The following is a 72,089-nucleotide window of genomic DNA, read 5'->3' as shown; positions in this document are numbered from 1 at the left end:
TCATCTCTCCCCCCCACCCTATCCCTCTATCCCCTATATCTTTCTCCATCTCCATCTATATTTTTTCTATCTCTACTTCTCTCTATTTGTTTATCTCTTTGTCTCCCTCTCCTCCTCCCCCTCTTCTTTCTCTCATTTACCCATCTCTCTCCCTCTCTATCTCTCCCCATCTCTCCCTCCCTCACTCCCTTTGTATCTCCTATCTATCTATCCATCTCTACATCTCCATCTATTTATCTTCCTTTTCCTCTCCCACTCTATCTTCGTATCTACCTCTATCTTCTTGTCTCTTCCTCCACCCTATTGGTAGAAACTTCATGCATTACATCTCTTGTTCATTACGGTTTAAAAATATTTTGTTAGATTTGAAAGGTGACTATTTACTTATATTATAGGTACTTTTAAAGTATTATGTCTTTCTTTTCTCAGCTATAAAAAAAGTCAACAATTAAGTAAAATCATTGTTCACTTTTGAAACAACAACAAAATATTGTAATTTGGATAAATATACTCTATTTCAAGAATAATAATAATATCATCAACTCCAAATTAGAGTATTTCAATTTCTCATGTAAGGAAGCCATCCTAAGAAACAAAATCAGGATTGCATGTCAAATAAGTAACACACAAAGTACATGGTGAAAATGGTATTTTTTGCTCAACTAATAGATGTAACCTATAACTTGTTGACACCTTATGACTTATCCCATGGTGGCATGGAACACATAAAAATAAATGAATGAATAACATAATTCAACAATCTAAGGCATGTTGTACATCCAATTTGGCACTTTGATGCGTTGAATTGTGTTATTCATTCATTTATTTTTATATGTATTATGTATTCTTCATCTATAATTCTTTGGATATTTCATATATTTCTTTGAATATCAATCTAGTATATTGCATGTGCAAATAAAAGAATTTAGGTTCCAATAAGAATTGTAAGTATTCAGAGATACGTCTGCAATATTGTAAATAAGGCATAGACATAGGCCTATAGGTGCTAATTTTGATTGTGTTCTATGTCATCTATGTAGTACATTCCTACATTAGAGAATGCTTTAGAATATTAAAAAACATGTTGTATTAGAAAAGTTGAGCTTCTTAATCATAGTTAGTTTTTTATAACTCTTGGAATGTTTGAAATCACAATATCATGTATTTGGAAGACATTCTTTTAAACAATAAATTGTGGCCACTTCAACAAAGAGCATGCCTATCACAGTCTTGTCAAATTGTAAGCTTGCAATGGTTAAATTCCATTTTGATAGATAGGGATATACTATTTATGTTTTAAAAAAATATAAACTTAAAATCATTACTTTCTCACCACTTTAGCACACCCTTTTACATGATTATACATGAATTACCTTCCTTTTTCTTTTAGAGAATACATTGTTTGTCCACATAAAAGCATCATCATATATTTAGATATGCAAGCCAATAGTTTTCCTCAAAATATTCTCCAATTGATCATGAACTAAAAGTTGATCTTATGATTTCAATATACCTAAAATCAAAAAATTGGCATTGGGAAACTTCTCTTGATCAAACCTCAAAAACACATTTATTTTTATTATCTTACATATTGTTCAAAACTTTTCTCATTGTGGAACTCAATAGTAAACTCAACATTGACAAAGAAAAACAAGATGTTAAGGCATGAAGCAAAGAAGGAAATTCATGAGGATGTGCAGTTGCAAACATAAACACTCTTGCCTCCACATGCAATTATCTCACCATGTTTACATTTTAGGCTTTACTATCAGTCCTTCGCATGTCAAATGGACCTTCTTATAAAAATTTCCAGTTCTCCATTGACCCAATTCTACTTTAAAATTTATAGAACATTCTATATAAATTACAATCAATGTAGTCATTGCACCTTGAGTACAACGTTGGTGTGAAATTGTCAAGTTGTTAACCAAAATTGATAGACCACTAAAATCATGAAGCAAAATTCATATAGAAAAAAGATAGCTTGAAGACAAATATGAACCTCAAGTCAAGATTGTATTTCAACTTTGTATACATGGAAAATATTATTCTATACATAAGATATTGTAAATTAAATTGAAGTATCTTCTATATGCACATATTGAGTTGTACTCTCTAACATATTAATTTATGGATATTTTTTATTGGTTTAACTTGCATCTCCTTGAGATATAAGTGCAATTGACTTTACTTAAAAAAGATAAAATAATGATAAATAAGACCCTTAAATAAACACTTTATACTCAAAAAATATATTAAAAAAACCAAATGACTAGAATCCTCCTCTTCAAGCATCTGCTACTTTAATCACCTAAACCTATTTTCAGTTCACCTCTAAGGCAAGGGTCCCAAGGAGGGGCTTAAGTTTCTATTTTTAAGGAAGATGAGGTCCCATTAAGATTTTGTTTTGCTACTACGGGATTATTTGGAATCGTTTTCTAAAAATAGAAGCTCATACTTTTTAAGCTTTTATATTTGAGGAGGTGAAAAGAGAGCGGGGCTAGAAATTGCCCCACCATCACTTGTCAAATATGTAAGTTTAGATTTTTATTAAATTAAAAAATATTTTTAGAGGGAAAATCAATTTATTTTACTTATTTTTATCACTACACATATTCATGAGACCACCAACTTCCTTAAATTTGGGATTTTGTATGTTGTTCAGCATTGTTGTGCTCTTGGCTAGCATAGGATTGTTTGTGACTCTGATTCTCAGGTGGTGGTGTCCCTGTTAACTTGATGATAGCTGGAGGGTGTTAGTTGGCACTTGGCCCTGGTTATTTGACAGATTCTCCATTTGTGTAGCTCCTTGGAATCTGTTAATTTTACTCACATTTCTTGGGAGTGGAATGGTGTTGTTAATGGTTTAGCCAAATGAGCATCACATCATTTTCCGGATTGGCATATTGTTGATAAGAGACAATTACCTCCTGATATGTCTCAGGTGTTAGATCAACTAGTGGATAAGGACAAGGTTTTGTACTGCTCTCTTTGTTTGGGCATTATGCTCTTTTTTATCTTTCTTATGTTTAAATAAAATTTTACCCCTCTTTTATTCAAAAAAATAAAAAATTGGAAACTTCAAACTTTTAAACTGAACTCCGTTATAAAATTCATGAAACCAACCGCTTTAATTTTTTTTCTAAAATATCTCAATAGACTCCAACTCTATTTTTAGCCGATAGGCTTTTGTTTATTGTGAACTTGCCACACTTCTTTTTCCTGGAAAAGTTGTCTCACACCTTGAAACTGTCTCACATTGGAATTTTGACCGTCGAAAACTTGTTTCACATAGGAATTCTAATTTTTGTTGAATGAAAACTTTGCATTTAATACTAATTGATAGGGAATGTCTCACACAGTCATAATTTTTTGGTGTGGCTGCCTGGAAAATTTGATGCCGTTCGGAGAAAGTTTAATACTTGATCTTGCAAATTTGGTCTCGTCGTTTGTTGTCTGTTAAATCATCCTCGTTTTTCCTCGTCACTTCATCCTATTTTTGTGGTTGAAAACACATAGTAATTAAAAAGGAAATCAAAAGCACCATTAAACGTTATTATTATTTCTATTAACTCTTTTTTTTCCTACTTCATCACATTTAACAAAAATGAACTCTCATTTTTTTCAATGGATATTTATGGCCAGAAAAGCTTATATTAATTGAGCTCATAGAAAAAATATGAAAGATTTTGGCGCATGGCACTTTTGAGGGAATAATAAAGAACAATATTTGATGTATTTTTTTTTAAATAGAAAATATTTGAAGTAAATTTTAAAGTTGATTTTTAATATAAATATTTAATATAATTTAAATTGATCTATAGTGTTTTCGGATCAGATTGTGTAAGAATTTTTAGCATCAACGTTTCATATCACACTCCGTGATCCATCATCAGGATGAAGTAGAGAGCTGCAGAAGAGAAAAAATGAACAAGAAGCAGACCAAGGCACCTAAAAAGAGGAGAGAGGTGGCTCGAGGATCAAGGAGGATAAACAAGACCAACTACCAAAAAGGAAAGGGCAAGGAGAAAGAAATAAAAATAAAATTAAACAACAACAAATAAATGACAACTGTGAGGCGAAATCTCTGATTGAACTGGACCGTATCAGATGAAAACGTGTCTTTGCTAATAAAAAAATTAAATATGAACAAATATTGTTGTAGTTAGTTTTAGTGTTGTTGTGAACCAACGGTGTGTCTTTGATATACGTATTTTTTCTTTACAATTTTATTTTTTAATGGGTATTTTAATTTTTTCAAGTAATTTTTAATGTTGATATTTAGAAAGATTTTTTTATTATAAAAACAATTATTTACTTAAGCAATAAATTATTTTCTTCAAAATATTATTTAATTATATAATTAATTAATATTCTAAAAACTAAATTCTAAATCCTATTCATTTTATTTAAAAAAATATATATTAAAGACCTTTAAATTTCAATCATATTATTTAATAATAAATATAATATAATAAAAATATTTTTTAAATTATTGAAATAGTTTGTATCACAACACCGTAGATATATAATAATACTAATAATATTTATATATTTCAAATATATTCCATCATTAAAAATAATTTTTAATTTTAATTATCTAATGTTGATATTTAGAAAGAATTTTTTTATTATAAAAAAATTATTTACTTACACAATAAATTATTTTCATGGAAATAGTTTTTTTTTTTGCTCGGTAAAAATGCCTAAGCCATATTTTAATAATAAAGAATGTTACAATCTCCGCTTAGTGCGAGCGCCAGTAGGAAAGAGCGGAGAGGAGAAAACCTCTGGTCTTGCCCGAAACCATCGATCCAGTCAAACTAATGATAAATATGAACAAATATTTTTGTAGTTAGTTTTTTATATTTTTACTCTAATGATAAATATGAACAAATATTGTTGTAGTTAGTTTTAGTGTTGTTGTGAACCAATGGTATGTCTTTGATATAAGTATTTTTTCTTTACAATTTTATTTTTTAATGGGTATTTTAATTTTTTCAAGTAATTTTTAATGTTGATATTGAGAAAGATTTTTTTTATTATAAAAACAATTATTTACTTAAGCAATAAATTATTTTCTTCAAAATATTATTTAATATTATATTTATTAATATTCTAAAAACTAAATTCTAAATCCTATTCATTTTATTTAAAAAAATATATTAAAGACCTTTAAATTTCAATCATATTATTTAATAATAAATATAATATAATAAAAATATTTTTTAAATTATTGAAATAGTTTGTATCACAACACCATAGATATATAATAATACTAATAATATTTATATATTTCAAATATATTCCATCATTAAAAATAATTTTTAATTTTAATTATCTAATGTCGATATTTAGAAAGAATTTTTTTATTATAAAAAAATTATTTACTTAAACAATAAATTATTTTCATGGAAATAGTTTTTTTTTTTGCTCGGTAGAAAGGCCTAAGCCATATTTTATTAATAAAGAATGTTACAATCTCCGCTTAGTGCGAGCGCCAATAGGAAAGAGCAGAGAGGAGAAAACCTTTGGCCTTGCCCGAGACCATCGGTCCAATCAAACTAATGACATCTAATTTACATATGACCTTTTATAGGTTCTACATTCTGGCTTATCAAAAATCCCTTCATAGGGATAATCTTTGATTTCGATGGGATAGTGTATTTTTGTCCAACTTTCCAAGTTCCCTGTTGCCATATTTGTCACCTTTTGCTTATCCTGTAAAATAGATTTTCAAAACCTTCTCTTGCAAAAACATATTTTCAAAACTTTCTCCTGCAAAACCACTATGTTAACTGTTAGTGCCAAGAGAAGAATAAAAGCCAATACGATTTCTGTATACTCACCCCTATTGTTATTCTAGACTAGGTTTCTTTCAAAATAAGTCAACATCAGAAATTGTTGGCTCTACTATGAAAGATTACCTAGTCTACAATAATTATCAGAAGTGAAAGCATTGGTCAGCAAAGGATTGATGCTACCACAACCTCTCTAGCCTGCACTTTAGATTCTTACTGTGATATTCAAGACTTATGTCTATTTAAGTACTGGTTTAACTATATATTTGATATTGTCATACAGTGAGTATCTTGCCCTTCGTTGTGTATGTTATATCAAAGAAAATAAACAGTTCACTATGTACCATGAGCTAACTGCAGATCCTATATCTCCATGTAAAAGATTCATTATAATAGTAATAGAAAAAAACTATGTAACTGAAGCTTAATCTTCTTCCTTGACATTTGTAGCTTACATACCAGAGGCATGTGATTTGGTGGGGTTATCAACCTAGAATGGGGTCCATCCTTCTTCTACCATATAACTCACCCACCATTCCCCTTTTGGTTCTTTAACCACTCCAAGCCATTGCTTAAGGAATGCAATGCTTCTTACAATCTTTGTTTGTCTTTGGTGGCAGAGTCTCTAGTCTTTATTACTAAGAATAGGCCTTTTGAATTCTACATTAAGCACCTCATCCTTATCAATGGCTTCCGCAACTTTGGAGTAATCTTATGGGTAAGGTGTTTGTAGATTGTCATCCACACATTTTATCACCATTTCCAGGTTACCCAAGTATTCTTCTTTGAAAATCAACCTGGATAATGTGACTGTGACTGCTTTTCCTTCTCCCATTGTAAGTAATGTTGATACAAACCCTGATGGGATGCTACTGTTAACTCTTTTCCTATGTTCTGAAAGGATAATCTCATCTCCCAGAATCCTTTTGGTCGCATGTATGACCAAATCATCCTCCGTTCTCAGGATAATCGACCATCTCTTGTTAGAAATTTCTCCTATGAAGGACATTTCACGCTTCTCGGGGCAGAGACAAATACCGGAATCTATTTTTAGGCAGAGCTAAGTGGTGTATGCCTATGCGAAGATATACTAGTTATGGCAACTGATAGAGTCGGTACTACAAATTGTGACCTCGATTGTGCCAGGCTAGTCACATGAAGTTTACCTATATGTCTTTCAATATGTTATATGATTGCTTGTTGATAACTCTGACATACTCCCTTCCCCCAAAATTCCTGTTGTATGACTGTGGGAGTGATGATTATCTTTTTCATGATTATTGATTCACCTTACTCCCTTTCTTTGTCAGTGCATGATTACTCAAACAATCAAGCAGTATCTTCATGATGATTTTGGCTGATGTTGTTTCATTACTTTTATATACTACATATATATGTGTGTGTGTGTGTGTGTGTGTGTGTGTGTGTGTGTGTGTGTGTATCCATACTTATATATCTATATATGTGCATATATATACATGTAAGTATATATTTTATCATGTTGTATGTATGCAGATGAGCATGTGTGTATCTGTCAAATCTGCGAAGGTGCCATCTCAATTTTGTCACGTCGTATTGATTTTGAGATTGTTGATCGCTCTGTCATTTATTCTCTATTTGTTTTATATCTCAGTGTCTCGAGTTTGCTAAGGATTCAGGCCGTGTTTTGCATCTTTTGCCTCTGAGTATATATATGTCTATATATATAGGTATTTATGTATATCGCTATGTGAGTGTGAATGTGTTTCTGTCTGTGTATGGGTTGTATGCCATTTTTACATATTCTTGTTTGTATTAAACCCTAAGTGCTTGCCACCATACCTTGTTTATATTCGTTTGTGTCTATAGAAGGGAGTAGTCTCTGCTCAAAGGATACTATTGATAGGTATATATGTGATTGCATGCACTTATAACTATATATATGTCTGTATATACCTGTATATATAGCTATATATGCATATGTGCATCCATATATGTCTCAGCTCATATATATGCATGTGTACACACATAATTATACAAATACACTTGTATACATACATACATATCTTTATCTATGCATGTACCTATATATACCCTCTATTCTACATGTAAATGTGTTGTGAATATACTGTTTCTAGGATTCTGTCTCAATTTCTATCTGCGTATGAGTATCTAGATCTGACTGCCTATGTGTCAATGATGTAGTTCTATTTGTTCCATCTACCCCTAAATTGGCCAACTTATCGGCCAATGTGTTTTCTTCCCTGTAGATGTGATTGATCGTGTAGTCTGAGCAGCTTCCCATTAGTGATAGGGCTCTATCCAATAAGCTTCTGAGCTCCCAATTCGGCATTGTCCTGGTCCTTATTGCATTAACAATAATAGTTGAGGCCCCTTCTATCTCTAATTTGGATATTTTTAATTGTTTGCATAAGTTTAAACCTTCTATTAGGCTCAATAGTTTTGCCTTATTGTTAGTGCAATGTCCTAGATATCGGGAGCTCAATCCAAAACATATCCTTTCATGTGAGTGAATTATACATCCCGCCCCTTCCTCCCCTGAATTGCCTCTGGATGCTTCATCAAAATTGAGTTTTCACCATCCAATCTCCGAGGGCACCCATTTGCATGCTTTTCTATCCTTGGTCTTATCTTTGTTCCCTTTCCCAAAGAAAGGGGGGATTTTGATCCCCTTCCACTGCTTTCTGATATAGTTATCCCACTCTATAAATGTCTTATCATGTTGTGGAATGGTCATATTCCTATTATTGGAGGTTTCTGTGATGGAGGCTTCTATTTTTGCTATCAAGATTTCTACCTTCATTTCTGTTTCCTGAAAGATTCTCTTGTTCCTCTCCTTCCAAACCTCCCAGATTACTATTGTTGGACTGCATATCCATAGATTGTGGAAGATGCTATTCCTTTTGATTAATGACCAATTTCTGAGCCAATCCTTTAGGTAAGGGATGATGGCACCTGACCAGCCTAATTGTGCCATCAGCCAATACCAACATCTTTGTGTGTAGCTATAGGTTGTGAATATGTGGTCATTTGTTTCCTCATCTTTCTTGCATAAGACACAAATTGAGGGTCCTTCAAAACCTTTAAGTTTAAATTGTTTTGCAGTTAGTACTTTCCCCTAAAATGTCGCCTAAGCAAAGAAGCCAGCTTTTGGGAGGTCAAATTTGTCCCAACAAATTGTGTTAGGGGTGTAGTCTTTGATAATGTTTGCCTCATCATATATGGTTCTAAAGCCATATTTGTAGTTGTATTGTCCATTCTTTGATTTTGACCATATAAGCTCATCTGGCCCAGGTCTGAGTGTTATTATTCTGCCCTCTAGAATTTGCAGCAATTCTTGGTCTCTATTGTCCACTAAGAATGGGGTCATGTTTTTCCATGTCCATCCCATTGTCGATTCGGGTGCCAATGTCATATAATCCTTTACATGGTTCCCCCATAAAGATTTCATTTGGTTTTTAATGTTAGTTGTGTTCATTACACTGTCTATTGAGGGGTAGCCACCCCATGAATCCTCCCAAAACAAGGTTGTTCTACCATCATGAATATCCCAGGATAGGTGGTTCACTATGAGTGATCAAATTTCTCTTATAAAGTTCCAGATTCTAGATCCCTTGGGTGGATTTGTTTCCCTAAATATTGCCTCTCCTTGATTTTGTGACATGTATTTGCTCCTAAGGATTCTGGCCCATTTTTCTTCTGAGTATGTATATATTCTCCATGCCAATTTTGCCCCTAAAGCCATATTTTGCCATAGTAATTTTCTTATTCTTGTGCCTCCATCACTCTTTTCTTGACATATATTTTCCCACGATATTAGTTTCATTTTGTTTTTATCTTCTGCACCATTCCAATAGAAATCTCTCATTATTTGAGTTAGTTTTTTGTATGTCCCTTTTGGAAGTGGTATGCAGGATAGAAGATAGATAGGCATTGTTGCTAATACTATTTTTATGAGGGTTAGTCTTCCTACCCCTATCAGCCATAAGGCTTTCTAGGATGATAGCTTCTTCCTCACTTTTTCAATCAGGGGGTCCCAAAGTTTATTCATTTTAATACCTTTGTCTAGAGTCATCCCTAAATATGTTAGTGGTAGATGCCCTATTTTGTATCCTAGATACGAAGCTATCCTATATTCCTCATGTGCTTCCATTTTAAAGAAGAATATTTTTTATTTCTCTTTGTTTACCATCTCTCCTGAGGCCAGCCCATAAGAATGTAATATGTTCTTAATTTCCTTAGCTTCCTTTAGCTATCCTTTTCCCAAAATTATTGTGTCATCATCAAATTGTTGATGGGTGCATGGTTCTACTCCACCCGTGATCTGAATTCTCGACAGTCTATTGGACCTCTGTGATGCATCCAGACTCCTAACTAGGGCTTCATAAATAATTATAAATAAGAATGGGGATAAAGGATCCCCTTGTCCGAGTCCTCTGGAGGCTTCAAATAAGCCTTCCGATTTCTCGTTTAGTAAGATAGAGAACCTAGGGTTTGATATACAGAAGTAAATCCAATTTATCCATTGTTTGTTAAAGCCAAAGGCCTTCATATAGCTGCAGAGGAAGTACCAATCCACTTTGTCATAAGCCTTTTTAATGTCTAATTTTAGCAGCATATTAGGCTGCCCTTGGTTCTGGCAGGAGTGGATGGCTTCCTGGACAATAATAATCCCATCTAAAATTGATTTATTGGGTACAAAGCCTGTTTGTTCTTCTGATATTATGGTAGGCAGTAATTTTTTTAATCTATTAGCCATGAATTTAGCTCATAGCTTATAGATCATGTTGCATAGAGAAATGGGTCTGAACTCATCCCATTTTGAGGGGTTCTCCTTCTTTGGAATTAAGGCCAAAAGGTGTTATTAATTTCTTTTAGGAATCTCCTTGCATTGCGGGTGGATTCCAAGGCATTAGTTACCTCGTCCCCTAAGATGTGCCAACATTTCTAGAAGAAACTAGCAGGGAAGCCATCCAAACCAGGGGTTTTGTCTTCGTGAAATTGTGCCAGAGCTGTTTTAACTTCTTCGTGAGTGATTTTAGAGTCTAACATTTTATTGTCATCCTCTGTTATCAGTTTGGGTATGTTATTTGTTAGGATTCTATTGTTAGGGAGGTCTGAGTGTTCCCAGTTGTTAAGGTTGTTTTTAAAATACATAATTGCATCTTTTGCAATCAGATCTTGATCCATTATGATCTGATCACTATCATTGGTGATTTGGATATTTTTGTTTACCGCTCTTTTAACTTTGACATTGTTGTGAAAAAATTTGGTGTTTCGATCCCCATCTTCTAACCATGTTTCTCGAGATTTCCGTTTCCAGTTGTGTTGACTTGAATTTCATCACCAGAATACTACCTGCAACAAGTTAGTTTCACAAAATACAAAGGAAATGCTATAGGAAATCCAAATTCAACCAATGAAACTACATGAAATACATATGAAATAAAAATACTATTATTACCTTCATGATTTATGTCTCATTGTGTCCTAAGTCCATTGTTCCTGGTTGCAGATGGTGTGCTCTCAGACAAGCACTGATAGCTTCCAATTTGGCATATGAAGAATGGACCGATAACCAATAGTTAACTGATGCTATGATATGCAATGCTAAATGACTATGCTAAATGATTATGTTATTTGCTTCAAGATTAAAAACTCACGGATGCATAAGTTTTCACAAATGATTAGCTTTGAAAACTCACTCAAAGACTAACTCTTTCTCAACTCAAACTCCTGATTTTATAGACTTTGAGAGGATAAGATGATGTGGCCTAGATCAACAGTCATGATCAGATCTACAGATTTGGATGGCTGTGAGAAAAGGTGAAGGTTGAGAGAAAGGGGGAAGGAGAAGACAAGTGTCACTCATCTCACCTTGATTGGGTTGCTGACTGAGGGAATCTAGGGATGGTTGGAGAAAATTTAGGCATGAGAGGACAAGTGGACTCAAGTCCTTCCTAAGATGTAGGTATGTTGGAGAGAATATAGAAGAATGTTATGAAATATGTGTACGTACACAATATTTCATTAAATTTGGAGGTTGAAGATAAGTGGCCAATAAATGTTTTATTTATTTTAATTTGTTGAATTAATTAAGCCACACGATGGATGAGTTGGCAAAGGAAAGATGAAGTGGAGATGGAAGGATGAGTTGGAAAAGGGATTAAATAATTTAGGAAATCATTTAATATTTGAGACTATAGGATAGGAGAATAATCATTAAATATTAGATATTCAAATGATTGGAGGAAATAATTAAATATTAGATATTTAATTAATCGATTAGAAGAATAACTAAATATTTATATATTTAATTAATTAGAGGAATAGGATATATGAATTAATTAATAATTTTTTTTATTAAATTAATTAATAGAAAGACATGAAATGAACAAAATAAATTAATCTTTTCAAATTAACTATTTAATAGAAGAATAAACATTAAATAAATATAAAATATTTATTTAATCACTCATAGCCAATTTTATGTGTATACACTAGTATATCTCCTCTCTAGCCAAAATGTCTTCATATTCACATAGAAGCATTTTCTCAGCTTCATATGTCTCAGAGGTCATCCCAGTTTGCATCACATCAGGGTTTATTGTCTCCTGTTCATTCTCAATTCTTGACTTTTCCTCAAAGATGTTTTTAAATTTCTCTTTGTTCCAATCTAATATCTTGTGCTTAATCTCTTTCAGCTTAGAGACTAGACAATACATTTTTGATCCTACAAAGATACTATCCTTCCACCATTTTTGTGTGTTGGGGAGGAAGTCTTCATGTGTAAACCACATTCTTTCGAACTTGAAGAGATACCCTGTTTGCTTTGTTTCCCCCACAAGTTCTAAGTGTATCAGGTAGTGATCAGAGCCTGACCAAGGTAATACTGTAGTTTTTAGTTCTATATGGAAATCAGTTAGATCTCCTTTAAAGAAGAATCTATTGAGTGTTTCTACAATGTTAGAAAAATCTTTTCTCTTGTTATTCCATGTGTGGAAACCAGTCTCTATTTTGATTTCGAATAAGTTTTTGTTATTTATCCAGTTTATGATGTCTCTTTGTGATTGTTTAATGGTTGTTATACCACCACTTTTATCAGATGACTATAAGAGTGTTGAAGTCACCACCTATGATGATGCGTTTTTCATCCTGCATATTTAAGTAGTGTTTTATTTCCTGCCACACTAATTTCTTCTTCTTTATTGGAATTGGGCCATAAACATTAATAATTATAAACTCAAGATTTAGACTAAGGGCTCTAACTCTACCAACCATCCAATTTTGCATTTTGGTTTGGCATGTGAATGCAACTATACTTCTTCTCCACATTATACCTAGTCCCCCCGATGCCCCTATAGACTCCACAACTTCCATTTGCCATTGGGTGAATTTTTTGCTAACATTATTTATATTAGTCTTGCTTAGTTTTGTTTCTTGTATCATAACTATATCCATAGAAGATTTCAGTATACTTCTCCTAATCAATCTCTGTTTATTAGGGGCTCCCAAACCCCTAACATTCCATGTAAGTATGTTTATACCTCTTTGAGGGGATGGGGATATTTTCCTTGCCCCAACAATGTTGTTATTTTGGCTTGCCCCTCCACATCCTCATCCATCTTCCTTTTGTCTAAAAAAGATTTCCTACCTCTTTTGTTGCTCATAGATTTTCCACAATCAGTAGTTGGTTTCTCACCTCCCGTTTGGAGGATACCTCTGTTTTGTGGATTGGTTAAGCTGTTGTCTACTATTTTGTTATTGTCTGTTACCTGCATATTGATTAGTTCCTTGATAATAAAATATCTTTCCTCATTTGCATTCAACCCTTCCACAACAGGGGAATCCTCCAGAGTGGTATAGGTTGTGGTTATATCTTCTTGGACCACCTCATTTGGGTTGGCGATTAGTAGGGGTGTTTTGGGGGGGATTGAACCTGTTTTATAATGGGGATGTTAGCATTTTCTGCCCAATTTGTTGGGGTATCAATGAGTATTTCATCTACATACTCTTCAGCTATTTTCCCCATTAGGTTTTCTATAACATTGTTCAGTTCTGCTTGGATTTTCTCTTCATTATTATATGCCTGAGTTTCTAAGGTTCTATCAAGACTGTTACCCAAGACCGGGATAGGAGGCGGAATTGGGGTAGTATCAATCCCTTGCTGACCAGTGTTTATAATGAAGCCACCCATGTCATCATTAAATTGTATGTCTATTTTCTCATTTGAAGCTACAATTTTATCCACAACTGTCGCTTGCGGCTTCTGTAAATTAGGGTTTGACCTCTTGCGGAAAGCTAAATCTTCTGCTATTGGTCGATTATACCATATCGGTTTTAGAGTATATATGCCATCTATTATTTCTAAGATTATATTTTTTAGGTCTCCCTTGACTTTGTTTAATTCTATTAGCATTTTTATGTCTGAGCTATCCAACCAATTGTTTTCGACAGCTATGAATTTGCCCAAACTATCCCCAATTTCTATAAGGATTTTAGCATGCATTAATTCTACATGAACATTGTGGATTTCTATCCATTTTTATTCCATTTCAAATTCAAAACCATTAGCATCAAATTTCGGTTGCCAATCAATGAAGTTAAAATTTGTGCCTTTGTAAAAAACGTAATCTTCATGCAAAAGTTTGGCCTTCATAGATTTATCATGGCATTCAATGTATATAAAGTTGTTTGCTAGGGTTGTTATACTTCCTTGGGCGTGGAATTTTGTTTTCCACCATTCCACAATTTTGTCGAATGGCTGGTTGTTCCCTCCCCATTTTGCAAAGAGTTTGTGCCCTCTGCAATACTTGCTTAATTCCTTTGCTTCTCTAGGGTTCGTGATTTTGATGGGCTTTGGGTCAAGATTTGTTGCTGCTAGGGCATCCTCATTTCTTACGACCTTATATGGCGAGTTTCCCAGTTTCGAGACTAGAACTGGTTTGGTGAATTTAGGGCGATGAAATGACAATGCCCTTCCTCCATCCTTAACGGGTCTAACATAACCCTCCATTCTATTGGTAAGTGGGCGTGAATTCTATTGTGGCTTTCGGATGGGCTATCCAAGGCCTGAATTATTTGTTCGAGAGCCCAACGGTATCTTATTTGCCTTGGTGGCGCAGTTGGGGATTTGAGAGGTGATGGGAATCACCCGCATTTTTGGTTGTTCCGTCGCCCTAGCTTCCCTGTTCTCTACCCTAGCTGCTCTCTTTCCCACTACCACATGCCACAGATGGTTATGTGCAGAGACTTCCCTGTCATATGGATGTTTGCCAGCCATTTCCCAGTTCTTGCCCTGGTATGGACGATGTTCGCCGGGATATCGATATGCAGAGTCTATGACTGCCCTAGCAGCCCATCGCCTTTCTGCCCTAATGGTTTGCTTGCTCTTGATAGTCTCCCAAGGTTGTTCCTGCAGAGGGGAAACCCTACCAGATGTTGAGGCAACCCCAACGCATCTTCTCCCCCATCGCTTGCTTGGTCATTCGCATGTTTGCAAGATTGCAGAGCCATTTTCAAAATTATATTTTAGTATTATTTAATATAAATTTAAGATTATATATTTTCATGGAAATATTAATTAATATTATATTTATTAATATTCTAGAAACTAAATTCTAAATCCTATTCATTTTATTTAAAAATATTACATTAAATACCTTTTAATTTCAATCATATTATTTAATAATAAATATAAATATGTTTCTCATGTAGAGAGAAGTCTCTTGTAAGAAACAAACTCTCCACTAATGTACCTATTTAAGGATCTTTGGATCCAACTATTTGATAGACAAAAAAAATATAGAATAAACATTTTTTGAAGCTCTCCAAATTTTATCAAAATGACTGTGTATTTTAATTTGGTTATAGTATATGATCTCTTCATTAAAAAGAGATTATTTTTCTACTCAATTTAGAAATATGATATGTGGATGGAATGAAGTAAAAAGTATATGTTAAAATAGTGATATATTAAATGTTTATACTAATCTTTGTAGTATAAACTAAGCATATTTAATTTTCTATACTAAACATTACCATTTAACTTGAATTTTAGCAGGTGGATGAAGTTGTTGCCTTCCACATTTGTTTTCATATTTAAAAGAATCATCATAATCTATTATGGACTTAAACCTAATTTTAATAAAATATGCATACATTCAATTGAAAACTTTTTATAATAATATAAATTACGATAGACTTATCCATTGCACCTCATTTAGGTGTAGTTAGGAGCCCCATGAGACCCCAACAGGTTTCTCCATATTTTTTAAATCATTAAAAATTAAAATATAATAAATTTTTCTTTTTAACTAATTATTAAACATGATCAATGGTAAATTTGGTGCTGGGTAGACATTGCCGCTGCTTCACGCCTACACGAATCCATTGGCTTCTGTCAGGACGTCGTATTTAAAACCATGTCTTCTAAATCATTCTTATCTAACTATAACCGATCACATAACAATCCACGTGTACAGATTGCGGCGGCAAGGGAACGGAATAAATCTTTGTTTTACTTGACACGGAGGACGCTTTGCCTTAGTGAAGAAGACACGTCAGGCTTTAAAGACCAAAAACTCAGCAGCGGCAACGGAAACAGCGAAAATGGCGAGGGTCAAATTCATAACAACAATGGCGATGGCGATGGTAGTTTTGTTTATGTTTGCCAGCGATGCTTCGTATGGCGGGATCCGCGACGTTCCTAATTTTCAAAACAATGCCGACATTGAGCGGCTTGCACACTTTGCCGTGGACGAATTCAATAAACAGGAGGTCCATCACAACCTTTAAATTCTTTTTTTTCCCTTTCTTTCCAGTCTTAAATTCACTGTAATTTCAGGGGAAGGTAAGTTCTGAAATACGTTGTTCTTGTTGTTGTTCAGAATGGCAATCTTTCTTTTTCGAAAGTGGTGAGAGCTCAAGAGCAGGTTGTGGCAGGGATGATGTATTACTTGATAATAGAGGCTATGAATGGTGTCCAAGCAGGTTTGTATGATGCGAAAATATTGGTGGTGTTGTGGCGGAATGTAACTCAGCTGAAGGAATTCAAGCCTTCTCAGAGCCTTCTTAAAGGTTTGAATCCTCCCCTGCTCATGGTTTTTTTTTTCCCCTTAGAATCTACCACCGATGTAATCTAGATCTCTGGCTACATTCTTAGGGTTAGGGTTTTCAATCTTTGGTCAGACTTGGATGTACCAGGCAAGTGTGACTGCTTCTTGCCCAGGTGATAGCTCAAAAGTTTTTATACAACAATTTGGTGTTTGGGTGAAAACAAGTACTCTGGTGTTTAGGATCTCTGCTTTATAATCTTGATGTAATTTAAAAGAGTGAATTAGTCGTGAACAATGATTTTACTTTTAATATAAAAGCACTACTTCTGTTCGAATCTCAAAACTTAAGCAGGAATAACTGAAGTCTACTGGAGCCATAAAATACTCTACTTATTCAGAATGTTTTGAAGTCAATTATTGTTGTTTACAATGAAGAGAGACATAAAGACATAAAGACATAAAGAAGTTGTAATGCTTCGTAAGGTTGTCAAAGTTGTCAGTTCGAGACAAATTATACTTGAAGCATGGAAAATCTAAAGAACAAGCCCGAAGAATCTCTGGACATGCATTATATTTGAAGAATCTCTTGTTTTCTATCAAGTTGTAGGAAGGAGAATGCATTTCTAAATACATGTAGACATTGAAGGGTTTTAGCGGCCACTTGTCCACTATTCAAAACTAGTAGATGATGAAGTATGGTCGCTTTGGTTCTCGAAACTTGCCACCAGCCTATGGGTCATTTGTTGTATCTCTTCAACTCAACAAATAGACTAAGACACTTAACTTTGAAAAGTTGAAAACACAGTGGAGATGGGACCAAATAGAAGAAACAACCTCAGGCAATATAGAGAGGTTCACATGGTTCTACTGCAAGGATTCTAAATTCCAGGAAAAGAGCATCTATATTGCAGATTGACCAAGGTCTTGTATGTACTTAACCAGACTCCTCAAGTTTGTTATATCAAGATTGATTGTCACATCAGAGATTCAAAGTTTTGAATAAAAATTTCTGATTAAAATATCTATGTTAAAAAAGCAGTGATAACATGATGATCCTAATTGAATGTGTTGATGACATTGCTATTGCTAATGGTGGGGCTGGGTTGATATTGGTCAAAAGGTGAAACATAATATTTGTTTAATTTCTAACACGACAATCTATTGCTCCTACACTATTGATTAGGTTTAGATTTTTATTTTTTTAGGGTTTTATGTCAAAACATGATTATTTTTGCTACCTAATATGGGAGCATGAGCATAAGATGATACCTCTTTGGCCAAGAGCCAAAGATTGAGGGGTATCCATTTTGCCAAAGTCACCTAGTGCACAATCGTGGCTATATAGTGAAATTGGATGTTTGTCTCAATATAGTAGGTTGTTTTGTTTGAAATTCATCTTCTGCTAATATTGGGGTGTCCCAAACCAGTAGGCACACACCTTTGTGTATATTGTGAATTTATGATTTTAAAAGTAATCTTTGACAAAGTGTGCCTTTTTGTACACATGTGCACCTTTCAATGGCATGCACTTGAGTCTTCTTTTCCATATGGTGAAATGATTCTCATCCTTTGTTAGCTGCATGCAACAACTCTAGATGCACACATGACAATGGATATTTGAGCTTTGGGCTTTCTCACTTTTTTGTGCATGCTTCTACTCTAGGTGTGCACTTGATCACCATACTTGGCCATGTTTAACTTGGATGCTTTCTTTCCAAAGGTATTTCCTTGGTGAAATTTTGACCTCGAACTCGTTTCTATCAAGTGCATGCAATTTCAAGACCTCTTTTCCTTTGCTATGATGTATAATATCAAGAGCATTGTTTCATGATCCTATGAACAATTCAAATTGAAGAGAAAACAAACTTGACAAGACATAATCACGACTTAGATTCGGAAAAACAATAGATATTAGCTTTAAACTTGACACATTATGAAAATTGTGTGTGTGTACAACAGTTGGCTTTGTTTGGGGACCATGGTGTATACTTGTAACGTAGGAGAATTACATCTTTGGTTTTTTTGTAGATTGGTGCTTTATCAATTGGGAAATAGAGTTAGAGTATTCCAAAATCACCTAAAGTAAAACATGCTTGAATTACCTAATAAAACACAACATTTACATTGTTGAAAATAGAAGTGCAATACAACATAACAAAATTAAAGTTATGAAAAAAAGAGAAAGGTAAATACAATGGGATGCACGAAATCATTAATAGGTTGAGAAAGTTAGCAACCTCTCTCCGTGAGTTGAGAATCCAATTTTAAAAGTAAATATCCTATAAAACCTTTGCAAAACATTCTGAATATTCCATGGTTTAAGTGGGTAAGAATAATCCTGTAGCAAAAAATTCAGCACGAACCTATTGATATGCATTGGTTTTTGTTGATCTTTTCCCACAAGGAAAAATCTCTAGTAGGTAGAGATATTGTGCTGTCTATTGAAGGTATTTGTGGCTAGAGCGCATATGTAGGAATGGTAATTACCACATATCTAATTTGATTCTCTACACTTGTCCCTTAAATATATGCAACTCTAGACTTAGTTCATGTCTAATCCTTCAAAGGCTGAAGCTATTGAAAGAAAATCTCCATCACTTGTTCTTGAGTATCTAGATTTATGAGGGATATTAGCGAGCATCTTATGATGTGAACATTTATTTTTCATTATTTTCATCACTGGAATCTTCATTAGGCAGCCCATCAAGGCTTGAATCTTCAAGCATTAGATCATTATCGAAATATGCATTGAAGAATATCATCTTTGGGTAGTTAACTTTGCCATCCATCATCTCATAGTGGCCATCCTTGGGTAAATTGGGCCTTATCTTTATCAAATCAATTGACTTTAGTGAAGATGCTCCTATGAGGGAAGAAACAATTAGACTCGTTATCAATCATGCAACCTTTGTCTCCTATCATCATGCAAGTGTGTGAATATGATTCTTTGATAGCACTTTTTTTTTTATATTGACCATCCTTAATTGATATCTTGAAGAAAAAGATCTATTTCTTCTTCACTAACATGTTTGGGATCTATTGAAGTTGAGTCAATCCTTAGGAGGAAATTCACTATGTATTCCACTGAAGTTTCGCTTTCAAGGTGTTATACAATCAAGATTTGGTAAAATATCCTCCATATATGTCTCTAATTCAACAAGTGCCTCTAAAGCTGAATTATCTTCAAGAAGAAGAAAATCTTGTTCTTGATCCAACTACGATGCTTTGTTGATGTTCCAAACAAAAATATCAGTATTTGGTAACAAAGTGTTTGTCTCTTGAATGAGTAATAATTTGAGATTTTTCATCATTAGTGCCTTTGGTGATTGCTGAACTTGAAATCAAAAACTCCTGAAAGAGAAAAATATCTTGCTCTTATTTGATTACATTTGTGGTAATCACTTCAAATAATCCTTCGAATGAAGAAAAGAAACTACTAGGTTCATTTCCCTCTCTTTTGCAATTGACTTCTTGTTTGCAGCATTTTCCTTGGTGAATATTTGGCATACTTGTGTCACATCATGCTCTTCTCCCAACAATAGCCTTTCTTGAGCCTCAAAGAACTTAAGTAGGCAAGATTTGTGCTTCTTGTGGATATACTTGTTTTATTTGCAACCCTATTTATGTGAACACATATCACACAATATATAATTATGAAAAACATTCTTTACCTTGTAATATTCATATTGGACATATTTCATCATTTAGTCACCATCAGATTCATCGAAAATACATTTATATCGCCTGAAGATCCTTGTTTTTTATTTGAAGCTACCCATATTTGTTTGAACCTTTGCATTTTGTAGCTTCTTCCATCATGTTGATAAGTTTCATGAAAGCCGTAGTATGTGTGTGTAGGGAAAGGAACTTCTACTCCTTGTTTTGTTGGAGAAGTGGGTAGATGAGATCTATCACTAATATAATTGATGGATGAAGCATTTTTACTTGGAAGTGATGGATATTGCTGAATTGGTGGGATGTTTAATGGAATAATTATGATTGGCTCAATCGGAAGTTTGTATATCTTTCCTGAAATGATCATATAATCCTTCAACTCAATAGCATGTTTTTGAGCATCCTTCAATTTGGTAATAATAATTGCCTTGAGAAAGAAAGCCACTTTTGAAGCAACTTAGAAGAATTTCAAAAGGATAATTTATAATTGCACCTATCTTGTTAACCAAACAACTTGTAATGTCTCCTCTTTGAAATAGAATTTAATGGTAAATAATAATAATAAAATTAAAATGAAAAAGAATAATAATTAAATAAAAATAAAAATATAAAAGAATATAATTAAAATTTAAGTTAATGAATGGTCAAAAGACATGGAATGAAAAGTTGCGACTCCCTCAAACATTAGATATAAAAGGGAGAAGACAACCTCATCTGAGGGGGATAATTTGGGAATCAGAAGTGCAGATCAGATTTAAATAAGAAGCACAGATCTGATCGTGAAAGGTTGTGTCCCTTTTAAAAGGCAGAAATAATGAAGAGTTGCACTCTTTCAAAGGGTGCTGATGGTGAAATGGTGTGTCTCTTGCCAAAGGGCATACATGATGAAGAGGTGTGACCTCTCCCTCACATTGAGAGATATAAAGGAAAGGAATCAAAAGCCTCCAGTGGCATCACGATCGATCAAATCAGATCAGAACTGTTATTAAGTTACAAGCAGTAACATCCTTGTTCTTGGTGGTATGCATGGGGATGTGCTTAATATGTATGCTTAATATATGACGCCTGATAATGTTCTTATGCAGAATTTAATAGTAATATTAATATAGACTGCAATATGTATGACAGTCATACTTAATTTCATATATATTCATAATACATGAAAAGTTAGTATACAGATAGCCTAATCCATGCTTTTCTACTAATGCCCATGCTAGGATAGGATGTGGAATTGTTAGGGAAAGGCGGTATTAATACCTCGCAAGGTAGATAAGACCTGCGGTGGAATGGACATGTGCTATATCATACAAAGGCAATGGATAAAGCCTGCGGTGGAATGGACATGTGCTATATCATACAAAGGCAATGGATAAGTCTTGTGGTGGAATGGGCATGTGCCACATCATACAAAGGCAATGGATAAGGCCTGTGGTGGAATGGGTATATGTTACATCATACAAAGGCACAACTTGTGGAGGATGGTTTTCTGGCGCCCTAACAAAGATACTTCCCAATATCCACTAAGATTGATCATTAGGATTGATTAGGGATTAGACCTAGCTATGTTGATTATCCCTTGTATGATGTACGCTAATTGTTCCCTAGAGCTAACAAATGCATAATAAAATATTATAAGTATGATGAGATGTGTTTAATTATTGGCAAAAAGGCCATCTCCTAATAGGGGACATTACACAACTGAATCTTGCAATGAACTCCTTCATTTGTTCATTATTTTTTCATTTAAAATTGTACAAACAAAATATGACTTTTTTTTTAGCTAGTTTGAAGTGTGCAAGATAATAAAAATAGCACGGGCTTCTTGCCCTAAAAATAGAGACTATGAAAAGTAACAAATTTCAGTTAATGTTTTTTTCTTTAAGGAAGTTTAGGGCTAAAAACCGGCTTAGTGCGCACTAAAAATAGACTTTTGGATAGATGGGTTCAGATGACTTTGATGTTTTTGATCATGGCTGACCCTTTGAAGAGATGTAAAGCCTTGAAAAATCACTTTGATGTTTTGAATTCCTTTGTTAGGCACACACTCCTACATTACACATTCACCAATACACAAAAAAAGTTTAAAAAAACTTTGAACTTGTGTTTTTTATTTCCTTTTTATAGGTGTGCACTTTACTGTCAGGTGCATCATTGTAAATAGACTTTTGGAAATTTCAAATATTGCTCTTGTGAGATATGTACCTGCACCTCAGATGCACACCTAGTAAAGATTTTTTTAAACATTTATTTTTTTCTTTACAATGGGGTTCCCAAACTTTGATGTGAGCTGAAAATGTGCATCTGATAACTAGATTTGAAAGTTCTCTTGGTGAGGTGCATACTGTGACCCCTCATGCACACCTATACACTAGTTTTGAATCTTTGTATTTAAAATTTGATTTTTTGTTTACCTCCCTCTGCCCTCAAGCATGCACTTGACAATGTGTTTGAACTTTTTTTGAAAACTAATCATTTTTTCTTTTTATAAGGTAGGCACCTATATATCGGCATATTTTTTTCTTTTTATTCTGAAAAATAGATCTGGCATTGTGAAGCACGCGCCTGCCCCTATCTCATGCACCATCTACCTTTATGAATTACACAACTACCTCTAGTTCAGACACCTCTGAATGGATATTCAGTTTTTCTATTGGTGCATCTCAATCCCTCAAGCATGCCCCTGTACATGCACTTTTGTGATTGAATTGGATCCTTCATTCTTAGGTGTGTCTCTATACCCTAGGCATGCACCTTTGTATATGCTTTTATTTTTTGCTCTCTTTGCAGGCTTGACTTTTTGTTAGACGAGTACCTAGAATTTTCATGAGCACTTCTGAATGATACTCCTTGTACCCAAGTGCATCTCATGACATTGGACATGCATCTCAATAAATCAGACTAGTTTGTTTGAAATACAACTTCATCTTTTACAAGTGCACCCTCAACCACCAAGTGCACACCTTATGCAAACAGTGAACTTTTGATTTTTTAATGTAAGTTATCTTTGACAAAGTGCAGCTTTCTATGCAAATGTTCACCTTTGAATGGCATTCACTTGAGCCTCCCTTTCCATACGAAGAAATTATTTCAGTCCTTTGCTAAGTGCACACCTAATAATTGATATTTGAACTTTGGGCTTTCCCCTATTTTGGTGCACTCATCTATTCTATTCTGTCTGATCACCATACTTGGCTATCTTTTGGCTTGGATGCTTCCTTCCTAAAGGTGTTCCCTTGGTGAAATTTTGACTTTGAACTTGATTCTATCAATTGAATATGATCTCATGACCTCTTTCCCCTTGCCATGATGGATAACTTCAAGAGCATAATTCATGATCTTGTGAACCATTAAGACAAAACAAACTTGAGAAGACCTGATCATGACTTATACTTGGGAAAACAATATATGCTAGCTAAAGTTGATAAAATACAAAAAATTCATGTGGGTGCAACAAAGTTGTTATTGAAATAAACTTGACACAATACAAAAATTCTTATGACTAACAACAAAGTTGTTATTCCAGTTCTTTTCTATGTTACATAGAGTTTAACTGATGGGGATGGCAAGGGATGTTAGAGCACATTCATAGTACTACAAAACTTTTCCCCAAGATTTAGGAAACGGGACAAGTAATATGTGTGTGTGTGTGCTTGCATGTGCTTCTGCATTGAAATTCTATAGTTACTTTATAACCAAAAGCCTATTTACTATTGAGCCTAGAGCCTAAGAGTATGAACGTTCATTGTTGAAACATTTGATAATCAAAATTTATAAAGTGATATGTGAAATAAATGAATATTGAACATTAAAAAGAAGTTTGCAAACAGAAGCTACACTAAATGCTGGGGTGTGTGTAGCAAAAATCTAGGGTTTCTAAAACACTCCCTTGAGCATTATTTGTATTGGTTATGACACACTTCAAAAAATATGATCAGGGACAGCAAGGAAACATTTCCTGCGAGTCCCCAAGTGTCAAAAACAGAGAAAGGGAGGATAAGGGTGTAATGTCCCCTTTTGGTATATACTTAAATCTTGCCCTAAAAATCACAAGTTCAATTAAAATAAGAAATATAGCTCATTAAAATAGAAATTACCAACTAACAGTTTCCTTTCCAACATACTCTTTGGTTTAAACCCTGCACTAATGTTAGTTAACATTTGAAATATAATTCATAAGGCCAATTATTTTCATAAGAGTTGGGAATCCAGTAACATAGAAATGATTATAACATAGAAATGCATATAATCAATGGCATTAATAAATCAAATAAGTTTTTAAATTGAATAACATCACTCATTGGGATCTAATCTATAGTTGTATTTCCAAGAATCAACCATTGTAGGGGTTGAAGAGGAGAGCAAAATAGGGCGCCCGGAACATTCACTGCAATTAAGCCAAAGGGCGTGATACAACACCCCTTGGCCCACAAGTGGCAGGAACCTTGTCCATCCAACATGGAGTAGCCTACTTAGAAGGGGAACTCGTCTCTTTACTCATGTCTCCTTATTAAGCCATAAATGATTGCTTCCATTATTTAGTTTACTTCTAACAACCAACCATCATGGAGATTGGAAAGGAAAGCACAATAGGGTGCCCAAAAACTCGTCGCAACTCAGCCCACAAGTGGCAAGAACCTCGTCCATCCAACATGGGGTGACCTACTTAGAAGGGGAACCCATCTCTGCCCTTTCTACTTGTATTTCCTTGCTAACCTCTACATGATTGTTTGTAGAAAAATAAGTAACCTAGTAAATAAATAAAGATTCTAGATTATTTATCATTTCTCATCATTAACTATACCAAAGTACCTAAGAGGTTATATGTTAAACAACATCATCACAATGCACAATGCATACCACTATACTTGCTAGAACACCAAATTGCCGTATTCTGAAATGCAGATTTGCTTATATCCAAACTGATTTGTTCTCCTTTTTGGATGCCCTTTGAGTGGCCAATATGTTGTGTATATATCCTTCAATCGGTGATGGAGGGTTATGTTTTTTCCATGTCACCACTGTTGATGTGTTTTTTATGACACCATGCAACACAAAATAAAATACTAAGTATTATACCCTTTTTTGAACAAAGACCTCTTGGATGCTAAAGTATGTGATCAAACAAGGGGACTCCGAGGTTCCTATTGTAGACACCTAAAACTGTCTTCTTTAATTAAATAAATATTATTATTTATTTAATAAATTGATCCTAATTCTTCTATTAATTAAATAATTTTTATTTATTTAATTAATTCACTTTAGCCCTTTCTAGCCTTTTCTCATTTAAATGAATATTATTATTTATTTATATTATCCCTTCTTAATTAAATAAATATTTTTATATATTTAATTATTTCCTCTCTTCTATTAATTAAATGAATATTTATTTATTTAATTAATTCATTAGCCTTTTCTAATCCATGACACTTGTCATTTATCTCTTAATTCCTACACCACCTACCCTTTCATTATTTTCCAATTTCTTTTACTTACCCTTTAATCCTAGCCGACCATTTACTTTTACACCTTTTAATCTTATCCTTCCATTTCCTAAAGTGTCTTCTATATAAGAGGATGTTTCGTTCTTTATCAACCCTAATGACCTAATCAATCTTATGCAATCAAGTCTTCTTGCGATCAAGCTATCAACCACAATTCGTTCTTTATTGAGCTCTTGTGCACACATAAAATCTGAGAGCAATAGTATCAAACAAAATTAATGGAGATTGGAGACAATGGAGATTGAAACCCTACTTGACATGTGAATGGTATATCTTGTTTTGTTATTGCTTATTTGCATGATCTTAGATATCTCCATTTGTGTATGGTGGATGCTTTTCATTGTTAGGCTAGGGTTTTTGTGGTTCGATCTTTGTTAGTCTTTCAATATTATTATTTTCATCATCCATTTTCACCATATACACCTATAGTCAAGTCTTAACTTTATACGTGGATAGGCTCAGTGTGTGATATGATTTGCTGGAATCACAAGGGGACTTACGTTTTGCTTGAACTCTACTAGTGTTGGACATTGTTGCTGCTTGGATATGTTGTTGTCATTGATGTCAACATATTCCTGTGATTTATTGCTCCGGTGCTTGCAGATTGGTTTATTGGGATTATGGTTTGGTGTATGGAGTATTAATAGTATCATTATATTATTCTATATTGGTTTTGGTGATCCGGGAAGCTTAATTGATCATATCATATGATCCGGTTTGCAGTTTGTTTTTCTGATCAGTGTGTTGCAGAGTTTAGTATTTCCTTCGGTATATTTGGTGTGATCAGATCTTGAGTTGAGTCTTTGGGAGATTGTTTGGGATGGTCTTGTGTATCTTCATTATAGATAGTTTGTGATTTGGTGCTTCGCAAGTTATCTTTCTTCATGATAGTTGCTGTTGTTTGAGTGTTCTTGAGTTTCAGACGTTGACAGATGAAGATTTGATAAGTGGTGTTGGTGCAGCTGTTACTAATGTTTCTAACGTGCTTGCTGGTGTTTCCTAATTATGTCCTATTTGTTTTGACGATCTGCATTGATTGTTGTGCGAGCTCTTGGTGATTTTGCTGAACCGGTGATGTTCTTCGTGTTATGCAGTTTTCTTGGTGGTGTAACGTGTTGCAGTTGGTATTGGTGTGATTTTCAATGGTGTCGCATGTTTGGAGATTTGAATTAGGTCCATGTTATGTCATGTATATCATTATATTGGTCCTGTGGTCGATCTTTGTATCGTGTGATGTAATTTTGTAATTATGGGTTGAGGGTTTAGCCGACCTTGTTGTCAAGGTTGATGAATTGTATAAATAGTTGATATTGTCATGCAATTTAGGTATCAAGGTTGTGTTTGCATTATTAGAGAGTGGTGTATGTGCGAACAAGGATTCATCTTCCGATGTGGTGTATTGGGTAGAGATTGGTGTTGCAGAGCAGACAATTGTGCTTAACTGAAACTATCATCAAGTATTTGCAGATGCTATTATTGCAGTTCATTCCTTCTGGATTGTAGTCTAAATCTTGTTGTAAGTCAGTGAGACTTTCTTGAGGGTTGTAGCCTTCCGGGTCATTATCTTTTGAGCAGAGAGCTCTAGGCAGTGTGCTTGAATGCATGTGCATTCCCCATTGTAATATTTACACATACTACTGCAGAGTATCATCTTACTGTGGGTAGGTTCCCACCGTGGGTTTTCCACGTCAAAATCTTGGTGTTGTGTTTTGTGATATCAATTCGCCTGTCTTTGTTATTGATGCAATTTATCAGATCTGTATTTGTGATTAAGTTTGTAGATTTGGTGAAAACTTATTCACCCCCCCTCTCAATTTTCCTTCATTGTTGTTGCCAATAGCTAGAATGTGGAAATTAACTTGATTTTGAAAATAAAGATAAAAAGGATAAGGGTTTAGAAAGACTATGCTACTCCTAAGACCAATGACGACGATGAATGTTACTCAGATAGACAAATTCCCTCAAATAGTTTCCTTCGCTATGATGACAACAACTACACAAACTTGTTGCAATTTTCTAAGGAAATGGAGGATTTTCATACTATTAATACTTCACTCAAATACCCAATGTTGGCGCAACTTGAACAAGTATCTACAATCAAACTTAGCATAATGATCAGGCTCAGGCTAACTTTTCATTGTAGCTTATAATTAGCAAACTACAAAAAGTATGAACTAAGGAATTCATCACAAAATCTTCAAAAACATCCACCATAATCAATGAACTTTAATTAACCTTGAGAAGTAACAAGAAACCATGCAAATGTAGAAACACAACACAGATCCACTATAACTTAAATGAAATAAAGTATTTATTTCCACATGTCTTGGCAACAATTCTTTCTTTCCTCCTCCTACTCTACTTCTACTTGCTAACTATTTGGCTACTGACTATTAATTTTTACAAATGAGAGGATTGAGCCTTATAGAGAGCTCTTTTTACAATTCAAAGGCACCAATTGATTCTCAAATCAATGGTCAAGATTTTACAATAAAACCCTAATTAGGGTTTGTTACAACAAACTTCTTCTTGACCAATGAGATAATTACATTATAATGGAACATGTCCATCTCTGAATGTGCACAAATGAGTGATGAGGTTAGGTACCGTTATCACAAAAGCTCGCACCCTTGTTGAGCTATCAACTCAACAACCTTGTGAAACATGGAGACAACCTTGAAGTGTGGGACCTTGCGCAAGGGGGTTGAATCTCCGGAGAAGGCCAGCTTCCTTCTCAATCCAGGTGCATGTGTTGAACCAACTCAACACTTCAAAACTAACTCCTAAGCCTACCTAAACAACTTGCAGAGGTAAAGGGAAGAGAGAATGCTTGAAATAAAGGGAGGTGATACACCAAGAAGAGATTGTTCCTCTCCCCACCGAGATGACACAAAGAATTAACTTAAATACCTAGGAGATTCACAAAATTCAGTTGCATGAGTGACTCCAATGCATGTATGGAGGTTATAATTCGCTAAGTGTTAAGAGGGGAGAAGGATTCCCACAAGTCACACTCAGAAAACAAGTTAACACAACATATATGGAGAGAAAAGCCACAAGACATACACCTATAATGAAGGTAAGAAAACATACTCATCATACATAGGTTGAAAGAAGGCAAGAATGGTGTTTTCCAATTAATTATAAGGCCAATGGCCAAACTTACAGTTGCATAAATGCAAGATAAATACAAGAGAAGTAGGAGAGCATAAAATAGCTCAAACTAGCATGGAGGGAACCCTTTACAATGAGGCATAACAGCCTTATATAGAAAACTGGTCGCATAGGAGAGACCATCGGTTACAAGGAAGAGAAGCTTTGACCCTTGTGTGTGAGGGAAATGTCAGTCAGGGAATGCAGGGAAGTGCATGCACCTGACATTGTGTACATGCGAGCAACCTGGCCATACCCTGACAACGCAATCCCAAGAAGAAAGGGACTTCCAAAAGGTGGATTGGCTGACATTCCAAAGTCAGAGCATGCAAGCATGACATAAGTAACCACAAATAAGCATGGCTTTGTACTTCTCTTGATGGAAATCCTCCAAAAATCATTAAATGCGCCCCTGTAACTCCACAAAAGGTGTACAAGTTGCAAGAGTTGTTGGAGCATTAAGGGCTTTGAGTGTTGATCATGCCATCTGGAAGTGTCGCCAGCCAGAAGGAGTTTGGAAGACTTCGGAGACCTAGGTCACCGAAGTTGGGGAAACTTTGGAGACCTGGGTCACCAAAGTTGGGAAGACTTAGGAACCTGGGAACTTGGGGGTTTCGGAGTTCTGGGGTAGAAGACTAGGAACTTGGAAACTTGGGGGTTCCGAAGTTCCGAGGTTGAAGACTTAGGAACTTGGGAACCTGGGGGTTCTGGGTTCGAAGACTTAGGAACTTGGGAACCTGGGGGTTCCGGAGTTCTAGGTTTGAGGAATAAGGAACTTGGGAACCTGGGGGTTCCAGGTTTGAGGAATAAGGAACTTGGGAACTTGGGGGTTCCAGAGTTCCGAGGTTGAAGACTAAGGAACTTGGGAACCTGGGGGTTCCGGAGTTCTGAGGTTGATGAACTTAGGAACTTGGGAACTTGGGGGTTCCGGAGTTCCGGGGTTGAAGACTTAGGAACTTGGGAACCTGACGGTTCTGGAGTTCCGAGTTTGAGGAATAAGGAACTTGGAAACCTGGGGTTCCGGAGTTCCGGGGTTGAAGACTAAGGAACTTGGGAACCTGGGGGTTTCGGAGTTCCAAGGTAGAAGAACAAGGAACTTGGGAACCTGGGGGTTCCGGAGTTCTGGGGTAGAAGAACAAGGAACTTGGGAACCTGGGGGTTTTGAAGTTCCGAGGTTGAAAACAAGGAACTTGGGAACCTGGGGGTTCTAGAGTTCCGAGGTTGAGGAAGAGAAGACATAGGAACTTGAGAACCTGGGGGTTTCGGAGTTCTGGCAAGACAACACTTCACACTTCATGATTCCATTGTTTTTTCTTTGATCAATTGAGGCAGTGTTGGTCCATAGAACACATCTCTGATCGGTTCTCACTGATGGACCAAGGGTGTCATAAAATGACAACATGTACATTGAACTTTGTGCCTTCACATGTGGTAGTTATCCTCCTCATTGAATGAGTCAAGTACATTGAATTTGGATGCTTTGACTTGGAGTGATGTGATTGGGTTGATGATGACTGGGTGCCACCTCAGCTTGCTCATCTTGTAACTCCTCACAAGTGTTTGTGGCTGAGTAATATCTCTTGATACTCAACACTGCAACTGCTTGGTGTGATGTGGTAATGATCATATTCCCAAATTCCATCATCTTGGAGTGATCAAGCTGACTTTCTAACTTTGATTTGAAACTATCTTTCCTCGATCACATTTCACTTTTCATTTTCTAACTTGTGAATTTTCTTCCTTGTGAAGTACTTCATCTTGATGACGTTTGATGTAATTTTTATGATGCCTATGCTGGATCCTCTCTTTGTTCATGGTGCACTTGAATAGCTTGCCTTGATGTGGGGAAGTATCTTCATGTATATGTGGTGTATTTTCATGCAGGGTCTCTCGTTGTGAAGCCATCCTCATTAGTTTCTCCTTGTACTAATAATTGCAAAATACCCTCACCCTCATAGCTACACCTTGAATTTTATCTCGAGGTGATGAAACACCCTTTCCTCTATTATCTGTAATGTCCCTTGTAAAATGTCCCCTATCTTCACAATCTAATGAGACAATTATACTTAGGATTCTTAGGATCTGGATTAGAAATGTCTAATGGAATTATCGTTATGTAATATTCAAATCAAGAAGGGCTTAATTCGTGAGATTTATATGAATATGGAATGAAATAATAGAACCTTCTTAACTGATATAAAACTCAATATGCAATGGATCCTCAAAATGTGCTATGATTATTGGAATTCTGATGGTATTATTGTCTACAAGAATATTGATTCAGAGCTTTAGTTGGTAGGATCTCTGTCCCTGACTTATTTCCTTATGATCATGCGATTTGAACTGGTTATGAATCTGATCGGAATTACAATTTCTGTTGCTCTTCCTGTTATGGCTCGTGTTTGTGCAACCTTTGACGCCATCTCTGCTATGATTCCTCTTGGTGCATGTATCCTTCACCTTGCATCAGATGGGTTCTCACCCTTCTCTCACTTGGTTGACTATTGGCTCGTGTGAGCATTGCAGTTATGAAGAAATATATATAACAAACATGAGATGATTTGGAAGGAGCTTGTGATCATCCTTAAGTATGCCATGATGAACATGATGTGACAAGTTGCGTCTCAACATCCACAACCCTTTGCAACAAGTGCCTAATTCGTGTCTCTTCCTTATAATTTAATTGTCATTAGTTAACTAACTAATTGCAGATCGTCATACTTATTCCTTGGTCAGCGATGATGTATGAGACAACTACTTGCCTTTGATCAATCTGTTGTATCTTTTCCTTGAACAGCGATGCATTTACCACTATCTAACATTTGAGTGAACTTACTATATTCTTCTTGGCAACGATAGACTTGTTTCTAACTGATTGCAATGCCTTGGAACTGTGATATCTCCCTTGATCGAACTTAAGACTTCTCGGCTGATCTGGATGTGCAGTGATACTCAATTCTGAAGTGATTGGAAACTCCTTTGATATTATGGGATCTATTCATTTATTAAAGGTATTCGATATGTTTGATGTTAGTCACTACATCGATCACAATATCGTGTCGATTGTTACTTCCAGATTTTGCAAGATTACGTGACTAGTAATAATGCCAATGTTTGGTCTTCATTACACTTGATGATCAATATGCAATATTTAATAGTTGCTTCCCATTCTTGCTTTATAAAGACATCTAGTGCCTAAAATATTAGCTCCTATAGAAAATTGGGAGGTCTTATATAATAAGACGATTTTTTGAGTATCGATTCTTCTTTCAAGGCGGGGACATGATAGTACACCCTTCCCAAGATTGCCTGTCCTCAAGCAATGTAGCTTTCTATGAACTGAATTATGAAGGTTATAGATCAATCGTTGGGGATTTGTATTCCTTATTTAATTTGGTTGGCCCAACATTTGCATAATGTCTTGCATATCTCTCTGCATTAAAGCAAGGGTGATCTTAACATATATTAGGATGAGGATTAGAAGCATGACACACATCTAAGACCTTAACTGCAATATTCTTTCCTAAATAATTTAATAAACTCATTTCTCTTGGTTTACTCTCTTTGTTCTAGGTCAACAAAAAAATAGAATTCACGATGATAGAAATCAGTAATCATAAATATTTATGTAGTAGATATACCAAACACATAGTATACACATAAAAACACATAGCATACACATGAATATATGTAGACACGAAGTATGCACACAAAGACAAGAATTGTTAGATCTTTATCTTTGACTAGAAAGCATCCATAGATTTACCCTAACACATTTTGGAATCAACTTGTTTATGCAAGGAAACAACAAATCAATAACATGCTAAGTAAACTCAATCTACCCTTAATGGTTTTAAGAAACAATGAGCATTTAGTGAATAGGCAAATTAAGATAAACGTTATGACTAGCTAATTATCCTATAACCACTCATTTCTTAGTTTGGTAGGAGACTTGAAAGGATGTCGATAAACTGCCCAACCCAACTAAGCCCGAGAGCACGCAATATCCAAGTCATGGCCATTTGCATTACGTCCCACAAGAGGCAGAAACGTCCAACTAGGAGCAGATCCATCCCTTGGGGTGATCAATTCATTACTTAGCCTACAGGAGGTAGGAATGTCCAACTAGGACAAGATCCATCCCTTGGGGTGATTGATTCAATACTTAGCCCACAAGAGGCAGGAATGTCCAACTAGGACCAAATCCATCCCTTGGGGTGATCAATTCATTACTTAGCCCACAAGAGGCAGGAACATCCAACTAGATGCAGATCCATCCCTTGGGGTGATTGATTCATTACTTAGCCCACAAGAGGTAGAAACGTCCAACTAGGACTAGATCCATCCCTTGGGGTGATCAATTCCATTACTTAGCCCACAAGAGGTAGGAACGTCCAACTAGGGCCAGATCCATCTCTTGGGGTGATCAATTCATTACTTAGCCCACAAGAGACAGGAACGTCCAACCAGGACTAGATCCATCTCTTGGGGTGATCAATTCATTACTTAGCCCACAAGAGGCGGGAATGTCCAACTAGGACCAAATCCATCTCTTGGGGTGATCAACAATTCATTACTTAGCCCACAAGAGGCAGGAACATCCAACCAAGACCAAATCCATTTCTTGGGGTAATCAATTCATATATCTAATTTTATTAAGGTTGTTCAATCATAAAGGGTTAGGATAAGGAGGCATGATAGGGTACCCAAGAGATCCTCTCCCTAGGCCCTAGAGCAGGTATACTATCCCTCTTGGCCTCATGTGGCCTTCCGCCATCTCATATGAGGTGGTGTACCTACTGAGGAATCTTATAGCCATTTCCCCCCATCTCACCATCCTTCTCCTTCATCTCTTGTTTCTTTATTGGATATCGCTTCAATATTATGGGCTTGACTTCCCTTCCCACATTTATGCCCTGGCTCCCATCTTTCTTTACATTTGAGACACGAGATTTTTTGCTTAAGGTCCTTTGGATTACAAATGTGCTTGTGCCTCCATTCATCTTTGCATTTGTAGTGTACCTTATTCTCTTTGGTTTCATCTTGTTTACAAGTGTGTCCTCGCTCCCATTTCTCCTTGCAGTCAAAGCACAGACCCTTCTTCCTTAGTTCCTCTCATTCATCATGAGGAATGAATGTCCTCTTACGGTCATCCCTGTCATGGAAGTGCTTATCCTTTGATGTTGTCTTCTTAGAGTGATCTCGTCCATTGGTTTGGGCAGCCTCCAACTGAGTAGCCTTAAGGATCTTTTCTTGGAGAGTAGAGAGATCCAAAGCACTCACTAGTCCTCGGCATGTATCTGTTAGTCCCTCTATGAATAGGTAGGTGAGCCTTTCTTCAGATATCCCGGGAACCATAACGGCTAACCTTCGGAATTCTGTGATGTATTCTTCAAAAGTCCCCCTTTGACTGATCCTTGTAAGTTCCTTGAAATATTTTTGGTGATGTGTTTGATCAAATCTTTCAATAAGTCTTTCTTGGACGTATCATAGGTTTTTATATTCTTGCGGTCTTGGGAAACTAGGCCATGATGCCACCAATTGTGGGCCATTCCTTCTAAGTGTAAAATGGCAAATGTGATGGCATCTCTTTCTGTCATGGGACAAAGGGTTAGGTATGTTTCAAGTTTTTGCAGTCATGCATGGGCTGCAACCTTCCCTAACCCATCAAAATTTGGAATGAACAATTTCCCTATTTTATTTTGTACACTTAGGTTAGGACGGTTATCTCCTTTCCTATAGATACTCCTCATTCCAGCCTCACAATATGCTGTGAATGGAATACTTCTTTTCACCTCAGGGTCCAATCCTGCATATTCCATGGCAAGTTCCCTCATGATTGGGTTATTGATTTCTCTATTTTACCTTGATGATCCCTCCTCATTTAAGAAGGGCGGTCTATTTGTGCTTCAATTTGACCCTATTGTAGTTTCATGTTTGTTCTCGGATTGGCTGGGGGTATCTTCCCTTTCATGCCTTTGGTTTGGTTTAAGAGTATTGTTTATATTTTGAAGTGCTTGAAGTAATTTGAGCACTTTTGCACACCTTTTCTCAAGTCTTGGATCTTTGTATTTGATCAAGAAGACATGGATAAACTTGCTCATTCCAACTCTCACTTATCTTGATGAACCAACTGATAGTGAAACTCATGGATAAAACTAGCCCTCAAGACCCTCAAGTCATGGATTCCTTGAGGTCATGGAATTTGAGCACTCATGGAACTTTACTTTCATCCACACTTGTAAATATTTTGATATCCATTCTTCATCCACCTAGCTTTTGATCGATTCCCCTCTTCCTCATCCAGTCCTTGAAGCGCTTCTACTTGCTTGAGAGTTGCTCATCACTTATAAAACTTATCTTGTGAATCACCTCTTAATGAAATTCTTTACTCCTATCCAACATTTAAGCACTAAGCTGAGCGAGCTCTATACTATGCCCAAGGAAGGCTGGATTGATGTAAGACTGCCTCAAACTCCTAAGACTTGCTCCACCTTGGGATTAGCAAAACCAAACCCTTTCATAAGCAAAGGCTAAAGACTCGAACCATTGCCAAGCTAGACGACTAAGCTAAAACAACTATGCTGTCAAGAAAAAAGTGGGGTTTCCCATTTTCAATGGGGTGATGTTTAGTTGTGACTCTTAATAAGTTGTCTTTTGCCTTTTAATTAATAAACTGCTTCTGTAATCTCACCCCCATCAATGATTAATAACACGTATTAATATAAGCATAAATCTTTACATATCCCTTAATCTCTTTGGTACATTGTTATCATATATATGGATCGCTGTATGTTATTAGTTTTATGCATTGATGCAGATTTAGAATGCTAGCTGTCGATGTAATAGAATTGTTGCCTTCCCATTGCTGCTTTATGAAGATAATTACTGCCTGATACATTAACTCCTTTGACCTAAGATCACATAAAATCATGAAATCTTATAAATAAGACGATTTTCTGAGTATGGATACTTTTAATCTACTTTCACGGCTGGGGCATTACAAAGGGGCCTTGAGCCAGGTAATGTGTTTCTAGGTAACCTTTTTAAAAAAAAAAATCAGATTCTAGTTGTGGTTTTAGCATAACAATATATGCTATGCTAGGTTTCCGGTAGCAAGTGTTTTGAATTTTTTTTTGTTTTGAGCATATTTCAGCCTTCAAATTCAGATTTATTCAGCTAGTAATGGAATGTCAGGTTCTCGGTGCAAATTTATTGAACTAGAATAGTAGTTTCCCTGTTTTAGTGAAAAACACAACACAATGCAATTTGAGATCCTTTTAACTGGCTAAGAAGGATGGACTTTGATGAACAATATATTTTATGCTTATCTTATATGGTGCAAATTTCAGAACCCATGGTCAACAGCTATAGAATAGGATACTTTAGAACCAGTTAAAAGATAGCAGTAGGGGATAAAATCCATATGCGAATAATTGAAGTTGGATCAATATTTGTAGAAACATATTGATATTAGTCATTTATTATAGTTGCCAAGGATGCCATATGTGTTGGCTTTAAGTGACATCGCCAATAATTTGAAAGATTTATTATAAGCCATTAATCTGTACTGTTGTTTCATCAAGTTTCTGAGAAACGGGGATTGGTTTAAGAGATGGCGAAAAACTTTCTGGTTTTTGGGAATGGTGGGGGGAAAGCTATGAAAATAGTATATAGCAATTAATATTAAAATATTAAAATACAAGAAAATTCAAACAAACTGAAAGAAGTTGAATTCAATATTAATGACAATGACAATCTATTGATCCATTGATCCATTTGAGAATACAATATTAATTTTATTAATACATTAATACAAAGTACAAACTTGAAATGACAAAATCAGAATTCGAGAATCAAAACTAAATGAAAATGCTGAAACAAGAAATGCATAGTGGTATTGAGCGACAAGATCAGTAATGCCCAAAGATATTTAGTTTAAAGGCATTTCATGGAATTGCTTGGATGATTAATTGTCTTGCTTGTAGGTGATACCGGAACTAAACAACTTTGGACCATGATATCATAAAATTTAAAAAATCACATAGCAAGCAACAATTATATACAACCTTACCTATGATTAATATAAATTCTAGGGCATGAAAAACTTAACCATAAATTGAATTGAAATTCAACAATCATAGCTAGGGATGCTTAAAGGAGGTAGATGGGGGGTAAAATCAGCCCTCTTTTTAGCATGAACAATGACGAGATATTCTTGCTTCTATTGATGACAAGAGAGAAGCCTATAGCAAATGAATTCAAATTGACCCCTTCTGTGGTATGAAAAATAAGGTTAAGATTTGGCTACACAAGCCACCTAATGAAGGAGAATGAACAACCCGTTTCACGATAGTGAGATGACCCTCCAATTCAGCCATCATATTAGGAATTAATGAGCATTATATATCAGGTAGACATACAAACAAGCAGGTAGAGTGGTAATTTTATAAGTGTAAAAGTCTCTTTTATTTTCAGCCACAGGGGACTGTTTGAGTGCTCTCTCTGTTTTATTTTTACTGTCATTAACCTAGCCATGGGGAACATTCTAACGTCCTTGTGACTTTTTAGGGATGCCTAAGTGAAGGATGTCCCCCTTTTTCCTTTCTATGTTGTGGATGGAAGGGGACATTTCGTATCTATCCCTTTGTTTATAAGATCTTCAGGACACTTGGGACAGCTTGTTATGCTGGTCTGCATGTAGGAAATCAAAGTAATGTACATATAGTTGTTTTTTTATCAGTAAGGAGGATTATTTAGATCAGCCCAACACCAGTGGAGGTCACAAGGGGGACCTCCTCCCCTTCAACGTATTCAACTTAGAACCACTTAATCGACTTTATTCAACTAAGAAGCCACAATGGAGTCCAAGAGTCACCTCTTCAAATTCTAACTTAAGATGTCACTTTGGGGATTCAAACATGGATCTCCATCTTGAGAACCTTATGGCCTTGCCATTTAAGCACAACCCCATTGACATGGATATATGGTTGTGCTGGACATATAATTGGCTACAATTTATTCTTCTCTATTGATTCATCTTTGGTATTGAGTTGCATACACACCATTTTTTCCAAGATGTTCCTTTTCAAACATGGATCTCCATCTTGAGAACCTTATGGCCTTGCCATTTAAGCACAACCCCATTGACATTGATATATGGTTGTGCTGGACATATAACCGGCTACAATTTATTCTTCTCTATTGATTCATCTTTGGTATTGAGTTGCATGCACACTATATTTTTTCCAAGTTGTTTCTTTTCTAGAATATTGAATTTGCTGTTAAAGACATCATTAGTTGCATTGGTCATAGTGGCCATATGTGTAAAATTTATATGTAGTCCTGGTGCATGTATGATGAGGGTGGGATAATGGAGTTGCAGTTTTGTTGGCCAAGAACCTCAATACTTATGGTGATCAGCTCATGGGTTCACAAATTCACATTTACTATGTATTGGAAGTAATTCCATCTATAGAATCTAAGAGAGCATAACAAGGACTATAATAATCATAATTTGCATGTTACTTCTGAGGACTTTTAGCACAATAAATCAGAACATATGTCCTAGGAAAAAAAGTAGAGGCCAAATGAAGTCCTTGTAAGAGTGGAGTGTCCTAGGTAATGTCACTGAAACTGTAAAAGTTTGAAGGTGAACTAATACTGTAAAATGAAGGCAATATGCAAAAGAGTGATGGAAACTGTTATTAGAAAGCATTAGTTACCTGTCATTTCCTTCTCCAATCAATTATCTCTTACAACTTGAAAGCTCCACCGTTGCAAGACTGGAGTATGAAAGGAGTACATGGAATCATTTCCTCTGAATGAGAATCTGAAAAAGCAGTAAGAAGTACCAAGATTTTCAGATAGAATTTCAGAACAATTATATATGAAACTAAATATGTCTCCATTATTGCATTTTATCTATGTAAGATCAAAATTTTTAAATTCATATACTTCACACAGCCAAATTAATTTATATACATGTATTAAGATTATGGTGTCTATTAACTAACAAAAATGGATTGCCTAGGACAGAAGGTAAACTAGGCTTTTTTTGAAGACACGAGATGTCATTTCCAATTCCTCAATAAATGGTTGGCCTTGACCCCAATTTATGGTTGAAATTGATTTCAGATGGTGCTTCCTAAGACAACTCTGTCAAGCTGGAATCTGAGGTATAATTTGAGACCACAATGATGAACCTGTTTTTTGGTACTTAGTGTGTCTTGGAAATCAAACTAATAGTGTAGTTAAAGTGATGGGAATCCACCGAGTTCTATAGCTGGCAGGAGACAAATTTTTTGAATATTGGAGTAGGAGCGAAACATGTGGTATTGGTGTGCCAAAGCACAGTTAGGGCCAAATGCTGTCTTTTGCTAAAGGTAAGAGTGCTACATCCTTAACTTGTAGGATGCATGGGGATGTGTGTAGTCTGCTTGTGGCTAGCCTAAACATTAATTAAGTTAAATGATCATTTATAATCATAGTTGGACTACTCGCCGAAAACTCGGCAAGTTCCTAAAAACTCGCGATTTTTTCTGGCCGACGAGTAGTAACACCATTGACTCGCAAAAGAAACTCGCGGAGTTCTTGGGAAAAACTCGCGAAGTTTTTCGTGAAAAACTTCGCGAGTTTCTAGAAAAAACTCGGCTGCATTAAAAAAGAGGCCCAAACATGTAAAAAAATTATCTTTATATTGGCAGGATGTTTGAGAATGGTTTTAGATCTCTAGGAGTTATAATGCAAATTTTAGGTTTTAGAAGATCTTTTAAATTTTAAGACTTAGTCAAATTTCAGTAATCAGTACGCTCCTATCAGCATTCTCTCGCTCTGTCTATCTCATTCCCTTTATTTGCCTCAAATTTTAGACCTATCTATCTCCCTATCACTCTTCCTCTATCCCCTTCTCTACCACTCTCCATCTCACTCTCTTCTCTCTCCCCCAAGATCTAGACCTATCTCTCTACCCCTCTCTTTCTCACCCTCAGACCCCTGCGAGGGGTGCTGCCCTCAACCTAATTTTATTTTGCAGATGCTTGGTGGCAAAGTTGGGGTGGAAATACCCCAAATCTCAAAAAAATTGCCCTAAGAATCTTATGTCGGCCTTGTAGTTCATCCAGTTGTGAGTGCAACTGGAGCTTGTTTGAGGCCATCCACACGAAGAAGAGGAGTAAGTTAGCTCAAAAATGCCTCAATGACCTTGTCTTTGTGCAATATAATTTTTGGTTGTGCATAAGAAAGGTAGAGGAAGCTAGCTGGTCCAATTGATTTGGATGATATAGATCCTTACAGTGATTGGACATCGCAGGAGCAACCTCCATTGTTTACAAAGGATGACATCAATGATTTGGAGAGGCAGGCTATGGAGGAGGAGGGGGGTGGATTTGGTTTCACACTGGATGACATTGAGGAGGATGAGGAGTCATTGCTAGTGTCAGGTGTAGCTAGAGGTATAGCTACATCTAGGATGGATGACGAGCCACAACATTAGCCAATCATACTGAGCGAGGAGGTACAATCACACCCACAACAAACTTCTAAGACTAGACCCTCTAGTTCTACCTCTCCCTTAGTTTTTACTAGAGCTGGGAAGAGGAAGATGTAATTGTATTGATTCATTTACTTTTAGTTCTACAAAAACTATTTACTATTTTGCTTCCAGCCATCAGCATTCCTCATGAGGATGCAATTTTGCACCCACTTTGCATTTAAATATATCTAGACTCAGCTTGTCTCTTTTGTGTTCTCATTTATTGACTCATGGGATGCATCGCCTCATTGAATTTTGCAAAAGCAATTTTTTAAGTTCCCGAGTTTTTTGCTGAGTTTTTCTTGAGTATTGGCCGAGTTTTTCCCAAGTTTTTTTTTCGGGCCTTGGCGAGTAGTTCAACTATGATTTATATAGTCTTATATAGGTAGTTAGGTTGGCTGGGTGGCATCCATGACATAAGTATGGTATATAAAGGAGGTAGTGGTTTTTTTATTTTTATTATCATCATATGGTGAATTTGGTTCTTATTGAGTACTTTTGGAGGTTTTCCCCCTAGAAGTGGCTGATTATTATCAATCATTATCAAACATTTCCAACATATTTCCTATTATATTCTTCTCTTGTGCAAGTTATTTCATTATAAGTGGTATGAGAGCATGATCTCGACATTTGGAAGGCAAGAAACAAGACATTTTTTTCTGATTGAGGAGGTCAGATTGTGAAGCGCATATCTCTCACTTTAGTGAATTATTTTTTTGCAACTTGGAAAGTTAATCAAGAACTAATTAAAGCTGTTACAATTCAAATTTGAGGCCATTTGAAGTAGTTTTGAAGGAATTATTGCAAAATTAGAACTATTTCACTACCATGAATGCAAATCAGTAAATGTCCTGGAAAGTTTTTCAGAAGAGTGAGTTTCAGGCAAAGGTAAGTTACAATCAAAATTTCAGCTTATATTAATTTTTTTTTACTAAGTTATTATCAAAAATATTTTGGCAACATGATGACAAGACTGCAAACTAGAGGCCATGGCAAGAATTCCTACACACTAGGAAAAAACCCTAACAAAGTTTATATAGATTAAGCATTAGGATTGGGTGGGACTTCAGATCTAGTGTCATCTTCATTAGACGACAAAGTGTGCCAACTAGAATTTATGCATGATATGCAGCTTGAGAAGAAATGGCTAGCATTGTCTGAAATGGAAGGATATTTGTCTACAACATTGTCATTTTTTGAAGACTATATCAGGAAATAATCAACCTCATAGCCAAGTGTTCAATCAAGGGTGATAGCCAGGGCAAGCCGATCCAAATCCAAATGCTAGCCTTCATTTTGGATCTTGTAACCCAATGCTGAAAGTGGAAATGCATAAGTTTGATGGGAAGGATCCAGTCACCTGGATCAACCAAATGGAGAACTTTTTTGATTTCCATCAGATCAACTGTGGACAGAAGGTAGTAATGACATCTTTATGTTTAGAACTTTAGCAGTTCATTTGGTGTTGACGACTTTGTTTTCAGAAGAAGGGTCTCGGTGTCAATTGGTCAGCTTTTTTTTTATGAATTACAGTTGCACTATCATGGCAGCATAGCAGCATCCCTCATGACACTTAAGAACTACAGTTTGATCTACCTTATGCTCACTTGATATGGTTTAAGGAATTTATGTATGACAGTGGATATTAATGTTTAAAAAATGAAAATGGTGCGCTAACTTAAACTTTATACATCAATGATGTCTAATACCATGATAAACTAACCTGCATACTGTTTGTTACAACCAATGTAACTTATTAGATATATTGTGTTAGGAATTACTATCCGATGTCATACAGTAATGCCTTATCTCTAATATCTTTCTCAATTTCTGTTGTAATCAAAATTAGTCCACTGGCAAGTAGTTAAATGAGTCCTCTGATATGTCCAAGGTACCTTTGTCTTTGGCATCTTGTGCCAACAATCTTCAAAGTTCAGGTTGTCAGGTGACACAGACTCTAATTAGGCGATTGTTTTTGACTTGAGAAGATCTATTGCTGGCTATGTTTATGCGATGAAATTAAGAGCTATTTCATGGAAAAGCAAGCTCCAGCATGTAGCTTCCTTGTCTTCCTTTTAAGTATGATACAAGTTAGCCGTTTGTACATTGTGAGATTGTATGGTTGCAATGGCTACTCAATGACTTAGAGCTGTGTCCAATGACATCAACCATACTGTACTATTATAAAGAGCGTGTTTTGAAGCTGGTGAAGAACCCATTTTATTAGGCAAGGACCAATCACCAAACAAATTTAGGTTTATAAATGATCATCACTATATTCAATAACTTATCGATAGTGAACATTTTGTTTTCATTATTGTGCTACATGATTAAATTGCCAATAAAAGGCCTAATAATGAATAAAGCACTTGGCTCTGATAAATTTGTAAAATTTGAGACAAGCTTAGAGTTGTCTGCAATTTAGTCATCAAGGGCTACCACCTTTAATGTTTAAACTTAAGGATTGTTTTATGACATAGGATATTTATGTGTATAATGCTGTAATGACATATATTAAGCTGTCTAATATATTAAAATTCTTAGCCTCGTGGACGTTAAAATTCTTTCTTCTTCTTCTTCTTTAATACCATAATTAAGAAATATACACAATACTCATAAATATAAGTGTGCACGTTTCCCCCATTGCCTACTTACAATATAGTAATATACACTCTCTCGCCATACAAAATGTTGGTGCTTGAAATAATGGCTGTGAGTGATTCCTCGAGCATTGAGGACATTCAACTAAGATTCAGTTGACATCATTCATGGATTTGACACTGGACTTCAATGATTCAAACACACATATTCTTCTGGCAATGATCTGATTTGTTTTCAGCCTTTTTACAACCATATGAATCCCTCCACAGCTCTCCTGTGCATTAGACATTTTAAAATCTGACTGGCCTGGAAATCGAATAGGTGGGTATTCTATGCTAGCGGTTACATTTCCATCAATGTCTTTTGAGGGAAGGCACAATATATATTTGAAAGTGAAGGTGGATGTATTTGCTTAGTAATTTGATGTCACTCTTGGTTATTGTTTCCCATCTCTTGCTTCTTTGCGATTTAACCGTTTTAAAACAAAAGTGGATTTTGTTTTTGGTGAAGACAATCGATTTAGACGACTATTGGTATCTCTTGAATCCTTGAATTCCTATTTTAGCAGTTTTTTTATTTCTAGCATAATTGCAGGCACCTGTTTTTAATGGTTAGTCTTATATGAATCAGATAAAACTGAAGCATCAGGGTGGCATACTGTCTCAACCAATGATCATTTAGTACAAGAAGCAGCTCATGGTGCTCTGAAATTTCTACAGCAGAGGTCAAACTCAATGACGCCATATGAACTTCAGAAGATACTCTCAGCAAAGGAACAGGTACATGCTTTCTGATCACAATACTTGTAAGCTGTTTGTAAATATTTTAGTGGGGTATGAGAAATTAATAATTGTTCTTGTTCTTCCAGGAAGTTAATGGTCTGAAAAACTTTAATCTGCTTCTCAAAATTAAGTGGGGAAATAAAATGGAACAGTACAAGGTTGAGATGAAGAGAAGTGTTGATGGGAAATGGACCATGAAATATTGAACCATGCACATCAGAATGTAAATAATTGACATCTCATTTGAGTAAGAACAGTTAGGAAACATTACTTATACTATTAGAGTATCACATTTAATTCACACAATTTTGCAACTGAATGATGAGTATTCTTATGTTCACATTTTATTATGGTTTCCTTGTCAATGTCTCGTTATTATCTATTAGCATAGATATCTTAAAAATATCTACCTAAAAGACATCTGGAGGTGCTGGTGTTGAATTTGTAACATAGGTTAAATGGGCACCTTGATATATATTTTCTTGGTGTGTTTTAGGTAGATGTAATTAAGATATGTATTGAATTTGTAACACATATTTGAGATGTAAATGATTAAGTTTATTTTAATATTTTAAGGTTATTTTTGTATTATCCACTCACTCAATTATAAATCCCTTTTGTTGCCATTGCAATTAACAGTTTTCAGCTTAAAAATATTAAGCAAACTTCTGTGATAGGTCATCATCACGGTTCACTTGAAATGGACAAACTATGTAAGGATGTAAGTTGTAAGTTGTAACCAGAGATTAGAAAATTGCCTGAAACTCGACGAGTTCGAGCCTGAGACATGCTCGCCGAGTCTCTGGAGCTCAGACTCGGGCTTGGCCGAGTCTGGTGAGCAAACTCATCAGACTCGCCGAGTTGGCGAGTTTGGCAAAAACTCGTCAAACTCGGCGAGTCCCATGCCCGGGACTTGGCCGATGTCTAGCTTCAAAAAAGACCCAAAAAAAACATTTTAAAAAGATTTTTCAAGTCCGTTTTTTTTGGTTAAATATCTCCTATCCCTAAAAGTGAACTTCATTTCATTCACTAATAGGAGTAAAGTGAGTTGGGAAGAAAAACAAGGGTGCATAGAAGAAAAACCAGCAAGGATGAAGTTCAAGTTTTCTTCAATTTATCACATTGGGGCTGCATTGTGTTTGGATTTGGTGTATCAAGAGTTGGATAGGAAGAGTTTGCAGCTCATTTCAAGCTTGTTGTAAGAGGTAAGATTGTTTTTTAAAAGATTTTTTTGTTTCTTGTATGTAAAAATTCCATTTTCTATTCATTTATTTTGAAAGTTCTACATTTTCTTCCAAAATCTTTTGTATGTTTGTATGTAGTATATAGTATGTAGTTGTACTATGTAGGGTTGTATGTAAGGTTTGTAATTTTTTTTTTTTAAAGTAGGGTTTGACAAACCCTACAATTTTTAAATTTTTTTTTAACAAACCCTACCTTAGTATTTTTGAATGTATGTATTAATTTCATTTTGTATTTGTAATGTTTTATTGCAGCAAACTTCACTTTCTTATTTGCCTCAACTTCAAGTTTCACAAAACTATCCTACAATGTCTACTTCAGCTTCTAGGCCCCCCATTAGAAAGGACCCTGCTTGGAAATATCACGAGGATTTTCCAGGGCAAGGAAAGGGGCAAACAAAATATACATTTTGCAAAACAATATTCCATGGAGGTATATATAGACTGAAATACCATATTTTTGGTGTGTGTGGACATGATGTCGAACCATGCCTAAAAGCACTCCCTGAGGCCGTACGTGATTGTTATGTAATGGTTGAGGAAATTGAAAGGAAAAAAAAAGGAAAAAGAGGATTGAGCAGCCATTGGAAGAGAGGCAACTTTAGGAAGAGGGACACAATTAGGTTGTTTTGGAGGCCCTTCTTCCTTACCTCCATATCACACTACTCCTGGGTCCCAACAGTCGCTTGAGAGCATGGGTTGGAACAAGAAGGTCCATGATGCCGCTAAAATGGCAGTTGGTAGGTTTTGGGTGTACGACAGTGTTTCATTTTTTACAGCCAAGTGAATGTTTTATGTTTGATTGTTTTAATTTTTATACTTTGATTCTTCATTTTATTTTTTCTCGTACATACTACATAGTACATACTTAACTTATCTCATTTAATTTATTTGTGACAGGGCTCCTTATTGGCAAGAAATGGTTGATGCCCTTACCATATGTGGGGCGGGGTTCAAAGCCCCTTTTGAGTCTGATTTGAGGGGACCCATTTTGACTTAGTTGGTGAATGATGTGAAGAAGGAATTAGGTGAACAACACCAGATATGGAGCACTAAAGGTTGTAGCATCATGACTGATGCTTGGACGGATAGGAGAAATAAAACTCTCCTTAATTTTCTTGTTTCTTCCGTAGGTGATTGATTAATTTTAGTTTCATTTAGTCATTAATTTTTTATTTTTTATTTAATGATTTATTGAATGATCATTGATCTTGCTTTATTTTTTTTATTTCAGGGGGCACCATTTTCATCAAGTCCATTGATGCCTCTGCCCATTGCAAGAATGTCACCTACCTATGTGAGCATAGAGGAGATGATTGATGAGGTGGGTGAGGAGAACGTGGTACAGGTGGTGACCGACAATGCAACAAATTATGTTGTTGCAGGTAAACTTTTGATTACAAACTAATTTGTTTGCAAATTCATTACTATTTTGTAATTTCATTAATTACAATGCAACAAATTATGTTGTTGTAGGTAGACTATTGATGGAGAGGCACCCATCTATAGTTTGGACTCCATGTGCCGCCCATTGCGTTGACCTCATGTTGGAGGATATTGGAAAACTCCCATGGGTCAAGAGATGTGTAGAAACGACGAGAAATATGTGCAAATTTGTATATTATCATTCATGGGTGTTGGCTCTTATGAGACAATACCCAGAGCAGAAGGAGTTAGCTCGTCCAGGAATCACAAGATTTGCCACAAACTTCATCACATTGGGTCCATGCTTCGCTGTAAGTCGGCCTTGAGACATGATTGTTGGTGAGGAGTGGTCTTCCTCATCCTATGTTGCCACCCCTACAGGGAAAGATATGGCAGACTGCATTTTTATGAGCGAGACTTTTGGATCCCTTGTGATGAGATAGTGAAGGTAATTTTTTTTATAAATTCTACAATTAACTTTTTGTTTTATAACTTATTCATCGTATTCTCTTATTTGCTCATTTTTCTAAATTACACAATATTTTCAATTTTGCAGTTTGTTAAGCCCTTGGTGGTTTTGTTGCGAGTTGCTGATGGAGAAAAGCTCGCAATGGGTTACATATATGAGGGCATGGATAGGGCGAAGGAGGGCATCAAATCTGTCTATAAGAGATGAGAGCAAGCATGCTTCCATTTGGGAGATCATTGATAGGAGATGACATCATCAGCTTCATAGGCCCATCCATGCAGCAGCCTATTATCTGAATCCGACATTCCATTTTATCTCTACTTTCAAGGCTGATGTGGAGGTCCTTAATGGGCTATACTCGATCATGGAGAAGATGGCACCTACTGGTACTACTCAGACATAGCTTATTCAAGAGCTACAATTGTTCTCAAATGCACAAGGGGAGACCTTCTCTCGTCCTATCGCCAAAGAAAGTAGGACAACTATGATGCCAGGTGCCAGGTAAAAATAAATTGTAAGGCTTAATTTTAGTTTTATTGTATATTGTTAAATGAGTTTATGAGTGAGATTGATTTTATTTATTTTTCTCATTTCAAACTCATAAATTGGTGGAGCTTTTTTGGCCCAATGACACCAAATATTTAGAAGTTGACCATTCGCATCTTGAGCCAACCATGCAGTGCATCTGGTTGTGAGCGCAATTGGAGTATGTTTGAGCACATACACTCCAAGAGGCGCAATAGATTATTTGTGGAGAAGATGAATGATCTCGTCTTTGTTCACTACAACCTCCACCTGAGAATGAGAAAGAATGCATTAGTTGACATCTCTCCTATCATTCTAGATAAGGTTGATCCTGATGCAGAATGGGTCATTAAGACAGATCCTGCAGCTGTCTTTAGTGATAATGACACTGATTGGATCGACTAGGTAGATATGGAGGTTGAGGCTCTAGCCATGGCAGAGGAGGAGCGGAGAGCACGAGCAAAGACGAGATTCAGAGGCAGATACTGATAGTGACACAGATGTTCTTGATGTTGGTGAGCATGACATGGTGTCACGGGGAGCGACTATGGCTGTCGAATCATCCAGGACCTACCTTAGATGCTTTCGGAGGGGGGCGGGGCCAAAGGGTGCACGCTCCTTTAAGCCATAGGCTTGTAGTTGTATTTATCTTTGGTATTTGTATGGATCATTTGATGATGATCATGTGTAAGGTGGAAAATTGAACCTTAGTGACTCCCCACCTAGGAGAGAGAAGGAAGTCACTAGGATGATTTTCACTTGGAGGAACTTTACATTCAAAAGAGGGGCTCGAATCCACTAGATCCAATTCCAAGGGAGGCAAGGATGTGAATTCCAAGTGGATTGCAAGGGTTGAAGTGTGTTTTGCCCTCTTTTATAAATAGGAAAGTTGATTTGTTGACTATGTGGAACAAAGAGAGAAATTGAGTGAAATGAGGAGCTACCGGTTCGAGATTGCGGCGTAACTTCGGATCTGAGCTAATTATACTGATATGGATCTACCATGCAAATTTGGAGAAAAGTCGTCGGGATCGTGGTGACAATGTACATGGTCCTCCACAAAATCCGTGAAACGAAAAGGGTTCTTTCGTCTCCGCAAATGAAGCCCAAACCTGCAATTACAGTTGTGCACCTGCAACCTACACACAAAAAAGAGGGGAAAAAGGGTTGTGGATAGGGGTTTACCTTAGTCAAACCTCGGTTGAGGAATCAACCTTGAAAAGTAATTGCAAATGCTGAAATGTAAATAATGGAATTGTATACCTTGTAGATCTGCAATTTGTCAATGATGATCGCTTTGCTTCTTGAATGTAATCACAAGTGTTGCATGAAATGGCATGTAACATGACAAAACCCTAACACACACATGCTTGCAAATGAATGTTGTGATATTGCTCCAATGGATGAATGAAGAAGACTTGAATGCTTGAATGCTTGATAATGAAAACCCTTCGCTTGAATTTTGTTTATTATCCTTATCTTGCTCCTGTCTCTTCCCAAATGAGGGAATTGAACCTCCTTTTATACACGCCTCAAGGATTAATTTTCAATTACTAAAGGTCGACAAAGAGGAAACGCAAACCCCGAAGTCGGATTGTGCATAGGGGACCAGGTAGACCTATCATAGGGCCACCCTAAGAGGTGGGGACAGGGGTGCCACGCCCCTGTCCTGCCCTATTTTGGGGCCCAGACAGGGTCTAGAGGCAGGAACAGGTCCTGAGCAAGGAAGAACCCAAGGGTAAAAGTGTAGAAAGGGGTCTTGATTAGAAAGGAGGGTGTCCTCGCCTAAGTGAGGACTTCGAATGTGATTAAAATTGAAGGGGGTGCAATTTTATGACACTACATTTAGCCCCCACTTTAGCGGGAGCACGACTTATGCCACTACTGCCAGTAAAGTAGAAGAAATAGAGATGAAGATGAGAGATGCAGAGAAAGATCACAAGGAGTATAAGACATCACTAATCTTGAGAACAAAAGCCCCCAAACTTAGGATCTTAACTCACTCAGACATATGCAAGAGCACACAAAACAAAAAGGGAACAAGATGCACACAACAAAAAACAAAGCACAAAAGACACGACAAGACACAAGACGACAAACCAACTAGCCAAAGAGACCTTGATACTCATATGTCTCAACAACTAATTAGGACACAAAGACCAATGCTATCACATAAAAGAGAAAATTTGACATCATCCATGAACCATCAATAGCAAAACTATGGGTTCATGAGAGGAAGGAGAGAGACTTTGATGAATACACACTTTGGCGATCCATGAGAAGAAAGGTGAACAAGAGAGAAACCATGGACATCTCACCCCTAAAACTAGGTGATCCATGGAGAGGAGGACATGGAAAACTAGCCTCCAGAGTCTGTTTGGGTGATCCATGTAAGGGAGGAGAGTGAGAACACTGTTAGTTCCACCCAACCTCAAGCGCGTGTGTGCAAGTGAGGTTTGAAGCGCCTCATAGGAGTCTATGCCCGAGTATGCTACAACTTGTTATGGAATGTATAGTACAAGTGTCAAGAAAGGCGTGATATCTCGCTCTAAGAGTTTGTGCTGTTCCGAGTTTAATCACCCTGCATAGGAGAAAAGTTGCATCATCTCGCTCTAAGAGGTTGTGCTTTGGTTCTGAGAATGACCTACTGTACCAAGAAAAAGTAGTGTCATCTCGCTATAAGAGTCTGTGCTCTGGTTCCGAGAATGACCTACTGTACAAAATAAAAGTGATGGCATCTTGCTTTAAGAGGCTTCCCTCTGGTTCCAAGAATGTCCCACTGTACAAGATAAGTGATGACACCTTGCTCTAAGAGGTCGCCCTCTGGTTCCAAGAATGTCCCATTGTACAATGCATGAGAGAAGTATGGTACAAAGGAGCAATGTGGGTTCCTCCCCCCCCCGTTAAGATGTCAGCATAGGTTGTGTTGATATCTTAAGGAAAGTAGAACAAGGATACCTACCTTCATCACAAAGAATATATCCGTTATGCAACAATGCCATAAATCCAAGTAAGAGAGTGAATACTCTTCCAACAAGGATAAGATAGTTGAAAAGAGATATCTTGTTGTAAGTGTAAAGGTGATCCTTGGAGGAGAAGAGATCCTTGTTCAAAAGAAATCGTCCAAGAGGAATTGTTTTAGACAAATATAACATCTTCTAGAACAAAGAAAAGGAGAGAACAAGAATGCAATCCTTCCTCCTATTTCTAGGTGAAAGGGATTCTCGATGAGGGATGACACACTTTTAGCCCCCAGAGGGTTGGGTGAATTTATCATAGATGTACTGTTGGAAATGTGCCTCTAATTCACTTGACCCTTGTTCATACTGATTGGGTTAACTCTGGCTGATGAAACAGTGTGAATGAAATCTGTGAACTCTATCGGTATAACTTTTGCCGATGAATTCGACATATCGGAGCTCGGAGTAGCAAGTTTGAAGTCATCCCGATGACCCGACGAAGTTAGCTTCGGTCATCGGGAGTGCTATCGGCTATCATATAGACTTGTTCGGTGCTATGTCGATACCCGATGAATCCTCCTTGGGTCATCGGAGTGCTATCGGCTATCAGGTAGACTTGTTTCGTGTTATGCCGATACCCGACGAAGTTGTTTTTCGGTCATCGGGGTAGCATCGGTTATCGGATGGATGAAAGGATAAAAGGCGTGCAATTTAGATCTAGATCCAACGGTCATCGCTTCACCGCTATGGAAAGATGCACGTATGTTATTTCCTGCGACTTGGCGACCATGGTGGGGCTCGACAAAAGGAGCAACTCAGACGGTTTAACAGGTGAGCAAGTCCGGGATGATCGGACGATCATCGCTATACCACTATGGCAAGATGCACAAGGTTTATCCTATGCGACTTGGTGACCAAGGTGGGGCTCGACAAAGGCGAGCTTCATTCCGGATGGTTAGTAAGGCCATGATGAGGTGGTAGGGTAGAGACCCTCGAGCAAATTAGAGGGTGCCACGTGGCGGAGCGCAGAAAGAGAGATCTAGCAGATTGGACGATCGGGATAGATGATAGTTCGTCTTGCCGATGACCTGATGGAATTGCCTTCGGCGATCGGGTCTGTCATTGGCCATCGGAGATGTAGTTTTGAAGTTACACTGATACCCGATGGAGTTGACTCATCTGGACCGGTGTATTTGAATACAAACAGGTTCGATTCCTCGATGCATGTGGGATAATTGTTTTCTCACGAATGCAGACCAACGCAGATAGTTAGATCTCTAACCGATAGGTGCAAACTGACAGTTGAACGGTTGACATGAAAATGTATATGAAAGCCATGAGGAAACTCGAACAAGGTGCTTGTTCTGATGATAAGCCATATACTGTGGTGTGTAGCCGAAGTGATCAGAGTGAACATCTGTGCTGTGATAACAAACTTTATTGTAAAGATTCTTTGCTGAGAATAAAGTGCTCTTGTTGTTGGTGGTGGTTATTTTCCCGAAAGGGTTTCCCACGTAAATTCATGGTGTTTATCTCTGTGTGTTTGAATTCTGACATTGTCTTTGTTTCATATATGCTAATCTTAGTATTTTGTAAAGTTTTAAAACACACTAGTCTTGTTTCCCTTGCAAATTGACATTAGGGAAACGTTTTTCCGCACTGTGCTTTCCTTACATGTACATTACCAAGTGTGAAAGAGGTTGTAGTGAAGGACTTACACCTCTTGTATAAGAGAGAATCCTTGAGCCAACAACCAACAACTGTGCACAAGAAATGGCATCAAGTAATATAACTTACACCATCCACAAAATAGGGCAATGGAGAGAGAGAGAGAGAGAGAGAGAGAGAGAGAGAGAGAGATCACTGTCCCCCAAGTGTAGGGTCAATGAGAAGAGCTTACACTCTCTTCTAGAGAGAGATTAAACATAAGCAAATGTGCAATGAACTTACATGAACACATGCAAGAAAAGACATTAGTATATGTAAAATACACATCTCAAGAAGTGGTAATCTTCGAAAGGAAGAAAAAGTATTAGATATTCCCCAGGGGGGATTAAGCATATAGAAATGATAATCATACATGAAAAATGCAACCCCTAAAGGAAATAGTGATACACGAGATAGAGAGAAAGAGATAGGAGTGAAAATCCTTGCCCCCCAAGTAAGAAGGACAAGGGGAAAAGGGGGTACACATTTTCCAATGGTGTTTATTTTCAAGTAATATGCCTTCCTAATGGAACAAATTCTCTAAAGGAATGAATATGCACTTCTCGAGAGACCATTCCATGTAAGGAGGCATGTTGTGCTTGAGAATAATCGCAACCATAGAAAAGGTATGTTTTCCAAGAGAATGAAAGAATAGAGAAGAGGTGCATTACTTATTAAAGAAACTCTTCTCTAAGCGAAGTGTAAAACCAACAAACAATTACCTGCTCACATAAGAATAGCCCAATGCAAGAAAGGAAATCTAATAATGAATAATGCACAAAGACAAAGACAAGTGTATAGAAAGAAGAAGAAAAATGGACTTCATGTTGCTGCCCCAAAGTATGTAAAATTGAAACAATACCACCACAAATGATAAAGAGCTCTCGTTAAAATGGGCTAGTTATGCCATAGGGTGAAGAGTAACATGAATGGAAAAGAAGTGCTAAGGCACTATGTATTTACCAAGAAATACATCTAGATCTGTTGTGAGACAAATTTGTGCAAGATCATATTTAGTTGAAAAAGTTTCTTAAATGCATAACCTTTTCCAAGAGAATGTGAATATGAATCATTAAAAATGTAATATTCAATACCTTTCACTCACTAAAGATTTTTGTTTGTATTTTGAGGAGGAAAGGAAATGTTCTTGTCATATTTCAATCTCCAATAGATACTTGCAGCTAATCTTTCAAGATGGTAAATATCATCTTGACGTAAAGGAGAAGGTTTGTTAGGAGAAGAAATTTCATTATCCACAATTCTAATTTTGCCACTATCTATGCCGTCTTGAATAGATTTTTGAAAATCAGAGCAATCATCAGCATTGTGATCATGGGTTTGATGGAATGAACAAAAAGGACGTGTTGAAGAAGAAGTATTCTTGCGGGCTATTTTGATTTGTTGTCTATGAAGATAATCTTTTAAAGTTTTGGAGCCTAAGGAATTCATCTATAGAAAGAGGGGTACCATTTCCTAAGCCTCTTGTAGTAGTTTGTGTGGGAGGATTTATAGGGACACGAATTTCATGCTCAAATTTCCCAATTCCTTGTCCTTTAAAACCTTGTTTTTGTAATTATGTGAAAGCCACAACTATAAGAATGTTGCAATTGACTAGATGGAGGAACAGGATCATGAATTTCTTTGAAATATGATGTGTAAGGAGGAAGAAAACGATTTGTAGATGAAGGAGGAGTATCATGTGAAGTGATAATCTCTTTTCCTTTATCAAGCTTATTCTTTTTGGAAGATTGGGGAAGAACATCTTCCTCATCTAAAAGCTCATTTTTAGTTATTTCTATGCGAGGGAAAAGGTCATGAATAAAATGGATGACATCATCCTCCCTGCATATACTTTGATGTTGAAGATAGGTTTTAGGAGAATGAGGAGGATCTAAAGATGTAAGAATGTTGATGTTTTGATTTTGCCCCCCCTGCTGAAGGGTATGTGTATGAGAAGAAGATGGATCCATGTTACTTTCCAATGCTCGCTCTTTTTTAGAGATATCATTGGTTAAAGCATTAGGTCTCATCTCATCCACAAAAGATACCCTAGGAGAGGTACAAAGGTTAGGATCTACAAAAGCTTTAAAGTGATTAACATATGAAATGCAGTTTATTAACATCACCATAATGCAACATAAATGATACATGAAAGCTTTGAGATCTAATCGAAAAGAAAATAATTTGGAAATCTTAATAACATAATATGACCAAGTGCTATGAATAAAGAGGAGTAACAAGACATGAAGGAAGCTCTTATCTGACACATGAATGTAGTAAATACATGCAAAAAGCAATGTAATCATATGCGAAAGAGCAAGTAAATCCAATTTATTAATTGGCATTGAAAGTCTCTAAATTGAAATATGAATTTATTGGAAAATAAGATCTAAAATTAGGACCTTTTATGAAAATCAATGTAAGATTTGAATGTGATGAATTTTGAATTTGTGTTTGACCTTAGAGAGTGTTTTTTGATTAAGGGAAAACAAGTTTTGAAGGGACTTGAAACCCTATACAAAACAGGTTTTGGAAGGACATGAAACCCGAACCTTAAGATAAACTTGAAAGTCCACCCAACGATACTGTACATAAGTGAGACACAACAAACCAAAACAAAAGATGGGGGACAACGCAAGAAGGATCCCCAACAAGAAACAACGGGCTGCAAAAACCAAAGACCAGCAAGCAGCCCCAACCCAACGAGGACGGATCAAGGATTTGATCTACACTTGTGGGAGCGAAGGGTCATATCAAAAGAGGACTAGGACGATTTAGATTTCTTACTTTTAACGGTAATCCACCCCTCCTCAACCCTAGCAACAGTCCTTTGCCAAAAAGATGGGTCCAGAATAGAGGACCTCCCACCACTAGGAGGAACAAAGGCAGCATCCGGAGAGGTAGGGACAACAGAAATCTGAGAATCAGAAGGACCAGACAAAGATCCAGCAGCAATCTGGGAAGCGGGAAGGTTAACCTTAGAGAGTGTTAAAATTGATAAAGTACGCTAATTTTCTGGATCCGAGCAGAAAAATACAGTCAATTTCATCTCTCGAAATTTCGAGAAAAAAAAGTCGAGGACCGTGGCGAAAGTGCACTCGATCCGACCAACTTTTTTCGAAATTTTCAAGGATGATAGAAATTATGATTTTAATGCGGAATTAAAAAAACAGCCGATTTGGAGATGTCTAGATCGGTCAAATGTGCGGTCAAAGATCGAAAATAGAAGAATCTTAAAAATTAGGGTTTTATGATTTAACCACTGAATTTTCAGAATAAAGAGACAGATTTGAATTGCAATTTTGAAATAGAAATCAGATCTGAAACAAGTAATTAAAATTTTACACTTCACAAGCTTAATTTTCTCATTTTGAGAAAATTAGGGTTCTTATGCAATTAACGTCTTAAATTTGCAAATAGATCAAACTTGGAAATGAAAATTTGAAATTCAAATTGCAATTAATCAGATCTAATACTGAGAAGTCAGAATTAATGTGTAAGATGTCGGGTTCACCAAAATGTAAAGTGAAAAATTGAACCCTAGTGACTCCCCACCTAAGAGAGAGAAAGAAAGTCATTAGGATGATTTTCACTTGGAGGAACTTTACATTCAAAAGAGGGGTTTGAATCCACTAGCTCCAAATCCAAGGGAGGCAAGGATGTGAATTCCAAGTGGATTGCAAGGGTTGAAGTGTGTTTTGCCCTCTTTTGTAAATAGGAAAGTTGATTTGTTGACTATGTGGAACAAAGAGAGAAATTGAGTGAAATGGGGAGCTACCGGTTCGAGATCGCATTGTAACTTCAGATCTGAGCTAATTTGACTGATACGGATCTGCCTTGCAAATTTGGAGAAAAGTCGTCGGGACAATGGGGACAGTGTACATGGTCCTCGACAAAATCCGTGAAACAAAAAGGGTTCTTCCGTCTCTGCAAATGAAGCCCAAACTTGCAATTATAGCTGCGCACCTACAACCTACACATAGAAAAGAGGGCAAGAAGGGTTGTGGATAGGGGTTTGCCTTAGTCAAACCTTAGTTGAGGAATCAATCTTAAAAGAAAGTAATTGCAAATGCTGAAATGTAAATAATGGAATTGTATACCTTGTAGATCTGCAATTTGTTGATGATGATTGCTTTGCTTCTTGAATGTAATCACAAGTGTTGCATGAAATGGCATGTAACATGACAAAACCCTAACAAACAGACATGCTTGCAAATGAATGTTGTAATATTGCTCCAATGGATGAATGAAGAAGACTTGAATGCTTGAACACTTGATAATGAAGACCCTTTGCTTGAATTTCGCGTATTATCCTTATCTTGCTCTTGTCTCTTCCCAAATGAGGGAACTGAATCTCCTTTTATACATGCCTCAAGGATTAATTTTCAATCGCTAAAGGCCAACAAAGAGGAAATGCAAACCCCGAAGTCGAATTGTGCATAGGGGACCTGACAGACCCATCATAGGGCCACCCTAAGAGGTGGGGACAGGGGCGCCACACCCTTGTCTTGCCCTATTTTGGGGCCCGCACAGGGTCTAAAGGCAGGAACAGGTCCTAAGCAAGGAAGAACCCAAGGGTAAAAGTGCAGAAAGGGGTCTTGGTCAGAAAGGAGGGTGTCGTCGCCAAAGTGAGGACTTCGAATGTGGTTAAAATTGTAGGGGGTGCAATTTTATGATACTATAATATGATGACATGGTTTTTTAATTCCACGAGTTTTGTAATATTTTTTTTTGCTCGGTAAAAAGGCCTAAGCCGTATTTTATTGATAAAGAATGTTACAATCTCCGCTCAGTGCGGGCGCCTGTAGGAAAGAATGGAGAGGAGAAAACCTTCGGCCTTGCCCGGGACCATCAGTTCAGTCAAACTAATACCATTTAAATTACATTTGACCTTTTATAGGTTCTACATTCTGGCTTATCAAAAAGTCCTTCATATGGAGAATCTTTGATTTACATGGGATAGTGTATTTATGTCCAACTTTCCAAGTTCCCTGTTGCCATATTAGTCACCTTCTGCTTATCCTGCAATACAAATTTTAAAACCTTCTCCTGTAAAACAAATTTTCAGAACCTTCTTCTACAAAACCACTATGTTAACTGTTAGTGTCAAGAGAAGAATAAAGCCAATACTATTTCTGTACACTCTCCTTTGTTTTTATTCTAGACGAGGTTTCTTTCCAAATAGGTTAACATCAGAAATTGTTGGTCCTACCTTGAAAGATTACGCAGTTTACAATAATTCTCAGAAGTGAAAGCACTGGTCAACAAAGGGTTGATACTACCACAACCTCTCTAGCCTACACTTTAGATTCTTACTGTGATAATCAAGATTCATGTCTCATTTAAGTATAGTTTTAACTATATTTGTATATTGTCATACAGTGAGTATCTTACCCTTCACTATGCATATTACATCAAATAAAATAAACAATTCACTATGTATCATGAGCTAACTGTAGATCCTATCTGTCTATGCATATGATTCATTATAATAGTAATAGCAAAAAACTATGTAACTAGAGCTTAATCTTCTTCTATGTCATCTGCAGCTTCCATACCAGAGGCCTGTGATTCGGTGGGGTTATCAGCCTGGAACGGTGTCCATCCTTCTTCTACCATATAACTCACCCACCACTCTCCTTTCGGTTCTTTGACCACTCCAAGCCATTGCTTGAGGAATGCAATGATTCTTACAATCTTTGTTTGTCTTTGGTTGCAGAGTCTCTGGTCCTTATTACTGAGAAAAGGCCTTTTGAATTCTACATTAAGCACCTCCCCCTTATCAATGGCTTCTGTCACTTTGGAATAATCTTCTGGGTAAGGTGTTTGTAGATTATCATCCACACATTTTATCACCATTTCCAGGTTATCCAAGTATTCTTCTTTGAAAATCAACCTTCATAATGTGACTATTACTGCTTTTCCTTCTCCCATTCTAAGTAAAATCGCTGCAAACCCTGTTGGGATGCTACCGTTAACTCTTTTCTTATGTTCTGAAAGGATTATCTCATCACCCATAATCCTTTTGGTCGCATGTATAACCAAATCATCCTCCGTTTTCAGGATAACCGACCATCTCTTGTTAGAAATTTCTCCTATGAAGGACATTTCCTGCTTCTCATGGTAGAGACAAATACCAGAATCCATTTTAGGGAGAGCTAAGTGATGTATGCCGATGCGAAGATATACTAGTTATGGCAACCGGTAAATCGGTACTACAAATTGTGACCTCGGTTGTGCCAGGCTAGTCACATGAGGTTTACCTATTTGTCTTTCACTATGTTGTATGATTGCTTGCTGATAATTCTGACATATTCCCTTCCCCCAAAATGTCCTGTTGTATGACTGCGGGAGTGATGATTATTGATTCGTCTTACTCCCTAGCATTGTCAATGCATGATTGCTCAAACAATCGAGCAGTATTATCATGATGATTTCTAGTTGTGTTTCATCATTTTTATATACTACATCAAGACACACACACACACACACACACACACACACACACACACACACACATTAGTTTATGTGTGTGTGTGTGTGTGTGGGCAAATATATCTATATTCCTATGTAGGTATATATTTGTTTGTTTCCATTTTTGTTCATGCTCGAGTATGCATGTATGTATATATCTTTATGTATTTATATTTATGTGGCTATGTATACGTATATGCACTCATATGCATATATCTACAAATATACATCTATGCATATACATATATATGCGTATACACATATATATCTATATCCATACTTGTATAGCTGTACATATATATGCATGTAAGTATATATTTTATCCTGCTATATGTATGTAGATGAGCATGTTTGTATCTGTCAAATCTACGAAGGTGCCATCTCAGTTTTGTCATGTCGTATCGGTTTTGAGATTTGTTTTATAATCTAGTGTCATTATTTTGCTAAGGATTCAGGCCGTGTTTTGCATCTTTTGCCTCTGAGTATATATATGTTTATCTTTAGGTTTTTATGTATATCTCTATGTGAGTGTGAATATGTTTCTATTTGTGTATGAGTTGTATGCCATTTTGACACATTCTTGTCTGCCTTAAACCCTAAGTGTTTGCCACCATACCTAGTTTATGTTCGTTTGTGCCTATAGAAGGGAGTAGTCTATGCTCTCAAGATACTATTGATGGGTATATATGTGATTGCATGCGCTTATAACTATATCTATGTCTGTATATACCTGTATATATAGCTATATATGCATATGTTCATCCATATATGCCTTTGCTCATATATATGCACATGTACACATATAATTATATAAATACACCTGTATACGTACATGCATATCTTTATTTGCACATATACCTATATATACCTTCCATTCTACATGTAAATGTGTTGTGAATGTTACTAGGATTCCGTCTCAATTTTTGTTTGTGTATGGGTATCCATATCTGACTGCCTATGTGTTGATGATGTAGTTCTGTTTATTCTATCTGCCCCTAAATTGGCTAACTTATCTGCTAATGTGTTTGCTTCCCTGTAGATATGATTGATCATGTAGTCTGAGAAGCTTCCCAATAACGATAGGGCTCTATCCAATAAGCTTCTGAGCTCCCAATTTGTCATTGTCCTAGTCCTTATTGCATTAACAATAATAGCTGAATCCCCTTCTATTTCTAATTTGGACATTTTTAATTGTTTGCATAAGTTTAGACCTTCTATGAGGCTCAATATTTCTGCCTTATTGTTTGTGCCATGTCCTAGATATCGGGAGCTCAATCCAATACATATCCCTTCATGTGAGTGAATTATACATCCTGCCCCTGCCTCCCCTAGATTGCCTCTGGATGCTCCATCAAAATTGAGTTTGCACCATCCAATCTCCAGGGGCACCCATTTGCATGCTTTTCTATCCTAAGATTTATCTCTGTTCGCTTTCCCAAAGAAAGGGGGAATTTTGAGTCCCTTCCACTACTTTCTAATATAGTTATCCCACTCTGTAAATGTCTTATCATGTTGTGGAATGATCATATTCCTATTATTGGAGGTTTCTGTGATGGAGGCTTCTATTTTTGCTATCAGGATTTCTGCCTTCATTTCTTTTTCCTGAAAGATTCTCCTGTTTCTCTCCTTCCAAACCTCCCAGATTACTATTGTTGGACTACATATCCATAGATTATGGAAGATGCTATTCCTTTTGATTAATGGCCAATTTCTGAGCCAGTCCTTTAGGTGAGAGATGATGGCACCTAACCAGCCTAATTGTGCCATCAGCCAATACCAGCATCTTTGTGTGTAGCTACAGGTTGCGCATATGTGGTCATTTGTTTCCTCATCTTTCTTGCATAAGACACAAATTAAGGGCCCTTCAAAACCTCTAAGTTTAAATTGTTCCGCAATAAGTACTTTCCCCTGAAATGTCGCCCAAGCTAAGAAGCCAACTTTTGGGAGTCCAAATTTGTCCCAACAAATTGTGTTAGGGGTGTAGTCTTTGATAATGTGTGCCTCCTCATATATGGTTCTAAACCCATCTTTGCAGTTGTATTGTCCATTCTTTGATTTTGACCATATAAGCTCATCTGACCCAGGTCTGGGTATTATTATTTTGCCCTCTAGAATTTGCAACAATTCTTGGTCTTTGTTGTCCACTAAGAATGGGGACATGTTCTTCCATGTCCATCCCATTGTCGATTCGGGTGCCAGTGTCATATAATCCTTTATATGGTTCCCCCATAAAGATTTCATTTGGTTTTTAATGTCAGTTGTGTTCATTAGATTGTCAATTGAGGGGTAGCCACCCCAGGAATCCTCCCAGAACAAGGTTGTTCTGCCATCCTAAATATATCCCAGGATAGGTGGTTCACTATGAGTGACCGACTTTCTCTTATAAAGTTCCATATTCTAGATCCCTTGGGAGGATTTGTTTCCCTAAATACTGCCTCTCTCTGATTTTGTGACATGTATTTGCTCCTAAGGATTCTGGCCCATTTTGCTTCTGAGGATGTATATATTCTCCATGCCAATTTTGCCCCTAAAGCCATATTTTGCCGTAGTAATTTTCTTATTCTCGTGCCTCCATCTCTCTTTTCATGACATATCTTTTCCCATGATATTAGTTTCATTTTGTTTTTATCTTATGCCCCATTCCAATAGAAATCTCTCATTATTTGAGTTAGTTTTTTATATGTCCCTTTTGGAAGTGGTATACAAGATAGAAGATAGATGGGCATTGCTGCTAATACTATTTTTATGAGGGTTAATCTTCCTGCCCCTGTTAGCCATAAGGCTTTCTAGGATGCCAACTTCTTCCTTACTTTTTCAATCAGGGGGTCCCAAAGTTTATTCGATCTGATGCCTTTGTCTAGGGGCATCCCTAAATATGTTAGTGGTAGATGTCCTATTTTGTATCCTAGATACGAAGCTATCGTGTATTCCTCTTGTGGTTCCATTTTAAAGAATAATATTTCTGATTTCTCTTTGTTTACCATCTCTCCTGAGGCCAGCCCATAAGACTGTAATATATTTTTAATTTCCTTAGCTTCCTTTAGCTGTCATTTTCCCAAAATTATTGTGTCGTCTGCAAACTGTTGATGGGTGCATGGGTCTACTCCACTCGTGATTTGAATTCTCAACAGTTTGTTGGACCTCTGTGATGCCTCCAGACTCCTGCCAAGGGCTTCAGACATAATTATAAATAAGAATGGGGATAAAGGATCCCCTTGTTTGAGTCCTTTGGAGGCTTCAAAGAAGCCTTCCAGTTTCCCATTTAATAAGATAGAGAACCTAGGGTTTGATATACATAAGTAAATCCAATTTATCCATTGTTTGTTAAAGCCAAAGGCCTTCATCCAACTACATAGGAAGTACCAGTCCACTTTGTCATAAGCCTTTTTAATGTCTAATTTTAGCAGCATATTAGGCTGCCCCTGGTTTTGGTAGGAGTCTATGGCTTCCTGGACAATAATAATCCCATCTAAAATTGATCTATTGGGTACAAAGCCTGTTTGTTCTTCTGATATTATGATAGGTGGTAATTTTTTTAATCTATTAGCCATGACTTTAGCTAGTAGCTTGTAGATCATGTTGCATAGAGAAATGGGTCTGAACTCATCCCATTTTGAGGGGTTCTCCTTCTTTGGGATTAAGGCCAAAAAGGTGTTATTAATTTCTTTTAGGAATCTCCCTGCATTGCGGGTGGATTCCAAGGCATTAGTTACCTCGTCCCCTAAGATGTGCCAGCATTTCTGGAAGAAATTAGCAGGGAAGCCATCCAGACCAGGGGCTTTGTCTCCATGAAATTGTGTCAGAGCTGTTTTAACTTCTTCGTGAGTGATTTTGGAGTTTAACATTTTGTTGTTATCCTTTGTTATCAGTTTGGGTATGTTATTTGTTAAGATTCTATTGTTGGGGAGATTTGAGTGTTCACAGTTGTTAAGGATGTTTTCAAAATACATAATTGCATCTTTTGCAATCTGATCTTGATCCATTATGATCTGATCGCTGTCATTGGTGATTTGGGTGATTTTGTTTGCTGCTCTTTTAATTTTAACACTATTGTGAAAGAATTTGGTGTTTCGATCCCATCTTCTAACCATGATTCTCGAGATTTTTGTTTCCAGTATATCTCTTCTCTGGCCAGAATGCCTGCATATTCACATAGGAGCCTTTTCTCAGCTTCATATGTCTCAGAGGTCATTCCATTTTGCATCACATTAGTGTTTATTGTCTCCAGTTCATTCTCAATTCTTGACTTTTCCTCAAAGATGTTTTGAAAATTCTCTTTGTTCCAATCTAATATCTTGTGCTTAATCTCTTTTAGCTTAGAGACCAGACAATACAATTTTGATCCTACAAAGATACTATCCTTCCACCATTTTTTTATGTTGGGGAGGAAGTCTTCGTGTGTAAACCACATTCTCTCAAACTTGAAGGGATGCCCCGTTTGCTTTGTTTCCCCCACAAGTTCTAAGCGTACCAGGTAGTGATCAGAGCCTGGCCAAGGTAATACCGTAGTTTTTAGTTCTATATGGAAATCGGTTAGATCTCCTTTAAAGAAGAATCTATCAAGTGTTTCTGCGATGTTAGAAAAATCTTTTCTCTTGTTATTCCATGTGTAGAAACCAGTCTTTGTTTTGATTTCGAATAAGCTATTGTTGTTTATCCAATTAACAAAGTCTCTTTGTGATTGTTTAATGGTTGTTATACCATCGCTTTTATCCGATGAGTATAAGATAGTGTTGAAGTCACCACCTATGATGATGTGTTTTTCATCCGGCATATTTAACTATCGTTCAATTTCCTGCCACACTAATCTCTTTTTTTCTGTTGGAATTGGGCCATAAACATTAATAATTCTAAACTCAAGGTTTAGACTAAGGGTCTTGACTCTGCCAGCCATCCAATTTTGCATTTTGGATTGGCATGTGAATGCAATTCTACTTTTCCTCCACATTATACCTAGTCCCCCCGATGCCCCTGAAGGTTCCACAACTTCCATTTGCCATTGGGTGAATTTTCTGCTAAAATTATTTATATCAGTCTTGCTTAGTTTTGTTTCTTGTATCAAAACTATATCCATGGTAGATTTCAGTATACTTCTTTTAATTAGTCTTTGTTTATTAGGGGCTCCCAAACCCCTAACATTCCAAGTAAGTATGTTTATACCTCTTCTAGGGGATGGGGAGATTTTTCTTGCCCCAATAGTGTTGTTATTTTGGCCCGCCCCTCCACATCCCTGTCCATCTTCTTTTTGTCTAAAAAAGACTTCCTACCTCTTTTGTTGCTCAAAGATTTTCCACAATCAAGAGTTGGTCTCTTACTTCTTGTCTGGAGGATACCTCTGTTTTGTGAATTGGTTAGGCTTCTGTCTATTATTCTGTTATTGTCTGTTACCTGCATATTGATTAGTTCCTTGATAATAAAATCTCTTTCCTCATTTGCATTCAACCCTTCCACAACAGGGGAATCGTCCGGAGTGGTGTAGGTTGTGGTTATATCTTCTTGGGCCTCCTCATTAGGGTTGCCGATCAGTAGGGGTGTTTTGGGGGGGGGATTGAACCTATTCTATAATGGGGATGATATCATTTTCTGCCAAATTTGATGGGGTATCGATGAGTATTTCATCTACATATTCTTCAACTATTTTCCCCATTAGGTTTTCTATAACATTGTTCAATTCTGCTTGGATTTGCTCTTCATTATTATGAACCCGAGTTTCTAAGGTTCTATCATGGCTGTTACCCAAGACCGGGATAGGAGGCGGAGTTGGGGTAGTCTCAATCCTTTGTTGACCAATGTTTATAATAAAGCCACCCCTGTTATCATTAAATTGTATGTCTAATATCTCATTTGAAGCTACAATTTTATCCAAAACTGTTGCTTGCGGCTTCTGTAAATTATGGTTTGACCTCTTGCAGAAGGCTAAATCTTCTGTTATTGGTCCATTATACCATACCGGTTTTAGAGTATATATGCCATCGATTGTTTCTAAGATTATATTTTTTAGGTCTCGCTTAGCTTTGTTGAATTCTATCAGCATTTTTATGTCTGAGCTATTTGACCAGTTTTTTTCGACAGCTATGAATTTGCCCAAACTATCCCCAATTTCTATAAGGATTTTAGCATGCATTAATTCTATAGGAACATTGTGGATTTCTATCCATTTTGATTCCATTTCAATTTCAAAACTATTAGCATCAAATTTTGGTTGCCAATCAATGAAGTTAAAATTTATGCCTTTGTAAAAAACATAATCTTCATGCAGAAGCTTGGCCTTCATAGATTTATCATGGCATTCTATGTATATAAAGTTGTTTACTAGGGTTGTTATACTTACCTGGCCGTGGAATTTTGTTTTCCACCATTCCACAATTTCTTCGAGTGGCTGATTGTTCCCTCCCCATCTTGCAAAGAGACTGTGCCCTCTACAATACTTGCTTAAATCCTTTGCTTCTATAGGGTACTTGATTTTGATGGGGTCTGGGTCGAGATTTGTTACCACTAGGGAATCCTCATTTCTTACAACCTTGTATGGCGAGTTTCCCTGCTTCGAGACCGAAATTGATTTGGCGAATTTAGGGCCATGAAATGGCAGTGCCCTTCCTCCCTCCTTCACGGGTCTAACATAACCCTTCGTTCTGTTGGTAAATGGGCGCATATTCTGTTGTGGCTTACGGATGGATTGTCCAGGGCCTAAATTATTTGTTCGAGAGCCCAACGGTATCTTATTTGCCTTGGTGGTGCAGTTGGGAATTTGTGAGGTGATGGGAATCACCCACATTTTTGGTTGATCTGTCACCTTGGCTTCCCTCGTCTCTGCCCTAGCTGCTCTCTTTCCCACTACCATAGGCCACAGATGGTTATGTGCAGAGATTTCCCTATCATATGGATGGTTTCTAGCCATTTCCCAGTTCCTGCCCTAGTATGGACGATGTTCGCCAGGGTATCGATATGCATAATCTATGACTGCCCTAGAAGCCCATCGCCTTTCTGCCCTGATGGTTTTCTTACCCTTCACAGTTTCCCAAGGTTGTTCCTACAGAGGAGAAACCCTACCAGATGTTGAGGCATTCCCAACGTGTCTTCTCCCCCCATCGCCTGCTCGGTCATTCGCATGTTTGCCAGATGGCAGAGCCATTTTTTTTTAATTAATTTACCTATAAGTCTTTGTTGGAGAGATGATTATAAATCTTTTCAAACAAATAATATTATCAAATGCAAAGTTGAGCGTATGTAAAGTTAAAGGTTCTACGAGTTTTGTAATATTGTATGCATTTGACAATATTTATATATCTATGTTTGTTATTTCCTTCAGCTACAATTTGCGTTTATGCTTATGTGATTGATGTATACTTGTGTATGTAATCAAATGAGCCGAGTTTGATGATGTTATTGTGTCTTTAAGGTGTATTCAATTAAGGGTGCATGAAACAAGTTTTAAATCTAAAAAACTCTAAATTTCTTGAGTTTTTCACTTTCCCGAGTCCAACCGAGTTGGCCTTTCCGAGTTCGAGTCCCGTTTGTTTGGTTGCAACACATTAAGATAACATACTTGTCAGCAATGGTATGAAATGACTAAGTTAGTTGTCTGCGTTTATGAACTTTAGAGTCAATGTAGTGTTGACTTAAATAACTCGTCATTGTTGTCGAATCTAATATCAAATATTTAGAAGAGTCTCACTTAATACATGTAGATGTCTTGTAATGTGATTGAATAATTTTTGCATCAACAATGTAATTTAGTATTTATTTGTTCATCTTTTATGATTGTAGTAGTTAGATTACTTTAAAAATGGACATAAACTTATATTTAAGGGAACTTGTCCAAAATGTCTCTTCGTCACCCCTCCACTGTCGCCACGTCTCTCAGCCACGAAAGAGATGTTTCTTCCGTCTAAGTGCACGAGAGAGATGTCTCTCCTAAAAGAGATGCCACAAAGAGACGCCTAGACGTCTCTTGGATGCGTAGATGTCTCTTGACAGGGAAAGAGACACCCAAGCGTCTCCCGCGACAACAAGCCAAAAAGTGTTTTTAAAATAAATAAATAAAAATAATTTTGCATTGGTAAACGTAACCCTAAATAACCGATAAGCTCATAGAAGAGACATTTAGTCTAATTTCAGTCATTTGCAACAACAAAAAAGCTTAAAACATTTGATTTGGTGTAGCTTGGAAACCACGGAGGTGGATTGAAAAAGAGAATTCTTGCTTCAAGATTCAAGGTAGGAATTTGCCATTCTTAATTCCTTAAAAACAATTTTTCTGTTTAAGAACCAAATTGCAGCCATTAGAAACAAAGATTTTTAGAAAAACAAAAACTTAGAAGCTGAATTTTTTTTGTTTGCTTGAAGTTGAATATTATTATATAAATAATCAATATCATAATAATGATGTTGATTATTAATATTCAACTTCAAGCAAACAAAAAAATTAAATTTACAAATATTTTAATGTTCTTTGGAAAATTAAATAAATAGTTTGCTTGAACATTTTTCGAGTTTTTTTTTCTAAATATTGTTTGTTGCAGCATCATTATCACTATCAAGATGATCTCTAACACCATGAGTGAAGATGCAAATGTTGAGATTCATAGTGAAAATGAATCATCCAATGAACCTAGCATAGAAGAAGTGGGGGCAAGTCAAATTGAAACAAGTTCTATTAGGAGTGGAAATTTCAATTGCCCTTCAGAAATATTCAAAAAATGGACTAAGGGTCCCTTTGATCCAAAATCACCCTTAAAACAATTTGCATCTAAGGTCCCAACTCAACCTGGGACAGTTGGGGGCACTAGAAAGTGGAAGTGCAACTTGTGTAATCTTGAATGGTTTGGCACCATTACTAGAATTAATGCTCACTTCCTTGTTCAAGGCAAAGGTGTAGGAGTATGCAACAAGGTGAATACAAACTTGAATTACAGGGCTGAAATGCTAAAGTTATGGGGTTGCAATGAAGATGAAGTGCCTACATTATGTAATTTACCACACATGAGTAGGGCTCATCAGGTTTCTGCAATTTCTTCTTCTAGTTTGCAAACTCAAAGGCCACCAATTCCTTCCAACTAAGGGGCAACATAGGCTAGGGGTAAACGTAATATGGCTAGTCCATCTTCACAACCATTTGCTGATTTATTTAATGTGCAAGCAAAAGATGAGGCAGATGATGCCATTGGCAAGCTCTGCTTTGCCAATGGCATTCCATTCCATGTGGCCCGCTCTCCTTATTATAAGGAAGGAAGTTGTGGCAAAGATAACAAGGGCATGACCATCATATGTGCCACCTAGTGAGACTAAATTGAGGACAACAATCTTGGATCAAAACTATTCCAAGATTAATATTTTGATGGAGAAGATGAAGAGAACTTGGGTCACAAGTGGTTGTAGCATAGTCATGGATGGGTGGACAAACATTAGGCATCGTTCACTCATCAATATCATGGTTACATCTATAGTGGACCCTTATTTCCTTAGGGTTGTTGATTGTTTAGGGCATACCAAGTATGCTCATTTTCAATTCTAGATCCTCAAGGATTTTATAGAGGAGGTTGGCCCACAAAATATTTTGCAAGTAGTGACAGATGCAACCCATGTGTGTAAAGCAACAAGGAAGATGATTGAGGCAGCCTATAGACATATTTGGTAGACTCCTTGTTGTGTTCATGCCATGAATAATATACTCAAGGACATGGGTAAAATCCAGTGGATCAAATCAATTGTTAGCGATGCTAGAGATGTGCAGATGTTTATCTTTAACCATCATACTTCACATGCACTCTTTAGGACCTTTTCCAAGAAGGAATTCCTAAAACCTATAGAGATTCGGTATGCATCATACTTTATTCTCTTGGAGAGGATGCTTGAGTTGCAAGAGCCATTGCAACTAATGGTTATGACAACATAATGGAATAGGTGGTTTGAGTCGAAGACACAACAGGGGTTGAGGGTGAAGGACATGGTGAAGAATGATCTCTTTTGGATGGATGTCAAATATATTGTCTCCATCATTTCTCCAGTCTTTATAGTTATTAGATTTGGGGATTCTAATGCACCTTCCCTTGGACAGGTGTATGAGAGCATTGAATCTATGCTTAGTCAAATGAAGGTTGTTGTGTGAGAGAAGGACCCTACATTGCAATTCTACAATGAGTATATTTAGCCTATCATTCATCGTAGATAGGAGAATCTCAACACTCCCTTACACATGGTTGCCTATGCATTGACCCCAAAGTGGTACGTGCCAAGGCCAGGCAACATTACACCTATAGAGGATCTTGAGGTGAAAGACGGTTTCATTAGTGCGATTGACAAAATGTATGTTCTTATAGAGGCTATCCAGATTCGTACTGAGTGGACAAAATTTGCCACTCTATGGGGATATTCAGAGGCAACGAAGATAGATTTCGAGATTATGTCACAAGAGGACCCCAAGTTGTGGTGGACTATGCATGGGCCTAAATCTTTTATAACCTAGTCATTCGTTTGTTGTCCCAGGTTTCTAGTTCTTTTGTTGTCGAGAGAAATTGGTCCACTTACAACTTTATCCACTTCGTTAAGAGGAACAAGCTTACTTCTAGGAGGGTAGAGAAGCTTGTGGCGGTACATAGTGCATTGTGTCTCATTGACTGCAACACATCTACATACAAGAAGAGTCCAGCAGCCAGATGGGATGTAGAGCCAGAAGAGCCAACACATATGAACTTGAGAATTTGAGGTCCAACAATTCGAATGATGAGGGCAATGACGAGTTTGGCGAGGAGCTTGGGGATGATTAGAGTCATAGACTCTACTTCTAGTGCTATTTACTATTTACTATTTTGTTTTTGAACTTTGAACATTGTTGAATCTTGATAACTTGATCAGTAGATTGTAATTTTCATGAACATTGGATCGTTATTAAGATGATTATGAATATGAAATGAAAAAAGTTGAAAATTCATGTTCCAATGCCTATATTTGATATTTTGACATTTATCATTTGAATACTAGACTCTAGTTATTATGTTATGCATCTTTATCTTTTTAAAACTAATTTTTCAAGTACTATATGTATTATGTCAGCACCGCTCCCTCGTCGCCCACCGTCGTCCCCCCAATGTTCCCAAAATTAGGCTCCAAGTACCCTCGTCCCCCAGAGGAAACGTCCCCAAACCTTGTGGAACTTTGAGTATATATAATCAAAGTAAGGGATCCATACAATAGTTTTATTTTTTTCATAAAAAAAATCTAATAGTGTATCAATGATAAACATCTAATAATATATAACTAACTTTAAAACTAGAAATTAGAGAGTTAAGATTGTACTTAAATAAAATGCATTAGAAAAATACAAGAAAAGAAAGTGTGTCTACCCTTTGTAGTTTAATGTAAACATTTGACATTGTTGAAGAGGACAAAGAGGAAGGTGGCATTATTGAGATCAGGTTTTAATTTATGTGTTTGAGCATTTGTTATGATACAAATGACATTGTGGGTGGTCAATCTGATGATATGCCCTCATGTCTATACAAGCATGGTGATTTGTGCCGACTTGGGTGCATTGAAGTCATCTTGGCAAGTTGGGGTCTCTTATGGGTGTGACACTATCCACGACAACTTTTGATAGAAACATGCCACAATTTACAAAAACATTTGTACCTTGTTTTGCACTCAAAATGTCTAAAATTATGTCCTATATCTTTATGGAGTGTGCATATTTTTGTGGTTTCATTCCTTTAGACTTCCTTTTATAAATCAGCCCTAACCCTTTTTTATCATTGGAGGCTAATTAGAGATTTAGGGTGAAAAAGGCAAGTGTTTGGGCATGAAAAATAATGTTTGAGTTGGAGGACATAAGCACATGGGGTCTTACTTAAATGACACAGTCAAGGTAGGAAGATCCAATGAAGGACAACCCAACCTTGCATCTAAACACATAAATCATGCAAAACATACAGGTAAGTGGTAACAAGATGCTGGAAACAACAAAAAGAACAACCGATAACATAACAGAACACATAACCGGTAAGTAACTTAAATAAATCTTATTACAGTCTGAAGGGTTACACATGCCACATGCTGGAACGCAGTCCAAGATACAAATAATGCTTACAATATAAACATAAGATCCACAGGTCATCCACATATCAAATCGGCTTCCGGGAACAGTCTGTCGGTTCTACTCTAATCTGGACCTTAGCCTTCCGGCCTTAGTCCTACCGGTTTAGAATCTCGCCGGATCTACATCTTCGCTCAATCTCATAACTTTGTCTTCTATCTTCTCACCTCTATCTATCCAAGTGATTCACCAACCTCCATATATATACCGCCCACAAATAATTACAACTTAATCAAGTCGGCCTAAAGACCAACCAGTTCATGAAACATTCAATGATAACATGTCAGCTCAAATCACTAAGAACAATCTCCAAATCATAAAACGATGTGCAGACCTCCGAAAATACAGCCAAGGCTGAAAGCAACACCTCTAATGATCTGCAAGTCACGGAGATCAATCGCAACCTGAAATCATCTTCGCTCAACACACTGCCAGACTAATCGGTAAGAACATATCAACCGGGCCAATACCAGAATCCACATCTCACCGGAAACAAAGCCAAATGTTATGAAACTCGAACACGACAAACATCACAAGCACAAGGGAATAAACCCAAAACCACAATGCTAAACACTCATACATGAAGAAATGCCACGATCTCAAACAATTCCACTGAAAACTACTCAACCGGTAAGAACTACATTGGTGCTCCTGCATCAGACTCTCGAGGTTAATTGAAAAGTGAGTCCCATCACTTGATCTGGTTCGGCGATCTGTCAGTAGGTACTTGCAATTGCCACAAGGGTTCGGCGATCTAACCACAACTTCTGGTTGCCTCTCCTCGGCAATCTACCGATCCAAACTGTGGTCTGCCTCAATCGACAATCGGTTCAAGTCTCCACCCACTAATTGCCTCAAGCTCAAGCTCTAGGATCGACGATCTACCTGCAAACCCTGCTCTGCCTCACGTTCAGTGATCTGAACAAGTCCACAAGTTGCCTCAATCTTCTCTCCAACCAACCGGTACACAATCAACACTCTCTCCAACAACAGGTTCACAAACCAACTCTAATACCATTTGACGTAGTCAAGGCAGGGAGATCCAATGAAGGACAACCCAACCTTGCAGCTAAACACATAAATCATGCAAAACATAT

At 36.7% G+C, this 72,089-nt stretch overlaps 1 protein-coding gene across 1 annotated transcript; it reads left to right on the top strand.

Moving 5' to 3' along the window:
* The first annotated feature begins 16,262 nt into the window (after positions 1-16,262).
* On the top strand, positions 16,263-44,468 carry LOC131071802 (cysteine proteinase inhibitor 6). Its single transcript, XM_058007761.2, has 4 exons — positions 16,263-16,580; positions 16,691-16,880; positions 43,952-44,100; positions 44,190-44,468. The coding sequence occupies exons 1-4, from the start codon at positions 16,413-16,415 to the stop codon at positions 44,307-44,309; spliced, it is 627 nt and encodes a 208-aa protein (XP_057863744.2). The 5' UTR covers positions 16,263-16,412; the 3' UTR covers positions 44,310-44,468.
* Positions 44,469-72,089: the final 27,621 nt, after the last annotated feature.

The sequence above is a fragment of the Cryptomeria japonica genome, chromosome 6 (genome assembly GCF_030272615.1).
Source record: "Cryptomeria japonica chromosome 6, Sugi_1.0, whole genome shotgun sequence".
NCBI classification, from domain to species: Eukaryota; Viridiplantae; Streptophyta; class Pinopsida; order Cupressales; family Cupressaceae; genus Cryptomeria; species Cryptomeria japonica.
Note: the sequence above shows the minus strand (reverse complement) of the source record. Positions and strands in the feature narration are given on the sequence as shown.

What these genes read in the sequence shown, in the direction of transcription:
- LOC131071802 (XM_058007761.2), top strand. Translation starts at nt 16,413, where the DNA reads ATGGCGAGGGTCAAATTCATAACAACAATGGCGATGGCGATGGTAGTT. An exon ending in ACGAATTCAATAAACAGGAG is followed by an intron (nt 16,581 to 16,690) that starts GTCCATCACAAC and finishes GTTGTTGTTCAG; the next exon opens with AATGGCAATCTTTCTTTTTC. An exon ending in TACTCTCAGCAAAGGAACAG is followed by an intron (nt 44,101 to 44,189) that starts GTACATGCTTTC and finishes TTGTTCTTCCAG; the next exon opens with GAAGTTAATGGTCTGAAAAA.